At 33.9% G+C, this 60,948-nt stretch overlaps 1 pseudogene; it reads left to right on the forward strand.

Moving 5' to 3' along the window:
* The first annotated feature begins 36,185 nt into the window (after positions 1-36,185).
* LOC105066724 (sodium/potassium-transporting ATPase subunit beta-3 pseudogene) lies at positions 36,186-38,651 on the forward strand (annotated as a pseudogene).
* The last annotated feature ends 22,297 nt before the right edge of the window (positions 38,652-60,948 follow it).

Below are 60,948 nucleotides of genomic sequence, written 5' to 3' on the forward strand. Positions count from 1 at the left end.
ATAAAACAAAGAATCTTATCTCACTTGTAAGAAAATGCTTTGCATACCTCTTAGAAGCTTATAAATATGTTAAATTATAAATATGTTAAAACTGAAAATTGTACAACTGAGTAAGCATTTATTTCCTATTTGTGCAATGCCTGGTGCCGACTCCTTTGATATGGCCCCTGATCTCCAGTAGCCTATTCTTTGTATGAGAGATATGTATATATTGCCATGAAACCAAGAGAATTTGAAAAAAACACAACACATAATTATCAAATAGTGATGTGCTTGGAAATTATAATTTTTCTTCAAGAGGAATTAGAGAAGACTTTGTTTTAAAGGTGACACTTAATCCTTGTCTTAAAAGATGACTGGGATTGTATCTAGTGGAGATTATCGATAGTTGAGGTAAAGAATGAGCAAAGGAAAAGAATGCAGAGAACTACCAAGTACTTTGGAGAATGGTATTTTTGTTTCTCATCTTTTAAATAAAACAAAGATGTGTATCAGAAGGTGAAAAAAGTAAATGGAGCCAGAACCAGAGAATATGACACCAAATTTTCATGGTGTATCAGTTAGAATAAGTTAAATTATGCTGCAGTAACAAAAAACAATCCTTAAATCTTAGTAACTCAAATAATAGTTTATTTTTTGCTTATATGCGTATCTTGGGTTACCATAGATAGTTTGTTTCCTGTCATGGTTAATTCTGGAAAGCTAACTCCTGTAGGTGGCATCTGTCATTTAGATTTTTTCTGGTCACTGAGGAAGGATGAAGCAACATAGTGAATCATTTCCTTGAAGACTCCATCTGGAAGACATATTACTTCCGTTCATAATTTATTAATAAAATCAGGCCATTTGGTCATGTCTGTTGAGAGACAATTACCCATACATATCTCACATTTCTGCATAATATGAGCTAAGACATTTATACTTAGGTGAAGTTTGTTAGTATAAGAATACATTCCAGGATATAATAAAGTTTAGAGATGTCTTCCTCCCTGGAGGTGTTCCAGGATAGTACAGATCAACACATTTTCTTACCATTTCTGGGGAAAGATTAGTTTACCCTCCAGAGTGAAGATAAAATCTCTTTCTTTCTGGAAGGAAAGATGGGTATGTTATCAGCATCCTGATATAAGATCAAAATCTCATCAACTCAGAATTCCTCTCCTTTATTACCTTCCAATGCGTGTGCAAATACCATCTAACCCTCACCATGTCACTCTCTGTGGATTGAGACTTGGGAACAGATGCTATGATGTTACTTTGGCTGTTGCTGCTTTTCTCATGAGTAGTAAATTCTTTGTCTCTGATCCAGACACCTCAGATTTTCTGTCAGGGTATAAATATAAAACTCTGGCAGGTTAGTTGCTATCTTGAAAATACAGTAAAACCCCAAAAATGTCACAGTTTCTGAACTAACACTAACATCATGGAGTCAGGGAAGTACAATCTTAACATGAGCCTAGAAAGGAGATCTGGGAATAGCAGTAAACCATTGGAATGACTGACATGTGGAAAAGAAACTGGGGATAATTTTTTTGGTTTCTCACTATTTTATGAAAGGCATCCTGGTTATAGTTACCCTGTACTTATATTTAATACTACAGTTAGACCCAAATAAGAGAGGTTTTTAGGGGCTCTTATCTCCATTCCTATATATCACAAATGCAAAAATATAAATGCTTTAAGAAAATTTGGAGACTTCTGTCACTTGTGTTCTGACGTTCAGCATTAGCATAATGCAGACTAATAAACATAATATTTGTTCTTGGACTAACATCATTCAAGCCCCAAGTAAAAACTTTTCTACATCTTTTTTTCCTTGAAGCAAAAGTTGTTTATATCTGAATGGCATGAATATGCCTGGATTCTGCTGCTATATATGTTGGAAACAAATACTACTTTAGGGTATGGTGAAGATTTGTGCAGAGAAAGTACTTAAATGTAGACAAAATAATGGCCTATCCAAGATTTGCAAGGTCTAATGTCCAGAATTTATTGATATATTAATTTATATAACAAAAGAAATTTTGCAGAAATAATTAATGTTAAGGACCTTGGATTATCCAGGTGGGCCTAACCTAATCACATAGACCTTGAATAAAGCAAAGGATCTTTTCTAGCTGTGACCAAAGGAGATTAAGTATCCATGGAAAATGGGTCAGAGAGATGCAGTTCTTTGTTGGCTTTGAAGATGGAGCTGGGAGACAGGAACCTAGTGATGACAAATTGAAATTATAATGGAGTAATCATAGTTCAGGCATACAAAAATGGAGTTGGGTGACCATTGAGAACCTGGTCTCAGACATGTCCCTGCACCGCTGAAAGTGTAAACTTTCAGCAAACTAGAGACCAGCCATTTTAAAAACATCTGCAAGCTGCAACCTTGTGTCCTTAACATTATGTCTCATATTTGGTTGTAGCAAAATAATAAATTTTCTTGACATTAAGGCTATAAAAATGAGCTTTATGGAATAAAATAAACTGTTAATTATGTATTTCTTTTTTTGTCAGACATCTAAATATTGCTGACCCACTTCGTATATATCATATCATACACAGGAATAAATTCAACATCCTTTGGTATTTTGCCAAATTTTAATCATATAAAAATAACTTTGTATGGATTTTTTATTTTTTCTTTTCGAAAGCATAATTGTTAAATTTGATGTAGAAAACATTACATTTAACAGCTTACTAGTATAATTTTTAATTTTAAAATGTAGAGACATATGTTAAATGGCCCTCCTTTTGTAATCCTGCAAATATTTGCAAATATTAGATGGAGGCCTATATCAACTGTCGCTAAATTTAAATAGTTTCCATTAACTGACCTTGTTCACAGCTCTTCTTATTACTGTCACTTTAGGTTTTGGTCTGTTTTTTAATATTGGTATTTTGTCTGTCAAGGTTATTTTCCATTTGAAGTAGGTTCGACAACAACAAAAAAACCAGAATTAATTAGCATTTAAACTGAAGTGATTTTGTGTATTAGAAAATTAGAAAAACTAATGGAAAATAAATATATGTGAAGTAAATATTTGTTATTGAAGGAATGACCACAATTCCATATTCCCTTCAAAGCAACAACTAAGTGCTTTATGGGGCCTAAGAAATAGAAATCCCCATAGATAAATCTTTGTTATAGTTTCTTACTACATTACATTCAAACTCTGAATGTAAAAAATCATTAAGGAATTTGTTTTTATATATATACACACATATATATATAATACATATTATATTTTATGTGACAAGTAATAAAAACTGTATTTCTTTAAACCTAACATCTTTCAGTAAGTATGAAATAATTCTGAATGATATGAAATTATGGGGTCATAATTTATGTGAAACTATTTATTTTTGTTATTCCTTGGATGTTCATTAAATAAAGCATCTCAAGATCAATGGCATGTTAGGGTAGATAAAATATGATAAACGATAGCTAAGGATGCTTATCCTAGGAATGCAGGGATGTTTTATTATGGAAAATTAATGCAATATACTATTTTAATGGGTTAAAGGGAAAAGCTTAAGAACATTAATAAATGTAGGAAAGGCATAAGCAAAATTCATCAGTCTTTCATTATTCTAACATTGTAGGAAAATAGGCACATAAGCCATCTTCCATAATCTAACGTAAAACATCTATTACAAAATCAGAAAAAAAAATCATATGTACTGGAAGTTGCCTAGAATCTATCCATTTTATCAGGAACAAGGTCAGGACATCCACTAGCACCACAATTTTGCAACATTGCACTGGTAGGTAGAACCTACCAGTTACAGTAAGCAATACCAAAAGCACAATGGAAAAAAGTGTACATAAATAAGTCACTAGTTTCCAATACACTGTTTTCAAATGAGGATGTATAACATAATAAAAAGACTCAGTTGACAGTAGTAATCAGAACTATATGGCACCTGAGAATGAAGCTAATAAAATATGTAAAAAGTAAATTGAAAAAACATAATTATTGAATAAAATCATAGATAACCTATTATTGGAACTCTGTAGTGATATCATATATTAATCTGTAAATGTAGTGAACTTTCATTCAAATCTCAAAGGGTTTTACATGAAACTAAACTATTTCTAAAATTTATGTAGAAAATACACGCTATGAACAAACAAGAATGTGTGAAGAACAGGATGAGAGTAAATCTTACATATAACTCATATTTTTACAAAGCTGTATTAAGACTATGTGATTGGTATACCAACAGACAAATAGACTAATGAAAGGTAAAAAGCCCAGAAGCATCTCAGTGCAAATACAGAAACTCAATATATGGCAGAGCTGAGAATGTAGACCAGTGGAAAAGAAAATCTATATCCATATCTCATTATATATAACAATCAATTTAAGTGTTACAAGCAACCTATACAACTTTTAGAAAAATAATGAGTATTTTATTAATGTTGGGTAAAATACTACTATTTTATGGGAAAATTTTAAAAGCAAATTTGAATGTAAAGGAAGACGTTGTGTTCATAATATCTAAATTTACAACACAGGACAGCGTGAAATCAGAAGACAAGCAGAGAGTAGGTAAAGATGTGTGCGGTATACATAAACCTTTGGCACAGAATGTTAATTTACAAATCTTAATTAACGGTAAAGGAAAATATTTTCAAAATGGGTATGAACAGGTGCTTCACAGTAGAGGATGTTTATCATCAATAAAGCAGTAGTCTAGTCACTTGTTGCTATGTGACAAACCATCCAAGATTGAGTAGGCTCTTTTGGAAGGTTTTCCCTTAGAATCTTTAAAGCATGCACAGTCAGAATATGAATGGAGCTGGAGTCACTGTTTTCACCTTGTAGCACTCATTCTGGATGGCTAGAAAAGCTGAGATCGGTCAGGCTTCTCTCCAAAATAGTGAGAGGCTACTTGAGGTTTTGTAACATCATGCTGGACTTCTTACATGATAGTTGACTGCCCCCAGAATGAGCATTCAAAAAGACATGAAGATTAAAATGCCAGCTTGGGCCTCAGAATTGGAACAGTGTCACTTCTGTCATGTTATTTTGGACGTAGCATTCACGAGCCCACCTGTTTTCAAGGGATGAGGACATATACCTCAACTCTCAGTGGGAAGAGCTTTAAAAAGTTTGTGCCCATCTTTGATCTGCCATGAACTTTGAAAATAACCTGAAACTATAAGAAGTCAAATAAGTAAATTAAAACCATGATGAAATGACATTTAGCCAACATTGTATTGAACCTGGAAGTTTAAACCCTGAAAATGGCAAGTTTTTGGTGAAGATTTTTTTGTCTAAAAAAGTCTCATGCACTCCTGGGTGAGAGGACATGGGTACAACTCTTTGGAGGGCAGCATTTACTCTATCTAGTAAAGTTGAAAATGTTCAAATTCAAACCCTCGGGCTCAGTAATTCCACTTCTTTGTGTATAACCTTGAGACACTCTCACAAATGGGCATTAGGATATTTGTGCAAGAAGTTCATATCAGTCGTTGTTTATAGTAACAAAAAATGCAAATGCTGGATTGATTCTCTCCTAGCAGAGAAAAATGGGAAGAGGAAAAGAATTGAAGTCTCATTTGTATCTGCTCTATTTAATATTTAATTTCATTTCTTAAAAATCTGAGATGAATATAGCATAATGTTAAAATCTACTGAAGTTTATAAATAAGTGTCCATCATATTAATATATTATTCTCAGTGAATAAAAATGATTTCAAAAGTTTAATAAAAGAGAACCTGGAAGAAAACTCAAGTTATACTGGATTCTGTGATTTAGAGTTCAGAAAGTATGTTGTAAAGGAGAAAAGATATTTACATATATTAATGTGGTTAAAACAATTTTTATTTGCAAAGTTTTCTTTAGTCAAGCCCTCAATTTGTACTTTAAGCTGTGCACCCTAAATATATCAAAGATTAAAAAAACCCTAATTTTTGTTTGCTTTCTGCATGTGTAAATATTATATACATATCGTATTTTTTCAAGCTTTAATGCATTGATACAAAGTGAAAATGGACAGCTATGTTTCAGATTATCATTGTTATATCATAAAATATATGCATGAAATAATTTATACTTTGAATCTACTTTAATATAAAGAATTTCTCATGGTACAATTTTAAAGTGATATAATCATGAACCACACAAAATATTTTTAGGTTTGTAGTTATAACATTCAAATAGTGATCAGTATATACATTTGCAGATATAAAAAAAAGTAGTCTCGATAAGTTAATTAAGGAATAGTCAATATTTTCTGGAGATGTTCTCTTTGCTTATTTAGTAGTAATTTTTTGAAAATGTGTACTTTGTGCTTTAGAAAACATGCTCCAGATCTAAGATAAGTTTTTTATAGATGTATGTTAGGTCATTCATAATAATTGATTTGTTTAAATCTCTATTTAATTGAGTTTTTATCTGTTCATTTTGTCATTTACTGAGAAAACTGTCTTAAATCCTAACAATATTGATAGGAGATGTATGAATTCCTCTTTGCAGTTCTGTTAATCTTTTTATTATGTAATTGAAGCTAGATTATTAGGGGACATAAATTTTGAATTGTTGTATCACCTTAATTAATGAAACTTCTGCCATTATGGAGTGGTTTATTTTTTTTTTCTTGTAATGCTTTCCATTAAAGCATTTTTTCCAATATCATCATTTTAGAATAACTGAAATTTGGTTAAAGATGACACAATTTTTCCCATCACTAGACTTCAAATATTTGCTGGGTCCTTATGTTTTCTGCTTTTGTCTTGTAACCTGTATATAACTGATAATTTTTAATTAACTGAAGAGTTTAATCATTCACATTTACTGATATTTTTATATTTATTTATATTGTATTGTGCTCTGTGCTTTTTCCTTTTTTTGCTTTTTCCTTTTAGTCAGTTTCTAAATTGAATTTTTATTCCATTTTCCTCTTTACTACTTAGAAAATTACACACTATATTTGTTTTTTCAGTGGTTATGCTGTAGATTTAAACATGCATATTGATAACAATAAATCCCAAAGTTAATGAATACCTTAAATCACATCCCAGTGAACACAGGTAAATTGTTATTGTGTCTGGCATCTCCTCTCTCAGCAGAAACTTCTTGCCCTTTAATTCTATTTTTCAAACCTACAAAATGTACATTATTATTACTGTTTTATAAATGCAATGCTTATTTAGCTTTTCTTATATCTTCTATTCTTTTGCACACCATTCTTTCCTGCAACTCCAGCCTTCTTTTGTAGATCATTCACCATCTTCCTGAAAAATATCTTTCAAATTAACTTTATCAAGTCTCCTGGTTGTGCTTTTAATGGTGAGTACTCAGTTTTTGTTTGTCTGAAACATGCTCCTGAAAAATAGTTCCATGGGATATAGAATTCTTCAGTGAATTTAAGCATTTAAAAACTGTATTTCCATTGTCTATGGTTTCCATTATCTCTTTCAAGATGAGAGCTGTCAAACTGTCATTCTCTTCTATTTACAACTTTTAAACTCTTACTTTAATTCTTTTGTGTTCTAAAATTTCAGTAAATCCCCAAAGTGGATTTCATTATATTTATTTTCCTCAAAATACATTAGGATTTCAGAGTATAAAACTGTTGTCATTCATCAATTGGGAAGATTTGTTAAGTATAATCTTTCCAAGTACTCTCCCCTTTATATTCTTTTTTTGTTTCCTAATAGAGATCTATTTAGAATTATGGTAGATTTATTTCCCCTTTTCCATCCTCTATGACCCTTAATTTCCATTTCCTGTGCTCTATTTCTTTGTTTTACTTTGCTGCGTTCACGTAATAACTTAACTCTTAATTCTTGTTCAATAATTTGATCTTAAGCTGGATTTAGTCTGCTGTTTTAAATCATTAGCTTACTTGCCATATTTAATCATTTTCCTTTCTAGAAATTTGATTTGCTTTTTATTCAGATCTCTCTGTTAATTTTTATGGACAAATTTTTCTTTATCCTGCTTTCAACATCCTTTTTAATATTTTAATGTAAATATACTCACTAAATTATGTTGAAGGATATGAAATTTGTAACATCATGGCTCAACTGAATATACTGTGTATTTGATAAATCCAATAACTGCTCCTGATTTTTGAAGACTACTCTTAAGGCTCTGTACTTTCTTGTTCTCTTCAGCATTTGGGATTTTTTTTTTTAATGTGTTTTCCTTTGAAGTTTTTCTGTGACATTTTTGAAGCTTTGTTTTGGATTAATTTCCTCAAAAGAGGATTTGACTTTGCTTCTACCACATATACTTATGACATTTCAAACTTAAGATTGTTCTAAACTTTATTGTAGGCCTGGGATTTTTTTTTTAATAAAGTCTTTCTTTTAGGACAGTTTTAGATTCACAGAAAAGTTGCAAACATAATACCGAAGTTTCCATATAGTTTTCTTAGTATCCCCATTTGTTAATATCTTACTGCTATGGTTGGTGTGTTCTATCCAGGAAAACCACGTTGGTACATTAAACTCTAGGGTTAATTTGAATTTCACTAGTGGTATCACTAATGTCCTTTTCTTTACCAATATACCACTCAGAATCCCATACTGCATTTAGCTTTCATGCCTCCTTAGTCTCCTCCAATCTGTGGCAGTTTTTCTATCTTTCTTTGTTTTTTTTGTGATCTTGATCATTTTGAGGACTCCTGGTCAGATACTTTGTAGAACGTTCCTCAATTTGGGTTTGGATGATGTTTTTCCTCATGTTTAGTCTGGGGTAATGGATTTTGGGAAAGATAACCACAGCGGTGAATTGCCTTTCTCACCTTATCATTTAGTGGGCATTAATATAGCACTAATATGCCTTATCACCTATTTTGTTTTTAAATTCTGCACAGGTAGTATAGATTTAAGTCTCAAATCTATGTGATGAGATGGTTGTCATTAGGATTTCTTAAGCAGGGGCTTCCCTTTTTATTTTATTTTTCTCTTCTTCCAGATCCAAAGGTATATACAAAAGTAATACCAGGCTAGAACTTACCTATTTTCAGAACTTAAAGAAAAATGAAGATACAATTTCTTAATATTCTTTTCCTTTGGCAACTTAGAATTTAAAATTAGAACTCTGAATATATGAAGTTTATGCTGAATGTTTGTGGAAATTTTCATTAGCAATTATCTTATTTCAGGTAACTGTAACAAAATACCATACACTGAATAGCTTAGGCAACAAACATTTTATTTCTTGAAGTCTTAGAAGCTGGGAAGTTCAAGATCATGGGGCCCGGCAGATCTGGTGTCTATTAAGGACCACTTCCTGACTTGTAGGTGACTGTCTTCTCCTTGTATCTTCACACGGCAGAGAGAAGGAGCAAGCTTTCTTCTAACTCTTATGAGGGCACTAATTGCATTCATGAGGGTTCCACACTCATGACCTCATCTAATCCTAATCATCTCCCCAAGGCCCCACTTCCTAATCCATCACATTGGGGATAGGGCTTCATCATACACATTCGGGGAAAACAGGCAGTCTGGAAAAGTAATCATCTTATTTGATCTAGTGTCTTTCAGTTTATTTCTTACTAGCTGTGTGAACAAAAGTTAACTGACGTTTAAGCTCTTCGCCTGCCACATTTACTGTGAGGATAAATTGTACTAATGCATTTAATTTAGCACCATGCTGTCACACTGTATGTGCTCAATATGTCTTGGTAGTTAATATTATTAAAAATAGAAAATGCCACTCTGGTAAAGATAACATGATATTGTTGTTCTGGAACCAAAGATGAAAAGGATCTATTTAATAGTAATTTGTGAACACCTTTAGGATATAACATTTTTTAAAGTAATATACATACAGAATAAATAATTAGGATCAAATTAGAGAGAAATTTACTTTAAAAACCTTTGCTTCTTAACTCTTTAGTCCTTACTAATTACTTATTAAAGCAATTTGTAAATTTGTCTTTATAGAAATGTGTTGTTAATGTAACATAACTGAACTTTTGATAAATGAGAAAAATAATTGATCAGGAAGCTAAAATAATATATAACTTTGGCCAAAATTTAATTTGGTACAGCATATATTAAAATATATATTGCTGTAATTATTATCTTTCTAAATATTTTGTAACCCACAGTTATTTTAGAGATGCAAAAATATTTTACAGGTGTGGGTAATGTCCTATGACTATTCCTGAGCTCTTTTTCAATTTATAGCTTGTATGCCAGCAAAATGTGAGGAATGAAGAATAACCTCATTATTTTTATGCAATTACAATTGATTGGGTTTTTCTAGTCTTTTCTATACGGTTTTTCATCAAATATCTATTTTCTTTGTTGAATATTTGCATGTGTTGCTTAAACTGGCTGTTTCAAATTGATTATTTCATTCATAGACAGAATTTAAGAAGAATATATTATTTTTAAGGAACTACCATCAGTGCAGAAAGAAATTAAGCCAATAACATAAAAAAAGAACATATATTTTACAGTAAAAGTAAACACCAAGCAGTTGAGCTGATCGTTTGTCAATATGAGAAAAAGTTAAACATAGTTATTTTAAAATTGTAATGAGGCATGGTCTATTAAGGGTTTTGGTTTCTGGTTCTAGGTGTTACTGATATATTAAAAAATTTAAAATAAATATGCTAAATATAAGACCACATGGTTCTAGTAGTATATGTTAATTTGGGATGTTAAGTTAAGTAACTAAACAAGTATTAGCATGGTTATATTCATCCTGGAAACTATCTTTCATCCTTTCTTTTCTTAAATACTTTTCACTTTTCCACTTCTAAAAACAGTGTATAAAAATATACTTAACAAGTAAGAATAGTTTAATTCATTGATTTTTACAGCAAATAAAACTTCCCCCATATTTTGAGGAAGGTCATAAGCAGTATAAAGATGGAGATTTTGAAACAATTCATTAAAAAATCCTTATTCCAAACTGTGATTGCCCTTTTCCTGTAATAAGGGAAGAAGAGAGAGAATTTCCCCTGATTTTACATGTCTCAACATCATGAGTGATAATATTCTTTTTAGACTTTACCTCTGAGTTTAGGTATTTTTCAACATGTTGAGATTATATAGATTTCATGAAAAGATGATTTGCCATTTTAAGGATATCTTTTCAAATAATGAGAAAATTAAGTGGAAGTAAAGAAGTAGCATTTCCTAAGAGGGAAGAGTTTGGGATTTCTCAACACAATAAGTTATATTACAATTGGATATCAGAAATGGAGTTATGGAAAATCCAATCCCGAATTACGTGTGTGTATGTATGGTGTATGTATATGTAAAACCCAGTTTATTTAAAGTGTTAATGAAAGTGCCCCAGACCATCTAACTTTATATTTCCATTGTCTACACTTGTAAGAGCTAAAATTTCTTATAAAGACACTTCCCTCTGATAAACCAGCACTCTTCAACATCTGAACCTGTGAGTACACTTTGAGTTTCAAAACTCAGAGCAGAACTTGATGAGTCAGCACTGATCTTCAGCTACTATAGAAAGCATACTTCTTATTTTCTGTTAATACTATTGACAAGTTTCTCCAGGAGAATTGTGGACAGTATTCCCTTGAGAAGTGGATAATTAAGTTTGTGGAACATAGACTTATGTGGCTTCATTGGCTAAAGTAATTAATTAAATTCTTATATTATTAAAATTGGTTCAGTAATGAAGCAGTGGTAAAAAACCTGTGTGGTAAATTCCTTGTGCCTGATCCATGTATCTATCTCTTTTTGTAGTTAAAATAAAATCTTTACATTTTTAACATACATTTAATAAATAATCAAAAAGCAAGAGAGGATCATTAAATTAAATCTTAAAATGTCCTCTAGATTGTAATGATTATGCCTATGAGACTGCTCTAAAATATGATAATGGTTTTAAATTGTGGTATAAACACGTAATAGTGAATTTACCATCTTCACTACTTTTAAGTGTACAGTTGAATAGTGTTAAGTGTCTTCACATGATTGTGCAATAAATCTCCAGAACTTTTCATTGGCAACACTGAAGTCTACCAAATACTAATTCTCCCTCTTGCCAGCCCCAGGTGACCATCTTTTTACTTTCTGTTTCTCTGATTTTGAGTACATTAAATATCTCATATAAGTGGTATCATACAATATTTGTCCTTTTGTGGCTAATTTATCTTTCTTAGCATGATGTCCTCTATGTTCTACCATTTTGTAGCATGTGACAAGGATTTCTTTTTAAAATTTTTTAATTTTTTTATTGCAGTACAGATGAGTTACAATATTGTGTTAGTTTCAAGTGTACAGGAAAGGGATTCAGCCTCATATATATGTGTGTGTGTATTTCCACTATTGGTTATTACAAGAGACTAAATATAGTTCCCTCTGCTATACTGTAGGTCCTTATTTATCTATTTTATATATGGTAATTTGTATCTGCTAATCCCAAACTCCTAATTTATCCCTCCCTACTCCCTTTCTCCTTTGGTAACCATAAGTTTGTTTTCTATGCCTATGAATCTATTTCTGTTTTATAAATAAGTTTATTTGTGCCTTTTTTTTTTAGATTCTACATATAAGTGGTCTCATATGCTTTTTGTCTTTGACTTATTTCGCTTAGTATGATAATCTCTAGAGCCATCCATGTTGCTACAAATGGCATTATTTCATTCTTTTTTATGGCTGAGCAATATTCCATTATATATAATATATATACATATGTGTATATAAGTGTGTGTATATATATCTATATATGTATATATAGAAACACAAACTACTTTATCCATTCATCTGTCAATGGACATTTAGGTTGCTTCCATGTCTTAGCTATTGTAAATAGTGCTTCTATGAACACTGGAGTGCATGTATCTTTTCAAATTAGAGTTTTTTCTAGATATATGCCCAGGAGTGGGACTGCAGAATCATATGATAAGTCTATTCTTAATTTTTTAAAGAACCTGCATACTGTCCTCCATAGTGGCTTCACCAATTTACATTCCCAACATGAGGGTAGGAGGGTTCCTTTTTTCTCACCCTCTCCAGCATTTATTATTTGTAGAATTTTTGGTGGTGGTCATTCTGACCTGTGTGAGATGATACCTCATTGTAGTTTTGATTTGCTTTTCCCTAATAATTAGTGATATTAAGCATTTTTTCCTGTGCCTGTTGTCTATCTGTACATATTCTTTGGAGACATGTCTATATAGGTCTTCTATCCATTTTTTTGATTGAATTTTTTTTTGTATTAAGCTGTATGAGCTGTTTATATTTTCAAAATTAATCCCTTATTGGTCGCATCATTTGGAAAAATTTTGTCCTATTCTGTAGGTTGTCTTTTCACTTTATGGTTTCTTTTGCTGTGCAAAAGTTTTTTTTAAGTTTAATTAGGTCTGATTTCTTTATTTTTGTTTTTATTTCCATTGCTCTAGGTGGCAGATCCAAAAAAATGCTGCTGCAATTCATGTCAAAGTGTGTTTTGCCTGTGTTTTACTCTAGGAGTTTTAGGGTATCTGGTCTTAACATTTAGGTCTTTATCCCACTTTGAGTTTATTTTTGTATATGATGCTAGAGAATGTTCTAAATTCATTCTTTTACATGTAGCTGTCCAGATTGCCCTAGCACCACTGATTGAAGAGACTGTCCTTTCTCCACAGTATATTCTTACGCCCTTTGTTGTAGACCATAAGTATGTGCATTTATTTCTGGGCCCTCTATCCTGTTCCATTGATGTATGTGTCTGTTTTTGTGCCATTACCATTCTATTTTGATTACTGTAGCTTTGTAGTATACTCAGAAGTCAAGGAGTGTGAACTCTTCCACTTCATTCTTCCTTCTCAAGATTGTTTTGGGTATGCGAGGTCATTCATGTTTCTGTACAAATTTTAAAATTTTTTGTTCTAGTTCTGTGAAAAATGCCATTGGTAATTTGATAGGGATTGCATTGAATCTGTAGATTGCCTTGGGTAGTATGGTCATTTTAACAAATTGATTCTTCCAGGCCAAGAACATGGTATATCTTTCTCTCTGTTTTTGTCATCTTCAATTTCTTTCATCTGTGTCATAGTTTTTGGAGTACAGGTCATGCCACCTGTAGATTTATTCCTAGGTATTCTTTTTTGATGTCGTGGTAAATGAGATTGTTTCCTTAATTTCTATTTCTTATATTTCTTTGTTAGTGAATAGAAATGCAACAGATTTCTGTATGCTAATTTTGTATCCTGCAACTTTACCGAATTTATTAATGACCTTTAACAGTTTTCTGGTGGTGTCTTTAGGATTTTCTATGTATAGTGTAATGTCATCTGCAAACAGTGACAGTTTTACTTCTTTCCAATTTGGATTCCTTTTATTTCATTTTCTTCTCGGATTTCTGTGGCTAGGACTTCCAAAACTATGTTGAAAAAAAGTGGGGAGAGTGAGCAATCTTGTCTTGTTTATGATCTTAGAAGGAATGCCTTCAGTTTTTCACAGTTGAATATGATATTAGCTGTGGGTTTGTCATATATTGCCTTTCTTATGTTGAGGTATGTTCCCTCTGTGCCCACTTTCTGAAATGTTTTTATTATAAATGGATGTTGAATTTTCTCAAAAAGGAGTTCTTTCCTTTTAAAAGCAATCTAACATTCAATTGTATGTATATACCATATTTTTTAATCCATTCATCTGTCAATAGAAATTTGGGTTGCTTCTACTTCTTGGCTACTGTGGGGGAAAAAAAGTTGTGATAAATATGGGTGTGCAAATATCTCTTCAAGATCTTGGATTGAGGTGTTTTTTGTTTTTTTGGTTTTTTTTGATAGATACCCAGAAGTGGGATTGTTGGATCATATGGTAATTCTGTTTTTAAATTTCTGAGGAATTCCTGAATTGCTTTCCATACCAGCTGTACTATTTTATATTCCCAACACTGTACAAGTACCAATACTTGTTTTTTTCTTGTACTTTTGTTAGTGGCCATCCTGATGGATATGAGGTAATATCTTGCTGTGGTTTTGATTTCCATTCCACTAATAATTAGTGATATTGAACATCTTTTCATGTGCTTATTAGCTATTTGTATATCTAATTTGGAGAAATATCTACTTAAGTCCTTTGTCAACTTTAAATTGGGTTTTTTACACTGTTGAGTTATAGACGTTTCTTAGATAGTCTAGATATTATTAACCCATCATTAAATGTATGATTTGCACTTCGTTTTTCCCATTTCATTGGTTACCTTTTCACTCTGTTTTTTCCTTTGTCACACAGAAGTTTAAAGTTTTGTATAATCCCATTTGCCTAATTTTTTTATTTTGTTGCCTGTGCTTTTGGTGTCATAGCAAAAACTCATCCAGATCCAACGTCAGAAAACTTTTTCCCATGTTTTCTTCTAGGAGTATAACAGTTTTAGGTCTTATGCCTAGGTCTTTAAACCATTTTGAGTTAATTTTTGGATATTGTGTAAGGTAAGGGTCAAACTTTATTTCTTTGCATGCAAATGTAGTATTTTCTTTAAAAATCGTTGATTTGATTTATGAAATTTAAATCTCTGTAATAGAAGTTATAAAGAGTGGATGGAGAGTTAGATCTGCTTGACACATAGTATCTTTTACTTTTTTCCCCCTTTATGTATACTGGAGGGTATTTAAAAACAAAAGACTTGGCTACTTCTGTAAGAATTGGTCTCTTCTATGTAGAGATACATATTTCCAATTGCTGTTGCTTGGCACTTTAGAGATCTGGCCCTGTTGGCATGCCAACAACTTTCCTGGAGTCAGATAGCTATTGCATTTTTGGATAAGGAACCAGCAGTCCACTTTACTGTATATTCACCATCATCCCCTGTTGTCATAGCAGCACTTAACTCAAGTGGCAGGTGGCTTTCAGTATCACCTTTCCACTTTCATTCTTCTCATAGTAAACTTAGGAAGAAAGCAAACCACTACTTGTACCCTTATCTATTTCACAAGTGGAAAAAGTAAAAATTGACCTAGAAGGCTATATCTTTCAAGAAAAGGTAAGGAGTGCTTTTTTCCCGTTATAAGTGAAGAATATTTCAACCTGGCATATTTCAAACATTCACATTACCTGCCCACCCCCTGTAGGCATTTGAGTTTGCAAATCTTGCTTTAAACAGTAACTCTTGGTAACAGCGAGAAGTGTGTCATAAATATTCTCAAAAGTTCATCATCGTATATCTTGTTCCTGAGGGAAGCTGAAATGATAAAAAATTTTATAAGTGTAGATAGGAGCACTTCTTCCTTCTATTCAGGGCATTTTTTTTTTTTTTTTTTTGGCCCTAATTGACTTAAAGTCCCCTGGCGTATTAATTCCATGAAGTGTGAGACGTGGTAACAAATTTTTCAAAATATTCAAACTTGACAACTGAAGAAAAGTTTTGCTCAGTTTCCATTGTGAATCTGTTAATAAACTGTTTATCATTAGTAATTAATAACTTTAAGCTGCGTATAGATTTCCAACCTGTTTTAACAAGATTTATTACTTTTCACGTACACGCTTTCCCACACAATGATAGGCTAGGTAATAATAAAATATATGAAAGATAAAAAGATTTCAATAAAACAGTAGTTAATTCTGACCGGTAAATGTTTAAACTTAAAAAGAAATCCTTTTGAGCCATCTAAAGCTCTTGGTGGAAATGTAACATGATAGGAGAATTCTGGTTACCATTTAAATTTGAATACTTCATCCATTATGATGACAAAAGTGGTTTAGCAGCTATCATTGTATTTCTTTAAAATTTCAAAGTGCTCTGGGTCCTTCCAAGATGAATGTCTTTTGTTCCTTTCCTCTTATTTCTTAAATTATTTTCTGAAGATAGCATATCTTGCCAGTTTAATTGGCTCCAACTCTAGGCATCATATCATTGCTTCCTTTTCTTTCCGTATGAATGTACTACAGATATTCTTTTTCTCCAAAAAACTGTCCCTCCTCTGTCCTTCCCTGGTGTTAGCAGGGTCCACCAGGAGCAAATTTCCATTCTTCTGGATAGTACCTAAGGTGTCCTGTTAGTCTCTGACTTCTCACTCTCCTTCCCCTTACACAGACTCGCTCTCCAGCCCACAACAATGTGACTTCTGCTAACAACACCACATTAATCCAAGAGTTCTTAATAGAGAGGCTGTAGGGTCTGGCAGGCCTCCCACGAGCAAGCTCCCCTACCCACACCAGATTCTTTGCACAGCCAGTGCGTTGCAATCTCTGACGAGAGTTCCAGTCAAGGACTACTTTTTTTTTAAGTTATAAAATTATCATCTTTATTTATACTTTGGCATTTGTAAGTTAAATGGTATAAAAGGCATAATAAAATTAAGAAATTTTACCACTTTTAAAGATGCTGTAATAAAACCAATCCCATAAAAAAAAAACTATAGAAAATCAAAAAGAGAATGCGTACATGTAGCATCATCATCAGATAACTATCAAAGTATTTATGCAGTGAGTCTACACTTATTATAGAGTCTCTCAATTATTATGATTTTTCCAAGTAGTTCAGAACCAGTAAAATGATGCTCTGCTTCATATTCAGAGTATTGGAATGGTCTATTACTCTAGTAATTTAATTAAATGCCATTTGGTTTTAATGATCATTGTAAACCTATTTAACATGTGAGCAGAGGTATCTCTGGGATACTTGATGAAATTAATTTCCTAAATCTGCAGATCTAAGGAAGGGAATTTTAACCATGATAAAATCACAAAGTCATTAAAATCTAGAAAAACTGAAATAGTTTTCGTTTCTTTATTTGTTCCTTAAAGGAACATTTCGTTGCTCCACATACTGTCAACCATTCTTCTAGGTGCTGAATTATAGAGTGAAGAGACAGCCTAATTGCTCTTTCAATGGTTTGTGTATTGTAGTGGGAGAAGGCATATAAAACAGAATCTGATCAATTAATTAGCAAGAAAAAATTTCCGGTCTAAGGGTACTCAAATTTGAGTGTACGCTATAATTACCTGTATAGCTTGAAAATTTATGAATGTTTGTGCCCCTCTCCTAGAGATTCTAGGGGGAGTCCTGTGTGTTTGACTTTTTTAAAAGCCCCCATATGATTCAGATATGCAAACTGTATTGAGAAACATTTGCCTAGAAAATTATGTGAACCAGAGAATAAAAGTAGGGGAATGTGATAGAATTCTTCAATTTCCGTGTTTCTAAAGCTCACTAGATGGTCCCCCAAATCACCTTGAAACATATTAAAAGCTTCTCAGAATTGAAAGTGTCTAAACTTCATTAGAGCAGGAATGCAATTGAATGAAAATACAAAGGATGTTTGAAGGAAAATTAAAAAATCTAGAGATCGCTTGCAAAAGATAAAAGAAATTTCTGAAGATTCTGAGAATGAAATTGTGAATTGAAAATACCCACATATTACAGACAAACATGAGCTCAATCAGTTGAAGGGAGGGATTGTAAATGAGTATCAGAATTTTAGTGAGGGCTGAATAGGTAGAAGAGAAGATTAAAATGCTATGGATAGATTGAAAAGAACTTGAATAACCAAAATATTGGGATTAAATTTTTGTACCTCTCTTTATCATGTGCATGATACAGATCAATGCACATACTTTACACATCTACTCTCTTGTATTTATATTGGTAGACTTTTTGGTTCACTTTACTTCTTGGCTCTGTTCCTAGTGTTCTTAAGCTCTCTCTATATATATACATGTATGTGTGTATATATATATATATGTGTGTATATATCATATATATGATGTGGACTCGCTGCTTATGAGATATATATGTAGCAAACTCCAATGTGCAATGCAACTCAACTGGACATCCTTGTGTTAGTGTGCAAAGACTAAACTTGCCTTAGGTTGTATCTTGGACAGAAGATCAATTTTTATTAGAGATATGATGTAATAAATTAAGTTTCTGCCCCCTTTTAGTTCCATTTCTCATTCGTTAAAATTTAAGATCCAAATGAGTGAGATGAGTATTATTTCAAAGTCATTATCAGCCTTAGGAGAGCAGCATAGTATGTAACCGTTATGAGCATGGGTTCTAGAACAAGGTTCATAATTCAAAAATGTGTTCTGAATTCTCCCATTTATGGGCTCTGTGACCTCTGGCATGCTAAGCAATTAACCTTTCTGTGTAAATTCCAAGTTAATAGCAGTATAACTAAAGCAGTAAAACATATCAAATGCTTTAAAAAAATTATTCACTGTAGATTCTACCAGGATTATGTTTTACATTTTTTTGTGTATGAAAGTATTTGATTTAGGAAATTCTCACTCAGATCCAATAGATGATAAAAAAAAAATTAAGGATGCATCTTAAATTATAAAATACACAGTTAAATTGTGATACCATGCCATTGATTTATTGCAACTCACTATATCTCAGTAATACATATTTTCATAATTTAAATAGGAAAATATTAACTGGCCAATGTAAAACTAGTTAAGATTTCAGTGACTAACTTTAACAAGGCTACACAATTACTTCTACAAAAGGCCATTTGTTAATATGATCAGTTTATTTAAACAGGTGGACATGGTAAACAGCCAAGTCAGTGGTGTAGCATGTGGCCACCACAGTATAGTTAGAATGAATTTGCAGACATAATACTGCAGAATCATATGGGTAATTTTTAATCATTGGTGGATTTCCTTTATTCCAGTTTATAAGAACCAACAGTGATTAATTGTAAATGTAACTGTAAATAAACTCATTCTTTAAAAGCAGAACTTACACATTTTCCCCAAAGCCTTTCTTTAAAAATAATTACATACTGATTCAATAAAGTATATAAATAGTTGCCTATAAATACCACATAGTCCTGATGTTAACTTCCAGGTATTAAATGAAATAAATATGTCAATCTTAAAGCTATTGGGATTCTCACTCAGCTTTGTATTCCTCATAATAATTCCCAGTGAAACAAATCAGAATTTTATTAACATATTACAGAGTCAGAGTTTTTTTCATTTTAAGTGAAAAACCCTTTAGCTTTGTTCCAAAGGTACTTCTGCTTTCTTCTGCTCTTCACTCTCGACGACTCTGGGAGGGTGTCTCTGAACTCTACACTCTGTGCAGTAGTTTAGTTGATCCATTCCTTGTCATGGTTAGTAAATGCAGGGCTAGGATTTTATCCCAAGTCCACTGACACTAAATCCATCATTACCCCAATGTACCAAATAACTTACTTGCATTTTATATTGATGGAAGTAATACACTGATTTAATATCCCACTTAAAAAAATCTATCAAATAGAAATGGGAAGTCACTGAGTACTCCTTTGACCAGAAATATTGGCCAGCACTTGTATCCTTACCTCTCTCAACTGTACTAGGTTTTAATAAGTGAGAGTCTTGGTAAGTCTTGAAAGTTTAATAAATCTTGAAAAGCTTACATAGTAGCTACCTTGGAAAGGGGCATTTAGTGCAAATATGTACTTGAGTTACAACAGAGCAATCCTGTTCTGACTTAGAATTTTTGCTTTATAGTCCCTAGGTAAGATTAGATTTAAACTAAAAATCTAGTTCTGTTTCAAAACTACAGTGCAAGTTACAGATTGTTTCATAGCTGCCTTTTTTTTTTTAATCCAATGGGTAATTTCTTCAAGGCTCCAAATATATAAAAATTACTTAATCACAATGTGATAATGGCTTTTCCCTCTGGGAACAGATACGGGAATGTGTAGCTCATTACTAATCCTCTGAGTTTCTATCTTCCCAGCAGGACAGCATTCTGCAAAATTTATAAATATGCTAAGCTTTTCCAAATATTTGTCATTGGTTAATAAATTATGCTGGTTAATATCACATCTAATAAAATATTTATTTCAAACATCAGGAGGCATGGTTTCAGCTAAGACTTTAGTTAAACTTCTATGGGTCAGTAGCTTGAGATATTCTCTTTAATCAAAAAGAATAATGAATTGAGTCACACACAGTGGGATACAGGTTGAAAACCTACAGTGAAAGTATCTTAATTTGTCCTGCCCTCATGCTATTAATCTAATTACAATACAGTTTAAAGTTAGTAATAAATACAGGCTTAAATGAGATCAGACTAAAGTGTGGGCAATTATACCAAGAACTGTAATAGAAGACATAGTGAGTTTTATCAATTAATTTCAGTTCTATTTGACTTCCTCTGAAACTCTCAAATTGAAATAGATTAAATCTCAAATTAAAAGGAATAGAATTTTTGATAGAGTTACAATAAGACAATAATGTAAATCACCCCCTGCCTTGTTACCACATTATAGTCCTTTGGAAGAGAAATTTTTAGCATAGTTGAGTTGCAGGTCATGCAATATCACAGCAGAGAAGTAAGATTTATTCCTTGAATAATAATGTTTTAGGCCCTCATTTACACATTAGCAAGAATACTCACTTTATTTTCTATACATCTCACTTTAACTGAAAGCTTTGTTTGATTTCATAAAACAGAACAAAATTACCCTTGGAATTTAAGAATATGTATGAATGTAGCCAGTAATGTTAGTCTGAGAAGAATTCCTTTAGAAGCAGAATTGCAGAATATAGAAGTAGAATTTGCAGAGTGTGTTTTTTATGGACATCATCAAATAAAGATAGTGTAGGCTTTCTTACAAAATTATGCTGTTTCATATGACCATCTCAATTTGAAATTATATGGAACTCTTAAGAATTATATAAAAAGCATGCTGCCACGTTTTAAGTGAAATAATTAGAATTAATAAAAACTATTTGAGAATATACATATAACTAATTGAGATCCAGACAGGGAATTTAAAAAGCTTTGGGGAAAGTGCCTTGAGGAGAAGTGGAGTTTTTCAGTGCATAATTATAACTGCTTAATTTGCAGACCTATTATTAACATGACTTTCCTTCTGATGACATCAGACCCACAACAAACACATTTTGAGTTAGCAGTTTAACATACAGCATGTATTTTCAAGTCATTATCACAGTACCTACTCCAAGCAAACAAATCCATGAAGAGTATAGAAAACTCTGAATGAGCAACCATTGTATACAGCATACAAAAATACACCTCATATAAAAAGAAAATGTCAAACAAGAAGTATATTTGAAAAACAAAGGGTTAGCTCCTATTTTATAGTTCAATATTCTTACAATATTAGTAGATTTTTTAACATTTTAAAAGTCATAAATCTGCAATTGTAAGTGAACCTGTCTTATTTGCTTAAAGTTAGTGAATTGGAATATAAGGGTTTCTTTTCTTTCTTTGAATTATAAAAAAAAAAAAAGATTTCTTCTCTTGTGGCAACTCTATTTCTATTGCTGTGTAAGAAATAACAACAAATTTAGTGGATTAAAAACACCACTCATGTATTATCTCAGAGTTTCAGGAGATCAAAAGTCCAGGCATAGCATAGCTCAGGGGCTCAGGGGACTGAAATCAAGGTGTCACTGGTCTGTGTTCTCATCTGGAACTTTGGGCTGTTTTCCAGGCATGTTCAGGTTGTTGGCAGAGTTCAGTTCCTCTTAATTGAAGTCCCTGTTTTCTTGCTGATTCTAGGGCAGAAGTCACTCTCATTTCCTAGAGGCTGCCCTCAGGTCCTGACCCTCTCAAAACATGGTAGTTCACTTTGAAGCCAGCAGTTGAATCGTACATTTCTAACCTCTTGCTTTAAAGAGACCCAGTTCCTCAGAGGCTTACCTAATTAGGTCATATCTACCCACAATCATTTTCCTTTTGATAAACTCGAAGAAAAATAATTCAGGACCTTCACTTCATCTGCAAATCCTTTCACTTTTTCATGTAACATAATTTAATCATGGAAGTGGACTCCAGCATATTCCCCATGCTACCCACACAAAAGGGGAGAGTATTACATGGAGTGTGTACATCAGGAGGAAAGAGTCTTGGGAGCTATTCTCAGAGGTCTCCTTACTACATAGTGATGTTTTTGAGAAATGGAGAAACTGCCTTATTTTTCTGTTTTGCATATCAGGTGTTAAAATATTTCCTTTTAAGAATGAGATTTAAAAATCACTGATTTTTGTCTGTCTCTAGGTATGTAGAGATGGTAGGTAACCAGGTTGTCCAGGACAGCTAAGTTGAATAATAGAAGAACTAGGACTGCCCTCGTATGTCTGACACCCACCAGTGCTTTGACCAGTATCTCATTGTTCTTACTGCGTGAACAGATAATGAATTTTATTGTGAACATATCCTGCATCTATTGAGAAAGTCATCGTTTCCCCTTTATTTTGTTGGTATGGCTCTTTTCATTGATAGTTTCAACTGTTCTACCCACCTTGCATTCTTTTTTATGGCATCTTTGAAGATTTTCTCTCTACCTTTGGTGGTCAACAGTTTTGTTCTGATTTTTCTTCATAAATTTCTTTTTATACATCCCACTTGATGATTGTTGTTCCTAGAAACTATCAGTTGATTTGTTTCATCAGTTTTGGAGAATTCCTAGCCATTTTCTATTTAAATAAGACTTATGTCCCATCTTCTCCTCTTTTTTCTGGAATTCAGTGATTTTCTCCATCTCTTACCTTTCTTCTATTTTTGTTATGTGCCTCTGTATTTCTATGAATTGTCCTCTCACCTAATTTATGTCCACTGATGCCTTTCAGCATATCTCATCTGCTATTAAATGTATCTAGTGAGTGTGTGTCTATTGGATTTGTATGCAGTAAAATACATATATCTTTAATGTGCAGATTGATGAGATTCGTCAAATTTATCCATCTTTACAAAATTCACACACAAAATACTTCTATCATCTCAGAAAATGTTCATGTTTCCTTCAAGTCAAACCCCCAGTCCCATCCATGGTCATTCAGTTCTGATTTCTATTCTCATATATTAGTTTTCCTTGTTTTTGAATATTACATACAATGAGCCATATAGTAAAAACTCTTTTGTGTCTTCCTTTTTTGTTCAAAAATACCTTTTGTGATTCATCTTTGCTGTTGCTTCATCATTTATTGCTAAAAAGTATTCCTTTGTATGAATATACTACAACTTACTTATCCATTCTCCTGGCTAATGGGTATTTGAGTGTTTTCCAATTTTTAGCCACTATGAAAGGATGTCTATAAAGGTTTTTGTTTAAGTCCTATTGTATATATAAGTCTTCATTTCTTTTGGGTAAGGTATGCATTGTGAAATTGCTAGTTTAGAGGGTAAGCGCATGGTTAACATTATAAGAAACTGCTTTTACCAAGTGGTTATACTATTTTACACTCTTCAGTAATACATGAGAATTCTACTTGTTCCACATCCTCGCCAATGTTTGGTATTGTCAGTCAGTTTTGGTCATTCAAGTGGGTGTGAAGTGATACATCATCATGATGCTATCAATTTATGCTGCTTTGATGAGTAATGATGGGTGAGCACTTTTTCATGTTCTTGTTGGTCATTTGCATATGTTCTTTTGTGAAGGGTTTATTCAAATATTGCTATTTGTCAATTGTAAAATTATAAACGTTCTTTTTATATTCTAAATATAAGTCCTTTGTCAGACATAAGCATTGCATTATTTTTCCTGGTATGTGACTTGCCTCTGAAACAGTCTTTTGACAAAAGTTTATACTTTTGACAAAAGTTTATGAAAGTTTGATTAACTCTAATTTGTTTTTTATGGTAAATGTTGTTAGGCCCTAGGAAACTTTTGTCTTTACAAACTATTCAAAAATATTTTTAATTTTTAAATTTAATTTAGAACTTCACATATAGAACTATAATGTATCTCAAATTAAACATTAAAATTTGTGGTTCTTTTCCTGTTTATATCAGCTCCTGTAATTCATGATAATGGTGTATATTCCTATTTATTTGTTTTCCGTAGTTACTTTCACTCATGTTTTATAGAGGTCTAAATCACTTGTCTTATTTCTTACAGAGTTTTCATGTGTTTGATGCAATTTTAAACAGTAGTTTTGTTTTCCAGTTGTTCTCAGCTAGTAACAGAAATGCATGTGATTGTCAAAGTTGATCTTGAATCCTACAAACTAGCTAACTTCACTTCATAGTTTGAGTAGTTTTCTTTTCCTCAGATTTCATAAGATAGTCTGTGTTAACAATTAGGTCATCTCTGAGTAAAAAGAGTTTTCCTTCTTTGTCTCTAATGTTTACTCCTGTTTTCCTTATACTTGCCTTCTTGAACAAATTAGGGCCTTCAGCCCAACATTGAATAGTTACCAGTAGTGAAAGCAGACATTCTTGATTTTGGTGCTGCCAGGTTTAAGGAGACGTTTTCAACAGTAAGTGTAATGTTAAATGTATGATTTCTAAAGTCATAAAATTATTTTCCAACAAAAGTAAGATATTTATTCATTCATGCAATAAATCAGCCATTCATTTAATATACAAGGCAGATAACAAACCCAGAAAACTTGTGTCTTTGTGGAGCTTATAGTTTGTATAAAGACAAGAGATGAGAGCACAGATAATAAACAAGTAAATAAATAAAATAAAGTGTGTAATAGGGACTTGCTAGCATAAGCAGTTAATTGAGTACTTTTGTCCGATTCTATTACAACTCGATCTTCTTTTTTAAGAGTGGTATTTCCTGTCTACCCAAATAGTGCTCTTGTCTCCATGTGGGTAATGGTCTTTTTTACCTCTGTATCTGATTTGTACATTTATCGAATGCATGAGGGAGTTAAAGAATGGATGAATAACTAATTTCTTTTACTTGGAAAATAATTTTGTGACTTGAGAAATACTTATTTTTTAAGAAATAGAATATTTTCTGTTCCTTTGGAAAGCTTTATCTGAGGAGACATTCTTATCCACTCACCCTTAACGAAGTACTTAGTTCATGTCATCTATCAGATTTTATTGCAGTTTTATACGTGTCTATTTACTCATGATTCTGATTTCTTTGAAGTTTGAAACCAGACAATGCTTGAGAAATAGTGGCTGTCCCATAAATGCATGTTTTAGGATTGAACGGATTAAAAACTATGGACATTGTTGACCCAATGGGCAAAATATTTAAGAAATTCTACATTTTATGATACTTATATGCCAGCAATTTAGTACTTGTCAGCTTTGCTATATTATGTCAGGATCTCATTTTATGGTAAAAATGGAACTTTATAGTGTGTATGTCAGGGAACATTATTTTCTCTTTGATAAGGACACTACTTGCATTTAGAGACAATAACTTTTCTTTCTGTTAATGCCATCGTTCCATCAAGAGTCTAAGGCATTGACATATACATATACTGTTACAAAATAGTAGGTCACAAAGAAAAAGCACTGTAAGACTTTCAGTGTGAACATATAAGTTAAATTGATTATACCTTCCACTTGTTGCTGAAATTAGAAGGATATGTTCACAAGTCAATAATTAAAGCTGAAAATTGTGCAGGGCACAGTTAGTTCACAGAGCTGTTGTGGAGGAGAGCATGGGTATGTAACCAAATATCCAAAATGTCCAAATAATAAGGTTCTACTCAAAATAAATCTCTGGATTAAAAGAAAAGAAGAAAAGGAAAAGAAAACTTGATTCTGTTCAAGGCAGTAAGAATGGTATCAGGGTATCACACATTCATCTATGGTTTCTGTACATTTGAAAATAAGCAGAAGTCTAGTTCAGTATAGAAGCAATATAGCTTTAGTTTCTTAAAACAAGCTGTGTCAATACTTTAAAAAAATCTATTGTTTCTACTTTTAATCTAGTATTTTCTCACATACCCAGAATAAATTTTTAGATTAAATTTCTAAATTAATAATATCATTTCATAATTTCTTCTATATCCAAAATAAATATCCAGCATAAATGAAAATTTGGAGATTGAGGATTTTGTCACACCTAATTTCAATCTGAAATTTAGTCAATCCCTAAATTTTCATTTATTCTGCCCTCTTTCATTAATGACTGATATATTTGCCCCTTGATTTTATGTCTGTGCTGTCTCTGAAGTACAGTTCTGGACACAACTTTTTTTTTATAGTAAACTTTTTAAAAATAAAAGCTTTTTAAAAAAGAGAACATATTTACAATCACAAACCTAATCATTCAAGAGTGGAAAGAAGAGACAATAAAAAGACAGTGTTAATTGAAATAAAATAAGTTACCTTTTATTAAAAGTTAAAGATTAAAAAAAAACTCTATGATTCATTTAAGCATAAATAAGAATACTTTCAGGTACGTGATGAAAGAAATGATAACTGAAAATATGATCATTACTGACATAGTCATTCTGGATTGTTGGGAAAAGGGACAACAATGGAATGGCTTAGGCTACTTGTGGATTTTGAATCATGAAATTACTAATATTTGATTTTTTAATCTAATAACAGAGTAATTTTATGTGGCTCAAACAAATAGTATCTGCCAGGGACTTTGGTAGCTATTTTGCATTAGTAACTTATCTATAAGAAGCTATGCCAACCTCTGAATACTAATGATAACACATTAGAGTTTTTCATTGCATTTAAATATTTCCCAGGGACAAAACTGCTCAATCACTCACCCCCAAATGACTCCTCCATAGGAGAGTTTCTATACCAAATGTTGGAGAGAAAGTGGATTCATATACTTTGCTGATGAGAATGTAAATTGGTTGACTCTCTTAAGAAAAATATTCAGTGTAATTAGATAAAGTCAAGCATTTATAATATAAATGTCTGGAAACCCAGCAATTCCATCCCCTGATAAACACTCAAGGAAAACTCCTGCTCAGCTATTAAAGAGACAAAATAAACGAAAGGTTTGTAATAGCAAACTCTTTAAATGAACCTGAATGCATGATGGCAGGACAATGGATTAATAACCTGTGGTGTATTTAACATGAAATATTTTATAGGAGAAAAAATAAACATAGCTACATGCAACAAACTTAATAAAATGACATACTTTTGAGTGAAAAAGCCTTCCTAATATTACATAGACTATGATATCCTTTTAATAAATTTATAAGTTTTATTAAATGTTAAAAACTAAATTAAAAGAGATAAAATATTGCACATTAAAAAGCAGGAGAATTTTGCACACAAGATTCAGGATAAGGTTAATTTGGAATGGGGGTTTGGTCAGGGAGTACATGTTGATAGATGTAAGATGTTTCCAACTGTCCAGTTTTGTTTTCAGTTGTCTCATGGATGTTTATTATGATAGATAAGTACATAAATAAGACTTCCTGTGGGCAAACTATGAGTGTGTCATAAAGCAAACATTGTGATTAATCCAATGCAATGAATATGTGATTCAAAGAAAGAAAATAAATGAGTAATAGAGTTAAAACTCTGGGAGTTAGGTAATATGTTTCCTATTTACAAAAGAGAAAATCAAGATACAGCCAAGTTTATGACAGTTTTATTAGTCACATGTATCTGTCATACAAGCTGGTTTACAAAAGGAGCACCTGATGGCATATTTGATGAGTGACATGAGATCCTGCCCCGCCACTATCTATCTAATCTATCATCCAGGCAGGGTGCCAGGAATGTACATCATTAAAGAGAATTTCTGAATTTCTGAATTCTGGCTTGTTTTCAGAAATTTTGTTGAGCCAGTCCCACGTAGAGGGCAGTGTGAGCATGCTACCTCAGCTCCTGCCAAGATGGCCTGGCCTTGCTCTGCTCTGCCCTCCACCTAGTGTGCTCTTCCCAAAGATTTTCTGAGATTTTCCTCAATGAATTGCAGTCTGTACTACATCCTCTTTGAAAAGGTCTGACTGATCTCCTTAAACAAAATAGCAACCCAACCCCCTCCACCTTGTTACCATCCATCCTGTTGCTCTACTTTTCCATCTTTCAGCTACCTGTTTTCCTGTATTAAATTTCTTCAACTTCATACTTTAGCACCTATTTATGTAACTGTTCAATTGTTTAATATTTTTTCACTTTTAATCTTATTACTTACTATTTAAAATATAAATATCTTAATCTTATTACTTATTTATCTTTGGAGGTAGCACCATTTTACTTAAGTTGGTTGTATTTTGAAAGTTGATAACAGAAGGCACTTTTTTAAAGTTACAATTTATGACATTATTTTTGATTTATTTGCATATGGTTATGGAAACATATAAAAATGCACCTCTACATCTTTGGTTCTCTGATGGAAAGTTAATACAGTGAAGAATTCCAACCAGGAAAACTTAATACTGTAAACCTGTATACTTAGCAGCAAAATCTTCATCATTATTTTCCTTGACAAGCATACCTGCCTAGTGATTTGTAGATTTCAAGAAAGTAGCTTTCCTGTGTGTTGCATTGCCTATAAGCCAGATCATAAAATTGTTGTCTGCAGAAGCTCCTAGAGAATTAGATGACCCTACAAATAGCTTTTGTGTTATTTATATGAGTATCAGTTTGGGGAAAATATTGAACTAAGCGTATCACCATTTATCATGGAAATTAAGATACTTGAAAGATTGTTCTCTGGCTTTGCCCTTTTCTCAAAAGCTTTCTTGCCAAGTTCAGTGCACTGCAGGAACTCTTTCAAATATTTTATACTGATTTGAATTTAGCTTTGGTGTATTGCTTCATTAGGAGCAATAATGAGGCTTGAATAATGACACTTGCTAATGGAATAAAAATACTGCAGAACAACACAGCTGTTCCCTCTATCCCTCTCTCCTGATAGGGCAATAAACACTGTTTTAAGGTTTTAACACAGAGGGGGATATCATATATGCATTGGATCAGGTTTCTGCTGTGCTGTTTCTATTATTGCTAATGACAACTCACTGTTCAAACTACATTTTATCCAGTCAGCATTATCCCATAATATAGATCGCCTAAATTTTAGCAGCTGAAATGTGTGTAGTCTAGACTATAGGACACAAAATATACAATTTTTAGCAATGTGAAATACAACTGAGACTTCTGTATTTATGTTCTAATTTCTCTTGAATAATACTTGTTTAGGAAATTAAGGAGACTTTATTCACCTTACTGTGCCAAGTATAGCTTATATTTGTACAATCTGTTGGCTTTTTAGTCTGTTTTCCAAAAACATAGATCAGATTTATAGATGGGGCTTTATTTTTTACAAAGAATTATAATATTATATGTAGCAGCAGAATGTTTGAGCTGGAAATAAATTTCAGTGATTTAGTTCAACATTCTCTTTATAGAGTAGGAAACTATCAATTTTGATTTCAAAATGGAATTGATCTGAACTGCTAACTTTAGCTGACTAGAAAATGTATTTTCTCTTTAATCAAACACATGTATGATCAAAGAATACTGAGATATACTCCCTATATTACATATTCTGAAGTTTGACACCCCACTAAGATCTTCATAGGAATATTTTAATTACAATAAGTTTTGTGATCATTACATCTCAACCCTTTCAACATTGCTGTTTCTCTTTTCTCATACACTTGGATAAATGCCAAGTAAGAAGCATCTTTAAAGGGAAGACATGTGGAAATATTTGACAGATTTCAGATCATATGTGGAACACTGAAATCAGTTAACTGCAGTTCAAAGTGTTTGTAGTCAAATAAGAAAGTATGTCAGCAACTTAATTAGATTCCGTGAGTTTGAATGGATTTTCTGTGCGTGGTTGTTAACCTGTGGTACTTAAAACGGGCTGGTGCTACTCCAGTCCTTTTGCTCCTTCAGAAAGAGGACTTCTCAAATGAAAAATAGTGGAGAGGGCCTGTCGAGGTTTATAGAGAATTATATAGTACATTATTTTTCTGACTTTTGTCTATATGCTTTATTTACCAAAAATGTAAATCTTCGTGAAGCTTCAAACATCATTAAACGTGAATTATTCTAAAACATCTTGATCCCTTGAAGGCTCTGAAAATACAAACTGGGTGACAATTAGATCTTTTTTTCAGATCTATGCATGTTACTAACAGAAGAGTTCCAAATATGTGCTTTACCTTCAAAGGAATGTATAGACACTAATTATATAGGCTCTAGCAGTTAAGAAAATGTAGCAATTGGTATTATTTGAACATATTATAAATAAAAATACACACACACACACATATATACAATATGTGCAGTGTGTGTACATTGGCTGACTACAAAAGTACACAGGTGCAAACCAAAAGGATGGACAGGGATGCCACTAGTAACTAGCGATGGGAATAATCTCAACTTAGTTTTGACACGCTGGGAAATATTTAGTGAAGAGATGAATACATTTATAGAAGAGATGGAAAAAAACGGAAACATTGCCAACAAGGCGTATACAAGAAGTCTGAAACCACAGGAGATAACAGTAAAAAGAACAGGGGTTTTATTCAAACAGCCCTAGGTTTGACTCCCAACTCGGCCACTTAGTTGTCATATTTTTGACAAGTTTCCAAGAGTTTTGAGCCTTGATATCTGTCTTAGTTAGCTTGGGCTGCCATAAAGTACTGTAGACTTAAGGCGACTTAAGCTGCAAATGAAGTTCACACAGTTCTGGAGGCTGGAAAGTCTAAGATCAAGGTGCTGGCCCATATGGAGTTGGTGAGGGCTCTCTTTCTGGCTTGCAGGTGGCTTCTTTCTGGCTGTGTCCTCCCATGACCCTTCCTCGGTGTGTGCATGTGAAGGGAGAGAGAGAGAAAAAGATATCTCCACAACATTGTAAAATGATTATAAATCAATAAAAAATGTAAAAAAAAAAAAAAAAGAAAGAAAAAGAGACATCTCTCTTTCTATTCTTATGAGGGCACTAATGCCATCATGAGGACCCCACCCTACCTAATCTAACCCAAATTAACTCCCAAAGTCCCCCCTTCCTAATACTGTCACCTTGTGGTTTGGGGCTTCAGCATATAAATTTGGTGGAGATTGAGGCAAAAACATTCAGTCTGTAACAGTATCCTCTTCTGAAAATGGCATAAAACAGACCTTGCTTGGATTTGTGATGATCGGAACACAGTAAACTTGGTGGTGCTGTACTGGTACTGCTGCTGCAGTTTGCGACCATCCAATGAGGGAGTCAACAACTGATCAAAACAAAATGGCCCCATTTAGCTGAGGTTTATGGCCAAGAACATTATTTGCTTGAAGTTGCAGAACAGAGAGCAGGACAAAGGTACACATTTCCCTTGGGTCAGAATTTGTCAGGTGCTGAAAGAACCTTGCCCAACTGGGCTAGGATTGAGATGACTACATGAGTGTCTTGTTAGATCCAAAGCTGAGTAAGGATGAGGGCTGGCATAAAAGGTCAGCTGGAGAAGACATCAGTAACAAGAAAGCTGGAGTTGGAATTCACCAGGGTATCAGAGGGGATTATCTGAAAACACAGAGAAAATAAAGTTAGCATGGAATATACAGCCAGGTTCAAAGGGGACCAATAGAAAATCAAAATAGAATTTGGCTACACTCCTCACCCTTGAATCATCTCTCATCTGACTTAACTCTTGAAAGGGGACTGTGGGACCAGAAGATGAGTGAGAGAAGACTTGGAAAAGGAGGAAATAAGTTGACATTTTCTTTTCACTAAGTGAAGATTTGCAGACCTGTAACAGCATTCAGTAGGAGAAGGAGAGAAGCTTTAATGTAATTGAGGTTCAGAGTTCTGATTATTATACTAACTCATCATTTTACCTCATGAAATGGAACTATTTTGAGGCTTAGAAATACCTTGGGACCTACTCATGAATTTATCCCAGAAGCACACAGAAGCAAGTTAATGAGTAAATTTGAAGAGACTGGGAAGAGAAATAAAGTTGGTTTATGACTTGCATATGAAGAACAGTATGTTTAATAAACTGGTTACATTACTACATAGTGATTAATATTAATACTTCTATATTAAACAGTTTATGCCAGTGTTCTTTTTATAATTTCAGGAAGTGGTATATACTTAACACAGATTTTTCCATCTCGTAAAATTAAAGTGAACTCTTTTAAGATTTTGGCATATAAGCATATTGTGAGAATTCTATATGTGTAGTAATTTGAGCCTGTTGCCTTCATTCCCAAAAGTTAGGAATTACTGTCCCTGGGCATGTATTCACAAAACTTAAGGACAATACTACTCACGGATCCAAAAAATACAGATTTCATTAACTGTCTAATATTCTTTTGGGCTTAAAGATTCACATAAGTTGATATTCAAGTCTTTGAGTTTCAGTTCTATTTGCATTTATGATGCTATTCAGAGGCAACCCCCCACCCCAGGAATATCAATTATTAAAGAAATGTCTTTGGGAGAGCAGATAATCAGTAAGGGAACCAACAAATAAAGCAACCTAAGGGATATGTTATTCCAGCTTCCTGTCTGAAGTCCAAGGAATTTATTTGATTTACATAGTAATTGTTGACAGTGTCACTAAGAACAAAGCAGTAAAGATACCAGGATTCTTTGAAGTGCATTTGATTGTCCTTTTTGATATATAGAAATAATATTTGTCTCTAGTGATAAAAATATGAAGAGAAAAATGAACATCAATCTAGGTTTCTAATTTTTTGAGAAGTAGGAAAAGCAAAAATCTTGAGCTTTATAATGGTGTCAAATTTAAGCTGTTATCAATTTAAAATAGACTGCTACAGCTACAGATTGTTATATATCAGCCTCGTGGTAAACACAAAGCAAACACCTATAGAAAATATAGAAGAGGTAAAAAGAAAGGAATATAAGCATACCACTAAAGAAAGTCATCAAACCACAAAGGAGGAGAGCAAGAGAGCAAGAAAGGAACAGAGAGGAACTACAAAAATAGCTAGAAAACAATTAACAAAATGCTAATAAGCACATGACTATCAATAATTACTTTAAATGTAAACTGACTAAATTCTCCAATCAAAAGATCTAGAATGGCTGAATGGATTAAAAAACAGACCCAATACTGCCAATGATACACTACTTTAGATGTAAGAACACATAGACTGAAATGAAGAGATAGAAAAAGATATTCCATGCAAATGGAAACCAAAAAAAGCTGGAGTTCTATATTTATGTCAGACAAAATAAACTTTAAAACAAAGACTGCAATAAGACAAAAAGGGGATGTTACATAATGATAAAGGAATAAATCCAACAGGAGTATGTAACAGTTGTAAATATTTATGTATCCAACATGGAAGCACCTAAATATACAAAGCAAATATTAACAGACCTAAAGGGAGAAATAGAAAGCAATACAATTAATAGTAGCAGATTTTAATAGCCCACATACATCAATGGATAGATCACTCAGACAGAAAATCAAAGGAAACATCAGCCTTAAACAACATGTTAGGCCAGGTGGACTTAACAGATATTTAAAGAACATTCCCTCCAAAAGCAACAGAATACACATTCTTCTCAAGAGAACATAAAACGTTTTCCAATATAGATCATATGTTAGGTCACGAAATAAGTCCTAATAAATTTGAGTATTGAAATCATATTAAGCTTCTTTTCCATCTAGGATGGTTTGACTAGAAATTAATTACATGAGACAAACCTGGAAATTTACAAATTGGTGATTAAATAACATGCTATTAAATAGCAAATGGATCAAAGAAGAAATTAAAAGAGAAATCAAAAATACCTTAAAACAAATAAAAATGGAAATGTAATATACCAAAATTTGGGATGCAGCAAAAGAAGTTCTAAGATTTTAATAGTGATAAATGCCTATCTCCAGAAAGAAGAAAAGTCTCAAATAAACAACCCATTTTTACACTTCAAGGATCTAGAAGAGAACAAATTTATCCTAAAGTTAGTAGAAAGAAGGAAATAATGTTTTAGAGCAGAAATAAAATATAGACTAAAAAGGCAACAGAAAAGATCAGTGAAACTAAGAGCTAGTTCTTTGAAAAAATAAACAAAATTGACAAACCTTTGGCTAGACTCACCAAGATAAAAGAGAAGTCAAATAAAATCAGAAATGAAAAAAGAGACTTTATAATTGATACTATAGAAAAAGGATAATAAGAGACTACTACAAACAATCATATGCCCACAAACTTGACAACCTGAAAGAAAGGATAAATTCCTAGAGACAAACAACCTCCAAGACTGAATCATGATGAAATGGAAAATGTGAACAAACCACTACTAGGGAGGAGATTGAGTCAGTAATCTAAAACCTCCCAAGTAACAAAAGTCCTTGACCAGACATCTTCACTGGTTTATTCTACCAAACATTCAAAGAATCAACACCAATTCTTCTCAGACCCTTCCAAAAAATAGAAGGGGAAGAGATGCTCCAAACTCATTCTACAAGACCATCATTATCCTAATACCAAAACCAAATAAAGACACTACAAAAAAAGAACATTACAAGCCAGTATCTCTGGTGAACATATATCCAAAAATTCTCAACAAATATTAGCAAGCCAAATTAAAAAACAAAAGAATCATACAGCATGATCATGTGGGATCAATTCCAGGGATGAAGAGATGGTTCAATATCCGCAAATGAGTGTGATACATCACATTATCAAAATGAAGAATAAAAGACAAAATAAAAAAGACCTTTTCATGTACCTGTTGGCCATCTGTATGTCTTCTTTGGAAAAAATGTCTATTCAGATCCTCTGCCCATTTTTTAATATGACTATTTTGTTATTGAGTTGTATGATAATATTTTGGATATTAGTCCATTATTAGATATATGATTTGCAAATTATTTTTTTTTTCCTATTTAGTAGGTTGTCTTTTTTTGTTTTTGTTTTTGGTTACCTTTGCTTTTTAGTTTGATGTAGTCCCACTTGTTTATTTTTGGTTTTCTTACTTTTGCAAGATTTTCTTGATTTTGGCATCAAATTAAAAAAATATCACCAAGACATATGTCAGAGAGCTTACTGCCCATGTTCTCTTCTAAGAATTTCATGATTTCAGTCTTAAGTTCAGGTCTTTAAAACATCTGGAGTTAATTTTTGTGTATAAGATGTAAGTGGTCTAGTTTTATTTTTTTATGTGGCTGCCAATTTTCCCAACACTATTAAAGAAACTGTTTTCCCAACATATATTCTTAGCACCTTGGTCATAAATTAATTGACTACATATACATGGGTTTATTTCTGGGTTCTCAATTCTGTTCCACTGATATATGTGTCTGTTTTTATGCCAATACCAAACTGCTTTTGATAACTATAGATTTGTTTTGTAGTTTCAAGTGAGAAAGCATGATGCCTTTGGCTTTTTCCTTCTTTCTCAAGATATCTTTGCCTATTTGTGGTCTTTTGTGGTTCTATACAAATTTTAGGATTGTGTGTTCTATGTCTGTAAAAAATGCCATTGGAGTTTTGATAGAGATTGCTTTGAATCTATAGACTGCTTTGGGCAATGAGGACAGTTTAACAACATTAGTTCTTCCAGTCTGTGAGCATAGGATACCTTTTCATTTATTTGTGTCTTCTCCAAATTCTTTAATAAATGTCTTGTAGTTTTTAATATAGAAGTCTGGTGCTCAATATTATTAATCATCAGCGAAATGCAAATCAGAACTACAATGAGATATTACCTCACACCTGTAAGAATGAATATTATCAAAAAGACAAGAAATAACATTTGTTGGTAAGGATGTGGAGAACTGTTGGTTGGGTTGTAAATTGGTATATTCACATACTCTAAAAAACAGTATTGGGGGTTCTTGAAAAAATTAAAATACTAAAATTAAAAACTATCATATCCATCAGTTCCACTTCTGAGTATTTATCCAAAGGAAACAAAAACACTATTTCAAAAAGATATATGCACCCATATGTTCATTGCATCATTATTTACAATAGCCAAATTATGGAAACAACATAAGTGTCCATTAATGGATGAATGGATAAAAAATTGTGGTATGTACACAATGGAATAATATTCAGCCATAAAAAGATGAGATCTTGCCATTAGTGACACCAGGGATAGACCTCGAGAACATTATGCTAATTAGAATAAATCAAACACTGAAAGACAAATACAAAATGATCTGTTATATTTGGAATCTGAAGGGAAAAACAAACCATGTCCATAGAGAAAACAAATGAGTTATTGCAAGAGGTGGTGGTGAATGGGAGAAATGAGTGAACTGTTTTGTTGTTTTTTTAAATAAACTGAATAAAAATTTTAAATGTAAAGAGAACAGTGGACATCAATCTAGGTTCCTACTTCTTTGAAAGTGCTGTTTTAATAATATTAATGTTTTTATTTTTTAAAATGCAGTGTCTCTACAAATATTGAATAAATTTTTTCTTTTATTATGAGTAGGGTATCACTTTGACTCTATAGTTTATCTGTAAAACTATGTAAAGACATTAGTAAACTTCAAGGTTGCTAAGTATAAATAGGTGATATTGTGCATAAAGTATTTTCATACTAAAAATCTTTACTATATTGATTTGGATTTGCAGTTATTACCAATTATCACAAATATACACATACAATTTTTTTCACTATTGTCTCTATACTATGTGTTAAAATGTATAATTTTAAAGCTAACTTTTGGAAATAACTGAAAAATTGAATTTTAAATGTAATAATATTGACTCTGCTCTAGTTATAGAGATTTATGCATGGATTTATGTAACCTATAGCTTGGGAAGTTAAAATATGTAGCTCCAGTATATTATTTAATCTTTAAGAATAATATAGGATCATAATGTTATAACTCAGAATAATTTAGATTATCAATCTTAAGAGGGTAGAGGTTTCTGTTTTTTCATTAATGTGTTCTATTTCTTAGAACAGTGGTTCTAAGCAGTTCTGTACATGTTTATTGAATGAATGTAAAAGGACAGTCATAACTAATAATACAGTATTGGTATCAAGTACCAGTAAATAGCACTTTTTTGGAGTCAGACAGAAAACAGCTTAAATCCCAGCTCAGCCACTATCTACTTTTGTTTCTTAAAGAAAGATAATTAATTAATCTGGAACTTAATTTCTGTTAACTCTAGAATGGTAAATACCACCTAATTTATGACATCATTTGATTGGAGTGTCCAGCCTGTAAATCAGCATTGAAAGGTACATATGGAATCTGCTCAAGTGCACACCTCAGTGGAGAGGTTCCTCAGCTGTACAGCCTTCTGCTGCTGTCCCAGGTCTGTACCACTCGAGCCAGGACATGCCTCTGTCCTTGCCACCTACATGGCCTCCACTCCCCTCACCATAGGCACACACACCATGACAAAGAAAAGTCATTCAGTCAGAGCCTGGAAGAGTGTAAATTCTTCATCTATCACCAAACCACTTTAGAGTTCCTGGGGCACTCTGCAAAGAGCTGGGACTTGATCTTGCTCATCTGCCTAGTCTTTCATATATTTCTGCCTGTGCTCTTTTCAGGCATGCTTTGGACTCTGAATAATGGGGTTCCAAAATATCATGACCAGATTCCTGGTCCAGGGCTTAAGGGTTTTTCCAAAACCAGTGACTGAGTTGGAATGTACCATCAATATGTCTGATCCAAATTCCTGTAAGGAGGACACTATAGACCTTAAGATGTTTCTAAAGGTATATGATTTAGAAGAAAAGAAGAATTACACAGTTTGCCCTGATGGAGCACTTTTGAACAGAAAGATCCATTTTATGTAGCATGTCACTTTCCTGTTTTTACTACGATCATGCAGTTATATGGATGATCTTAATTATGGGTATTCCAATGGCAACCCTTCTATTTTTGTGACAATGAATAAAATAATTAGATTAAAGCCTCTAGGATAAACAAAGATAACATGTATTTCAAAGGATGAAAACACAATAGTTTTATCAACTATCTTTCCAATGGAATTTTAGACTTAAAGTATTTCCCATATTATGGGAGAAACTGTATGTGAGATGTCTATGGCCGTTGATTGTTGTCCTGGTCATCTTTGGTTTTAACAGTACTAGGAGAGAAATAACAGTCAAGTGCAGGACTGATAGATCACCTAAACTGAAAAACCAGGATGATGATGTCAAGTTTTTATGATATGTTTAAATATCATAATGTGTACATAGTATGAGTAGGATGTTTGCACAGATTAATTGTCTTGTCTTCATTTTGTATTAACTGTACCTGCCACTGTACAATTATAAGACCACCTTGGAGAAAGGTGGGAAGTTTTGGGACTGGGTAACATAATAATATGCTTCCAGATCATTGTGTTCAGTGTCTTCCAAAGTAAATGCCTGTTGCCCCTACTGCCTTTTGAACAACTGTATGGTGGCCAGATAGGGATGGTGAACACCTGATTCTGACTATGTAGAATGGGAGTCTTACCTTCTTTTACGTGGTTTAATTGCCATATTTAAAGCTTAATGTGCTGTGCTATGTAAGAATTTTATGGCTTTAATACTAGTTAACTATCATATTTTGACGTCAACAAAAGTTGGGAGATGAAAAGCGTACCTGACCAATATCAACTGACTTTTTGAGCTATAAGAAATGTGATGTGTGGAGAAGTTCTGTATGTGAGGAGGAAAAGGTGGATTTGAAAGTGTTGTCTTGGATTTTTGATAAACTATTATAAAGACTGATATTTTATAATAAATGACTTAAGGTAATCAAAATGTAACAAATTTTGCTAAATAGGCCATTTATTGGTAATATTCAAATGAAAGAAGTTATTATGTAATAGAACTTTGGACAGCTTTTAAAAGATTATTATAATTAGTTCAACTAGCATTAGCCTGCAACTCAGGAAGTTTTCCTGAGGCTTTGACATCATTTTTTGTCTTAATGATATTATTGCCTAGATTCCAAACTTTTAGATGTAGAAACTTAATTTCTTTTAATTAGAGATTAAAGATTTATACCTGAGGGGGTTAAAACTTAAAATCACATTTTTCATAATGCTTCTGAAAGTCTTACTCTCTGATGAATATTTAATGTAAAGTGGCAAACTTGTATTTAAATTCTGATAGCACCTTCCCCTGAATTTGGATGATTTACATAAACTCTACCAACCTTAGATGATTATCTTTAAAATAGAAACACCTCACAATATCTCAGGGAAATAGAGACAATGTTCATCTACTAGGATTCCTGCCACAGAATAGGTAATCAATAATTTTAGTGTTTTTTTTTCCTTGATAATGCTCATTTTGCAAATACAGATGATCCTTAGTAACTAAGTCTACAGTTTTCTTTGTGGAAGAGCTTTTGAAAAATAATTAGATTTGTAAAGTTGTAAATACTTTCAATACACTTTTCTGTCTCACTGTGCATCTCCCTTTGATCTTCTATTTCTTGCTAAATTGTCTCTTCTGCGAGAAAACTGAGATAGATTTTTCGGTGCTTGTGTTCTCAAAGTATTGTTTAGTATGTTAACATATGTAAAGGCATAATAACATTAAAATTCAGAAAGTAAACAGAATCAAGATCTTTTGAGGGTAGAGCTGGATCATTCAGCATAAAGACTCCGTCCACACACAGGTTCTCAAACTTTTAGGGAAGAAGCGTGGGAAAAAGGTGAGCGAGTTTAGTAATCTGTAATATATTATTCATGATGCCTTGCAATATGCCATCAGCACCATACTTCTGGGTCTTATTTAATTTCATCCTCTCCCAAATCCAATTATTGCCAAGAATTGTCGATTCTACATCCTACACTTGCTGACTATATCCATTTATGTTCATCCTCATTATCACCACCCTAGGCAGATACTTTATTTCAGGTTGTTCTGCTCAAATACGCAGCACAAATGAACTTCCCAGCAGGTCCATCGAAGGATGTTTGCTGTTGACTGAGTGTGTTCCCCACCCCGACCCCAGTCAGGTTGAAGACCTAATCCCCAGTGTGGTGGTATTTGGAGGTTGGGCCTTTGGCATGTAATTGGGTTTGGAGGAGTTTGTGGGTGTGGTGCACCCATAATGGGATTGGTGCCTATGGTAGTTAATTTTATGTGTCAACTTGAATGGATCTTAGGTGACCAGACATTTGACTAAACATTATTTCTGGGTGTGTCTGGGAGGGTGTTTCTGAATGAAATTGCATTTGAATTGGTGGACTCAGTAAAGCAGTTTCCCCTCCCCAGTGTGAGTGAGCATCCCCACTCTTTGAGGGCCTAAATACAATAAAAAGGCAGAGGAAGCAAGAATTCAGCCTTTCTTTTCTGACTATTGAAAGGAATATCATTATTCTGCTTCCCTTAGTACTTGTGGTTCTAAGATCTTCACACTCGAATTGGAATCTACATCATTGGGTCTGCTGGTTCTCATGCCTTTGTATTTGTACTGACACCATGGCTTTCCTGAGTCTCCAGTTTGTAGATGGCAGATCTTGGGACTTCTCAGCCTCTGTAATTATGCAATTATCTTTATAATAAATCTGATATATTACTGGCTCTTTTTTTCTGACTAATCCAAACTGTGGTACTGAGAGCAGTTTTAGAGAAACAGAATTTTAGAGTAATTTTTCTGAATTGAGGTTTCTGGAATTGGCTGTCTAACATGATAAGATTTAAAGACCCTAAAGACTGTCTGGAAGTAAGCAGCTCTAACAGCCCATGGTGTGAACTATTACAGAGATACACAAATGATCTGCATTAGATACTCCTAATCAACCACTTAAAAGAAACAAAGCAAAGAGCCAGGTGATTCTGTATTTGTTACTTTTGAACATTTTTTTGAAAATGCATGAAACTAAGGACTTTGATGCTCCTCATGTCCCTGAGCAAAGTGATGAAAGAAAAGGTGAGTTCAGGGATTCAGATTCTCAGCTCAAGCTTAATATAAATGGAACCAGAGCTTCAATGTGTGCCTGAAGGAGAGTCTTATCTCCTGTAGCAACAGGATTAGACGTTGCTGACAATTAAATGTAGAGCCTCATCCTGTGACTGGCTAAATTATAACCCCAGTTGAACTCTTAGCCTTGCAGGGTGTCTACTGTTAAAGTGGGCATTGATTAGGAAAGAATGGGATCCTGCCAGTTAGAATAGGTATGGAGCCCTTAAATTCTCTTGAGTTGTCTTTGCCTGTGGAAGAGTTATCTCCAATTAGCCATCCCACCTCCAGCAGAAGTGGTCTTCCCAGCTCAAACAGAAGTGACCCCCAACCCCTAGTGGCAGCAGCATCGCACTCCCAGTGATACTGACCTCTCCACTCACAGTGGTATTAGACTTTCCACCTCTGTCTGAGATGATTAACACTGCACTGCCTGAGAGAACTGTAATGACCTCCCCTGAGGCAACTGCCATGCGAAACAGTGCTGATTTTCCTTAGGACCCACCCCACCACTCCCCTTTGTTTTTAAACAGATAATTAGACTCAAATACCAGCAGGACCCTTAAAATGAGTTGTACTGCACTCTAAAAGAGCTAGAGTTTTCTAATTTATACAGATAGTGTCTGGGGACATGTGTAGGAACAAATGCAAAGGATGTGGGGATAAACATAAGTTAGAATCATGCCTAATTTATGGATTTGGAATCACAAAGTGGAAATTCTGAATTTAACTTTGCAAATCAAAAATTAGAAAGAGCTCTAACAGTTTGCCTCATTGAATGGCTAGAACATGGACCAAAAGATGACCCACCATGAGCAAACTGGAAATGCCCAACAAGCCTTGGTTTAATGTAGAGGAAGAGATTCAAAGGCTTAGGGCTTGTTAAAGTGGCTTTATCATTTAAGACCTGCTCACCCATGTTGGGAGAGCCCAGAAGACTGAGAAATAAATTTGGGAGGGGAGCTCCAGCATCGTTGAAGTGCTCTTTGATTATTCTCTATAGGCCAAACCTTAAAAGGAGAATTAAAGCCTAAAAGCTGGGAAACCTAAATGCAATGGGAGTAAGTTAGATCTGGTGGTAGCAGGGGCCAGGTGGCAGCACTCAACCACCAAAGGCAAGGTGGGTATGGTTACTGTAACGGACGACATAGTGAAGGCAGTTATCAGCATAGTATGACTTGTGTAGACCTACTGTGTTAGCTAATTAATTGTGGTGCTCTTAAAATAGATAAGGGAGCATACTAGATTCTTACTTTATTTGTAAAAGCATAAAAGTTCTGGGTCATATGAACGAAATCTAACCTGAATCATAAATACAGGGAGTCACAGCTCCTCAGTCAGTTCCCAGACTTGAACCAGTTTAAAGATCCAGAACTCCTTTAATGAAGGGGAGGCCAGGTGCCCTGAGAAAGGACCCAGTTATGCTACTCATTCTCCACAGATTACAACTTTCCTTTTAAGAAACAGCTCTTGACTTCCTACTTGGCCTTACTAGAGACTGAATGCTTAGCCACGGGCCATGAAGTAACCACGATACCTGGGCTGTCCATTATGAGCTGGGTGTTAGCTAACCCACCAAGCCATAAAGTTGGGCATATGCAGTAACATCTAATCATCAAATGGAAGTGGTATATACTTGATCAGACCTTGAAGACACAAGTTACGTGAAGAAATGGCCCAAACGCCTATGGTCCCCACTTCTGCTATATTGCCTTCTTTCTCCCAGACTATACCTACGGCCTCATGGGAAGTTCCCTATGATCAGTTGACAAAGGAAGAGAAAATTTAGGCCTGATTTACAAATGTTTATGCACAATATGCAAGCACCACCACCCAAGAGTGGACAGCTGTAGTACCATTGCCACTTTCTGGAACATCCCTGAAGGATAATGGTGAAAGGAAATCCTCTGAGTGAGCAGAACTTTCACATGTACCTGACTGTTCACTTTTCTTGGAAAGAGAAATGGCAGGTGTGTAATTATACGGAGATTCTGTAGCTAATGATTTGCTATAACTGGTCAGGGACTTGGAAAGAATATATTGGAAACTGGTGACAGAAAATTGGGGCAAGGATCTGTAAGTATAACTCTCTGAATAGGAAAATAAAATGAAGATATTTGGGTCCCATGTGAATGCTCACCAAAGAAAGATTTCTTCTTAGCAGAGAGATTTCTTCTTAGCAGAGAAAGATTTTAATATATAAAGGGACAAGATGATTCATTCTGTGGTTACTAGTCAGCCTCTTTCCCCAGCTACTCCTGCCATTGTCATATGGACTCAGTGACATGGACTTCCATTCACCAAGACTGACCTGGCTGTAGCCACTAGCGAGTGCCTTTGTCAGCAGCAGAGATCAGCACTTAGTCCCTAATATGGCACTGTTCCCTATTGATCAGCTGGCTACCTAGTGCTTAATTGTTTACATTAAACCACTTCTATCATTTAAGAAGCACTGCTTTGTCCTAACTAGAATAGACAGCTACTCTGAGTAAAGATTTTCTGTCCCTTCACGTAATGCTTCGATGGAGTTACAGAGTGCCTTCTTTACCATTCATGGTATTCCATTCAGCATTTATTTGAATTAAGTTGCTCACTTCATAGCAAAAGAAGTGTGGCAATAGGCTGGTGTTCATGGAATTAACTGTTCTTACCATTTCCCGACCATCCTGAAGCAGCTAGTTTCACAGAAGATAGAATTGCCTTTTGAAAACTCAATTACAATGCTACCTAGGTAGTAATACCTTGTATGTCTGGGGCAGGGTTCTTCAGAACCTTGTATATGCTCTGAATCAGTGTCCAATATATGTTGAGTTTTCTCTGATAGCCAGGATGCAGGATCCAGGAGTCAAGAGGTGGAAATGGGAGTGATACCACTAGCAGAATTTTTGCTTCTTATTCCCATGACTTTATGCTCTGCAGGTGATAGTTCTTAGCTCCAAAGAGAGGAATGCTTCCACTAGGTTAAAAAACAATGATTTCAATTAACTTGAAGTTACATCCCAGCTGCTTTGGACTCCTCATGCCTCTGAATCAACAGAAAAATTAGTGAGTAACTGTGCTGGCTGGAGTGATTGATCCTCACTACCAAGGGGGAAACTGGACTACTACTCCACAATGAAAGTAAGGAAGGGTATGTCTAGAACACAGGAGAATTCCTTAGGGTGTTTTTTTGTTTGTTTGTTTTAAAGTATTATCATGCTCTGTGATTAAGGTTAATGGAAAACTAGAACAATTCAATACAGGAAGGGCAGGGCTACTAATGGCCCAGACCCTTCAGGAATGAAAGTTTGAATCACCCTTTAGGTAAAGAACCTCAACCCACTGAGGTGCTTGTGGAAAGTAAAGGAAATTCATAATGGGTAGTGGAAGAAGTTGGTTATAAGCACCAGCTATGACCACATGACCAGATAACATTATTATACATTACTTTATTACAAAAATGAAGACTGTTACTGTTATGAGTATTTTGTCCTTATGCTGTTGTGAATACACTTTGTATTTTTTCTTCCCTCTCTTATTCCCTTGTTATGTAACATAAGATGTATTGACTTTATTTATCTTATTACTTAAGGTACAAGATATCAAAAAGAATAAACATCACTCAAGAACTTCATTTCCTAGGGAAAGGGTTAGTGCATTTTTGGTTGTACACAGGATAGTTGTACCATATTAGGCCTTATTACTATCTTTACTTGGAAATTAAGTGTGGTTTAGGGCATATGGTTGCCAAGTTGATCACGAGTGGACTTGTGATGGTTAATTTAACGTGTCAGTTTGAATCTCTGGTGCCGAGATATTTGTCTTTTGGGTGTGTCTGTGGAGATGTTTCTGGATGAAATTAGCATTTGAATCAGTTGACTCAGTAAAGTGGTTTGCCCTGTGCAATGTAAATGGACATCCTCTAATCCTTTGAGGACTTGAATAGAACAAAAAGAGAAAGGAAGACTTGAATTATCGCTTGAGCTAGGATGTTGATATTCCCCTGCCCTTGGCACTCCTAGTTCTCAGCCCTTCAGACTCAAGCTAAATTATACTAACCTGCTCTCCTGGGTCTCCTGTTTGAAGATGGCAGGTAGACTTCTCAGCCTCTGTAACTGTGTGAGCCAATTCCTTATCATAAATCTTCTGAGATATATATATCTATATATCTTTAGATATATATATATATCTCCTATTAGTTCTGATTCTCTAGGGAACCTTAATACTGTGCCCTTATAATGGGATGGAAAGACCACAGAGTGTTCTCCCCGAACCATGTGAGGATACAGTAAGAAGGTGGTCATCTGCAAATCAGGAAGAAGTTTCTTACCAGGAACTGAATTGACCAGCCCATTGATCTTGGACTTCACAAACTCCAGAACTTCCAGAAATAAATTTTTGTTGATTAACCCACTTAGTCTACTATATTTATTATTGCAACCTAAACTAAGACAATGTTATTCCACCTCAAAAAATGTTCCCATAGCTTCCTGTGCTCCATCTTGCCAATCTTTTCAGTTGAATCTCTAGCCATTCTTACCTTTATAACTAGTCATACAGAAATTATTTCCTCCTGTGAAAACACTAGGTTCTTTCTAGACTCTGAATTGTCATGCTGAGTAAACTCTTCTCACCCTTTCTTAACCTCTGCTTAAAGGCAACTTCCTCTGAGAAGTCTTTCATGACCCTGTTAGGCCAGATAATTTTCAGTGCTTCTCATTCCTGCCACATTCCAGCCCAACATTTCCTCTATCTTAATATCTGTAATCTGTATTTCACTTACTTCATTTTCTTTTTGGCTCATATTTTTTCTCCACTGGATAGTAGGTTCTCTAAAGCAAAGATTCCGTCCTGTTAAAAGAGAGATACTGAATTTTTAGTGCAATGCCTAAGATTATGGACAGCTACTAAGGACAACTGGTAAAAAATAAATAAATGCAAACATTATACAAGCACATCTTGGAGATATTGCAAGTTCAGTTCCAGACCACCACAATCAAGTGAATATCATGAAAATGTGAGTCACATGAATTTATTTCCAGTGCCTATAAAAGTTACGTTTGTACTATACTGCAGTCTATTAAGTGTGCAATAGCATTATGTCTAAAAAACAATGTACATACCTTAGTTAAAAAATACTTTACTACTAAAAATGCTAACCATCATTTGAGTGTTCAGCAAGTTGTAATCCTTTGGCTGGTAGGGAGTCTGGCCTCAATGTTGATGGCTGCTGACCGATCAGTGCAGTAGATGCTGAAGGCTGGGGTGGCTGTGGCAATTTCTTAAAATAAGACAACAGTGATGTTTGCCACATTGACTCTTCCTTTCATTAATGATTTCTCTGTAGCATGTAACGCTTTTTGATAACACTTTACCCACAGTAGGACTTCTTTCAAAATTGAAGTCAATCCTCTCAAACCCTGCCACTGTTTTCTCAACTTAGTTTACGTAACAGTCTAAATCCTTTGCTGTCATTTCAACAAGCTTCATAGCACCTTGACCAGGGGTAGATTCCCTCTCAAGAAACCACTTTCTTTGCTCATCAAAAGGAAGCAACTTCTCATTTGTTAAAGTTTTATCATGAAGTTGAAGCAACTCAGTCATGTCTTTAGGCTCCACTTCTAATTCTAGTTCTCTCACTGTTTTCACCATATCTGTAGTTACTTCCTCTGCTGAAATCTTGAACCCCTCAAAGTCATCTATGAAGATGAGAATCAACTTCTTCCAAACTCCTGTTAATGTTGATATTTTTTATCTCTTCCCATGAATCATAAATGTTCTTAATGACACGTAGAATGGTGAATCTTTTCCAGAAAGTTTTAAATTAACTTTGCTCAGATCCATCAGAGGAATCAATATCTATGGCAGCTCTGGCCTTATGAAATGTATTTTTTAACTAATAAGTCTTGAAAGTCAAAATTACTCCTTAATCCCTGGGTTGCAAAATGGATGTGTTAGCAGGCATGAAAACAATAATCTCATTGTACATCTCCATCAGAGCTCTTGGGTGACCGACCAGATACATTGTCAGTGAGCAGTAATATTTTGAAATGAATCTTTTTTTTCTGAATAGTAAGTCTCAATAGTGGACTTAAAATATTAAGTAAACCATGTTGTAAACAGATGTGCTGTTTTCCAGGCTTTCTCATTCCATTTCTAGAGCACAGGCACAAGAGACTGAGAATAATTCTTAAGGGCCCTAGAATTTTTGGAATGGCAAATAAGCACTGGCTTCAACTTAAATTCACCAGCTGCATTAGCCCCTAACAAGATCGTCAGCTTGTCCTTTGACTCTTTGAAACCAGGTATTGACCTCTCCTCTTTACGTATGAAAGTCCTAAATGGCATCCTCTTCCAATACAAGGCTGTTTTGTCTACACTGAAAATCTGTTATTATTTACTGTAGCCACCTTCATTAACTATCTCAGCTAGACCATCTGGATAACTTGCTACAGCTTCTACATTAGCATTTGCTGCTTCAACTTGCATTTTTATGTTTATGGAGATGGCTTCTTCCTTAAACTTTATGAACCTACCTCTGCTAGCTTCAGACTTTTCTTATGAAGCTTTTCTACCTCAGCCTTCATGGAATTGAAGAGATGTAGGGTGTTGCTCTGGATTAGGCTTTGGCTTAAGGGAATGTTTTTCGGGTTTGATCTTCTATCCAGAGCACTAAAAACTTTCTCCATTATCAGCAACAAAGCTGTTTTGCTTTTTATCTTTTGTGTGCTCATTGGAGTAGGACTTTTCATCTCCTTCAAGAACTTCCCATTTGCATTTACAGCTTGGCTAACTGTTTGATGCAGGAGGCCTAGTTTTAGGCATATCTCAGCTTTTGACATGCCTTCCTCACTAAGCTTAATCATTTCTAGCTTTTGATTGAAGTGAGAGAGACGCGAATCTTCCTTTTACATGAATACTAGAGGCCATTGTAGAGTATCAATTGTCCCGATTTTAGTTTTATTTTTTTTGGAGGGGGAGGCCTCAGGGAATAGGGAAGCCTGAAGTGGGGAAGAGAGATAGGGAATGGCTGGTCCGTGGAGCAGCCAGAACACATATAACATCTATCAGTTAAGTTTGCTGTCTTACATGGGCATAGCTCATGGTGCCCCAAACAGTTAAAATAGTAACATCAAGAATCACTGATCACAGATCACTGTAACGACAAATATAATAATAATGAAAAAAATGGACATATTGCAAGAATTACCAACATGTGACATAGAGACACAAAATGAGCAAATGTTGTTGGAAAATGGCACTGATACAATTGCTTGATGTAGAGTTGCCACAAACTTTCAATTTGTGAAAAACAATACCTGCAAAACGCAATAAAGCAAAGGGCAATAAAGCCAGGTATGCCTGTATACAATATCCATGCACTGGGTGGTGGATGATGAGGATCATGTTAAAATGAGGTCTCTGTTTCCATGTCAGCAGTCTCTAGTTGATGCTGATAAGATCAAAGTATAAATGTAATCATTTCTCTTTCTTCTCTGTGTTCCCCTCGTGAACCTTTTCTTTTGTTGCTTTATAATTCAGATTCTAAGATCAGACAAAAAATGAAAGTAGAATAGAGCAATAAAGGCATGAAACCTGGGAATAAAGAGGAGTTTTTCTGAGTGTTAAAGTTACAAAATTAAATTACAAAAATAATAATAGTTAAATTAGAAAATAAATTACAAAAAATAATAGTTAAATTACAAAAATAATTTTAGTCTTTGGGAAAAAGAAAGCAAAAGGATTTTAAAAATATTGTCATATCCTTACAATCTTAACATGAAATGCTTAACAATCTTAGAATAAAAGCCCTTCCTAGAATAAAAGGTATTTATTGCCATATGTAAGTATAATTTAAATACAAAAATACTGTATATTATATTTTAAACATATAAAAACATACATATACTATACAGAAATTTAGGTCTGGGAGAGAAGTGGGAAGAGCAGAGGTGATAGAACAATAGCTATTTCTTTTAACAAAGAAATTGGAACAAATATAGACATATCTGAGTTGTACATGGCTGCCATATTCTGTTGGTATGTTCACTATATTTTGTAATTAAAGGTGAATATAAATATTTCCACTTCATTCAACAAACATTTATTAAAGGCCTACTGTATGCTGGTCACTGCTCTTGGTACTGGGTCTACAGCTGTGAAAAGCGGTAGAATCCTTATTCCCATTGAACTTACACTCTCAGGAATCAGTAAGGTCACCTTTGAAATTATCTTGCTCAAGAGCATTAGAACAGAAGAGCAAGTGACAGGTTTTTAAAATACAGTTAAATGTTCCTCAATGGCTCACAAATTTTTATTAAATACCTACTATCTTCCAGACACTGATCTAGGACTTGAGAACACAAAGGTTATTAGAATAGAATATATTTTGAATTAATATTTATTATCTTTGGTCTGTGAAATTGATTATAAGAATGATTGAGTCCCTACTGTTATTAAATATTTTCCTAAGAAAGAGAATTTAGCAAATGGTAATTAAGCATGTGATCCTCTATCAGGGCATTAAGTTAGTAAGTGAATATGAAGAAAGCCTTAATGATAATCTTCAAGATGTGTGCTTGGAGATGTTAATACTACATTGAAAAAGGAATCCCTTTTAGCAGAGGGAGGTGGAAAATAATATACTCCTCAGGATTGTTAAGGCAGATACACCCTTTCTGACTTTAATATTTTCCAGAATTTAGTCTTGTTCTTCAACTCTAATGGGACTCTTGTTGGCAAACCATAGTGAGCAAGTCATGGAGATACTCAGAACTTATCTGTCCCCGCCACATCAATTCTGAGGAAGAATAGTAGAATTAAAAGTGCTCCTGTCTTCAAGTCAGGAAGCCAGATACAGGAGACCAGAGAGAAAATGCTGCAGTTGTCACTTTCGGCTTTCTTTATAGAGAACAATATGGCATGTTTTCATCTTCCTCTTTTTTTCATCCCATTCTTCCCCTTCCTCTTCATCCTCTTTCTGTTCCTCCTTTTGTTGCCATCCTCTTCTTTTTCCCTCCTCCAAATATATTAGACATGTAGTTATTATTAGTTTCAGGCATAACACGTAATGATTTTATACATATATATAGTGAGTTGATCACCACAATAAGTCAACTAACATCCATCACCATGTGACATTTTTCTTGTGATAAGAATATTTAAGATCTACTCCCTTAGCAACTTTTAAATATACAATATAATATAATTAACTATAGTCACCATGCCATACATTACCTCCTCAAGGCTTATTTGTTTTATAACTACAAGTTTATACCTTTGACCACTTTCAACCATTTTAGCCTCCCCCCCAACCCTCCTCTGCTGACCACCAACCTGTTCTCTGTATCTATGAGCTCAGTTTTTGTTTTGTTTTGTTTTGTTTTAGATTCCACATGTAAGTGAGCTATTACAGTATTTGTCTTTCTCTCTCTGATTTATTTCACTTAGCTTATTGCCCTCAGGAACATCTATGTTGTAGCAAATGTCAAGATTTCCTTTTTTATGGCTGAATAACATTCCATTATGTGTGTGCCCATTCATCCACTGATGGACACCTACTCTGATTCCATATCTTGCTTATTGTAAATCATGCTATAATGAGCATGGGATGCATATATCTTTGAGTTAAGGTCTTTGTTTCCTTCAGAAAAATATTTAGAAGTAGGATTGCTGAATCATAAAGTAGTTCTATTTTTAATATTTTGAAGAACTTCCATACTGTTTTCCATAGTGACTGCAGCAATTCCTACCAACAGTGCACAGAGGTTCCCTTTTCTCCACATTCTAGCCAAAACTCATTTATTGTCTTTTTGACAGTAGCCATTCTAACAGATAGGAGGTATTAATTTCATTAAGGTTGCATTTCTATCATGATTAGGAATGTTGAGCACCTTTTTATGTACCTGTTGACCATCTGTATGTCTTTGGAATTGTCTGTTCAGATACTCTGCCCATTTTTTAAGAACATTGTTTAATTTTTGCTATTGATTTGTATGAGTTATTTATACTTTTTGCATATTAACCCTTTTTCAGGTGTATTATTAGCATTATTTTCTCCCATTTAGTAGGTAATCTTTTTCATTTTGTTGATGGTTACCTTTGCTATGCAGAAGCTTTCTATTTTGAAGTAGATGTACTTGTTTGTTTTTTTTTTCTTTCTCTTTGCTATTGGTGTCAAATCTAAAAAGTCTGTTAAGGAGTTGACTACCTATATTTTTTTTCTGGAAGTTTTATGGTTTCCAGTCTTTAAGTTCATGTGTATCCATTTTGAGTTAATTTTTGTGTATGGCATAAGATGGCAGTCCAGTTTCATTCATTTGCATGCAGCTGTCCAATTTTCCCAGCACCATTTATTGAAGAGGCTGTCCTTTCCCCATTGCATACTTCTGGTTGCTTTGTCATAAGTTAATTGACCATGTGTATGGATTTATTTCTGAGCTATCTATTCTGTTCCATTGACTTATGTGTCTAATTTTATGCCAGTACCAAATTGTTTTTGATGACTATAGCTTTGTAATATAGTTTGAAATCAGGAAGTGCGATCCTCTAGTTTTGTTCTTTTTTCGCCAGAATTACTTTGGCTATTTGGGGTCTTTTATGATTCCATACAAGTTATAGAATTATTTGCTCTATTTCTGTGAAAGATGCCATTGGTATTTTGATAGGGATTGCATTGAATATGTAGATTGGTTTGACTATTGTGGACACTTTACAAATACTGATTCTTCCAACTCATGAGCATGGAATATCTTTGCATTTATTTGTGTCTTCTTCAGTGTCTTTCATCAATGGCTCATAGTTTTCAGGGCAGGAGTCTTTCTCCTCAAGTAAATTTATTCCTAGTTATTTTATTCTTTTTGATGCAGTTGTAAATGGTATTTTTTTTTAAATTTCCCTTCTGATAGTTCAATGTTAATAGAAATACAACAGGTTTTTTTTAAATATTCATTTTGTATCCTACAACTTTATTCTAACAGTATTTTGGTAGTCTTTAGGTTTTCTGTATATAAAATTATGTCATCTGCAAATAGTGACAGTTTAACTTCTTCCTTTCCAATTTGGATGTCTTTTCTTTCTTTTTCCTGCCTAACTGCTCTAGGTAGGACTTACCAGTTCTATGTTAAAAAGTGGCAAAAGTGGACATCCTGTCTTGTTCCTGACGTTAGAGGAATTTATCAATTTATCTTGTCTCTTTTTTTTCTTGGTGAGTCTATGAAAATTTTCTTGGTGAATTTGTTATTTTGTTTATATTCTCAAAACACTAGCTCTTAGTTTCCAAGATCTGTTCTGTTTTCTTTTTGTCTCTATTTTATTTCTGTTTGATTTTTGTTATTTTCCTCTTTTTACTAACTTTGGGCTTTATCTGTTTTTCTTTTTCTAGTTCTTTGATGTGTAAAGTTAGATTAATAATTTGAGATCTTTATTGTTTCTTGGGGCAGGCAGTTAGCCCTGTAAACATTTCTCTTAGAACTGCTTCTGTTGCATCCCATAAATATTGGCATTTTGTTCTCCCAATTTCATTTGTCTTAGGTATTTTTAAATTTCTCTTTCAATTTTTTCTTGGTCCCATTGGTTGTTCAGTAGCATGTTTAATCTCCACATATGTGTGAATTTTCCAGTTTTCTTTGTGTAATAATTTCTATTGTCTTACCACTGTGATCAGAAAAACATGCTTGATATAATTTCAGTCATATTAAACTTAGTAAGACTTGTTTTGTGGCCTATGATCTGTGCTGGAGAATGTGCCATATGATTTTGAGAAAAATGCGTATTATACTACTCTTGTATGGAGTGTTCTGTGTACATCTGTTAAGTTGTCTGATCTAACGTGTCCTTTAAGGCTAGTGTTTGCTTACTGATTTTCTGTTTGGATGATCCATCCACTGATGAAAGTGGGGTATTAAGATCCCCTACTACTGTGTTGCTATTTCTCCCTTTAGGTATGTTAATATTTGCTTTATATATTTAGGTGTTTCTATGTTGGGTACACATACTTGCATTTCCTATATTACATTCTGTTGTTGGAATGACTGTTTTGTCATTATACAATGAGCTTTTTTGTCTCTTATTGCAGTGTATGTTAGTCTATTTTGTCTGAAATACAGTTACCACAGTTTTCCTCTACATGGAATATCTATCTTTTCACTTTCAGTCTTGTATGTCCTTATATCTGAAGTGAGTCTCTTGTAGGTATCATATAAAGGGTTCATATATCATATATAGGTATGTATTTATTACCATTTTGTCAACTGTTTTTAGCTGTTTTATAAATTTCTCTGTTTGTCTTTTCTTGCTCTTTTTTTTTTTTTTCCCATGATGAATATTTTCGTAGTGGTATGCTTGGATTCCTCTTTTTTATCATTTGTGTATCTACTATAGGGTTTTGCTTTGTGGTTACCATGAGGCTGACTTAAAACAGTTTATATTTGTAATGATATATTTTAACTTGATAGCAGCTTAAGTTTAAATGCATTCTAAAGCTCTACATTTTTCCTCTTCTTCCATACATTGTTTTTGATGTCTTTTTATCTTGCGTATCCTTTAAATTATTGTAATTATTTTTACTACTTTTGTCTCTTAACCTTTATACTAACTTTGTAAGTAATTAACCTACCACTAGTTCAACATTAAATAATTGTGAATTTTACTATCTGTTTACCTTTACAGTGTAACTTCTACTGTCATTGTTTCCTATTGCTAATTTGTGCACTTTTATTTCAGCTTAAAGAAGTCCCTTTAATAATTCTTGTAAGGCTAGTTTTGTGGTATGAACTCCTTTACCTTTGGCTTGTCTGTAAAATTCTTTATCTCTCCTTCAGTTGTCAAGGACCATTTTTCAGGGTAGAGTATTCTTGGTTGATAGGTTTTTTTTTTTTTTTTTTTTTCTTTCTTTCTTTCTTTCAGCACTTTGAACATACTTTTTCTGGCCTGCAAAATTTCTGCTAAGAAATCTTTTGGTAGTCTCATGGGTTTTACTTGTACATAATAAGTTGTTTTTCTCTTGATGTTTTAAAGATTCTCTCCATGTCTTTAACTTTTGGCACTTTAATATGCCTTGGTGTGGGTCTCTTTGTGTTATCTCATTTGGAACTTTCTAGACTTCCTGGATCTGAATGTTTCTCTCCACATTAGGTTTCAACCATTATTTCTGCAGGTAAGTTTTCTTCCCCCTTCTCTTACTCTTGTCTCTCAGGGACCCCTGAAATGTGGATGTCAGTCCACTTGATGTTATCCTACAATTCCCTTAAGCTATCTTTACTCTTTTTTTTTTAGCTGTTCTGATTGGGTGAGTTTCATTGCTGTCTTTGGGCTCACTGGTGTTTCTTCTATTTCATTCAGCCTGCTGTTGAACTGCACCTTTGTTTTCTTTTTTTCAGTTCGTTGTTTGTATTCTTTAGTTCTGTGGCTTCTATTTATTCTTTATTATATTTTCTTTCTATTTGTTGAAATTCTCACTTTGTTTATTCATTGTCCTGAACTCACTGAGTATCTTTATGACCATTATTTTGAAGTCTCTCAGGTAAATCCCTTATCTTTATTTCATTAAGATCTTTTTTCTGAGATTTTACCTTGTAATTTCATTTGAAACATCTTTCTCTGTTTCTTCATTTTCCTTGACTCTGGGTTGGTTTCTATGCATTAGATAAAACAGCTACCTCTCTTATCCTTGAAAGAATGTCCTATGTAAGAGATTACTTTATCCTTCAACCCTTTCCTACTCTTGGTAATCTCTTAAACCTGTGTGATTATCTAAGCAGCCTGCTTTATTTTTAGTGGTGGTCAGTAGTCAAGGGTGTGCCAACACTTGTTAGTGTCCCAAAGGATCTCAGTCAGCACCTAGATTCAGCCTAGACCCTTAGGTAGCAACTTTTAAAGTATGCAAATATATACAGTTCTGTCGGACCAGTAACATAAGACCTGCTGGGACTAGGGCAGGATTTTCAGGGGGTAATACCCTGGGCAGCAGCCACAAAAACTGGGGCATTGGCTATAAAAAACAGGGCACAGGATATGCATATAACTCTCCTTCAGGTGATACTGTAGCTCTGGAATGCAACAGAAGGAGAGCATGAAGATAGAACCTGCCCTCCAATGTCCCTGAAGAGGATTACAGCCAGCCCATAGACACATGTTTAATTGGAAGCTTACCCCTCTGGCCACAACTATGAAGATTAGTTAACAGGCCTCTTTCATAGACTGGGTACCTAGGGCTGTTGCCTCTCTGATATACCCTGGGGATGGTAGCCATTTAACTCTTTCTCTGTTGGGTATACTCCTGTGGGATCTGTGAACATAAGCCTTGCTGGCCACTGAGCCAGGTGATCAATAGGTGTCCCCTGGGTAGCAACCACAAAAATTTGGGTACAAGATTAGGATACAGGCTCCTTTTGGGAGGTACTGGTGACCTGGGATGAGGCAGAGGGAGAGTGCCAAAATGACTCCTGCTGGCCTGCATCTCTGGAGAGGATGTCAGGAGGCCCCTAGATATGTGTTAAATTAGATGCCTGCCCCTCAGGCAATTTAAGTGTCTGTTGTTCAGAGTGATTTAGTGACTGTTGCTATAAACGATTTTTACCTTCTTATTCCTTTAGAACTTAGAAATCACTCAAAACATATCATCATATATATGATTCTTATCTTCCAATTTATTTAGTAAGGTGCCCAGTATACTCTAGTACAGATGAAGGTAAATATGAATTCTAATGAACTACTTAAAATTCTGCTTTGTACTAAGAAAATAATTATTTCATAGTGATACCAGTTCATGTTTTACTGCGGTAGGTATATACCAGAATCCTTCCCTCTGTGTACTTTCCTTTTAGAAGGATATAACCTTCTTTAATGTGTGGAAAGGATACAGCCTCCCTATTTGAAGACAGTGCATCTTCTACAGTGCCTACCAGGGTGCTGTCTGTATGCTGCCGGTGCGCTGTGCAACTGGGTATTCAGTGTCTTGGCTCTCTACTTCCATCATCACTAAAGTGATTTTATGCAGGGATTTCATACTGATTGTCTGAACTGGCAGATAATCTTGACTGCTTCCCCCCTGTTTGTAATGGCGCCTCTGGGACTCCAAACATCAGCTGCCAGTTCCTCTGGGAATCTCCATATTCTCTGCCTACTTCCCTCTGTTCTATTGAAGTTTCTTTTTAAATTTTTCTTTTTTATTCAGGAAGTTCTCCTTGCATTTTTAATGATTTCTGCTTTGTGCATTTAGCTGCTAAGCTATTAGATTTATATGCGTTTATTGCTGTTTTACCTTCTTTGTTCAGTGTGCCTTCTATTATGATACAATATTCTTCTTCACTCTGCTTCATGTCTTTAACCTTAAATTACAGCATGTGCATATATTATGCTGGCAAAGCATCTTTTTTTTTTTTTTCCCAAGTACCTGCTTGATAATCCCTTTATTCTCAACCTTTCTTTATAAGTGGTTTTAAGTCTGTTTCTTATGACCTGCATTTAAACAGATGCTTTTGAACTCTCTTTTAGTAGGAGTCATAATTGTATCCACACATAGGGCAATGTTTGTATATAGTTGTCATGTTTCTCCCATCTTATTTTATGTTTACTGCTTATTTTAAACTATCCTTTCCTATATTGTCTTGTACTTTTGCATGTTTTTAAATCAAGTTACTATTCATTTCATGTTTCCACCACATATTTGGATATCCTAACCATAATTCTTATTCTGTTACCTTACCCAACCTTGCATTTATAATTAGATACATATTTCTCTACTATTGTTTGAAAAGGAAGCATTTCCCCATGAAAGCATGGACGCATCCTACAAAGATGAGATATAAAGAAACACTTTTACTCATCCTGTTTACCCGGCCTCCTCCACCCCTACTATGAGGCCTTTAGAAAGCCTCCATTCCTGAGCTACTTAATTTTAATTATTGACTATGATTAAAATTTTCTTATAGTTTAGAGTTTTCCTGGTTTCAAATGTCCTTAGAGCTTGGATTCTGTTTTTGAATTATTTATTATTTGGTTTATGTATACCCTCAATCACCTCCCTCAGATGAAATTTCTTACATTGTACATTATCAGTCATCTGCCTGTAAGATGATACTGTCAGTAGGTATAGGATTTGGGGGTTATGTAATTTTTTCTCAGTAGTCAGCAAATATTATACTACTGTCTTCAAGTTTCAAGGGTTATAAATGAGAAATTTGATGCTAGTCCTTTTTCCTGTGTATGTAACATTTTATTATTACCAGTATTATTAACAGTAGCATAAATTATTATATGCACTAGGAACTTGAAGATTTTAGCTTTATCTGTAAAATTAAAAATTGTCACACTATAACAAGGTATACTTCTTAATTTCATTAATTCATCTTAGAATCTGATGGGTGTATTCATATCCAGACACAGGTCACCAGACATAAAGCTCAGACAGATTCCCTTCCATTATTTGTTTAATCATTTCCTGTCTTGCACCTTTTCTTTCTCTTTTCTTCTCCCCTGAAATATTCTTACATTGAGTGTCTTGTATTTCCCTTCCATGTTTTTATTTTTTATATGTTGTACTACTTCATATTTTTCCTCTGGTCTTGGCAATAGTTTTTGTTAATATTTCTAAGCCACTAGTTTGGGGTGACAGTAGTGATCATTATCTTTTCTATCATTTACTACCCATAGCCCCAAATCTTTTGTCTTGTCAATTTTTATAAATTAATTAATTTAATTAATAAAAATTAATGTATTTATTTATGTCTAAAACGTATAAAAGCTTCCTGTTCTTGTCACTTCTTTGGGTCTTCATTCCCTTGTGAAGGCTCCCATGCACATATGAAAATGAAGTAAAATGTGTCTTTCTCCTGTTAATGTCTTGGTCAGTTTAATTTTCAGACCTAGCGAGGGACCTGAAAAGGAAAACTTTTTCCTTCCTTACACTTGTAAAACTATGGAATGTGGAATATTCCTCTTAATCTCTATCCCTTCAAGCTTTCTAGACCCAGAGGTGGTCTCACATCTTAACCTGCTTCTTCATTTCCTTATTGGTCTGCTTGCCCTGGAGAGATTGGGGTGATTTGTAATCTCAACTGGGCATAATGCTCAGATTGATGCAGGTCATGTGTTTCTCAGGATCCTCTGCTTTGAGGACCTCACATCCATGCTTCTTTATGCTGGTGTCCCCAGATCACCCAGGCCATGGACGAGAAAACCACATACCAGTTCTCTCTACCTTGACAACTGCAGAACAAATAGTGTTTTTCTTTTTTCTTTTTCTCATCTATGTGCCTTTAAACCTGAGTGGTCCTTTGGTTTAGGAAAAAGGAGATAGACCAGAATTCTTAATGATGGAAATGAAGCTGAGTTCCCACAGTCATGTTCCGAGAATCCTCTGTTCCTCCTAATGAACTCTTCCAAGTGTTCTAATCCTCCTTGCTCTGACCTCAAGTTCCTAGAAGCAGGGATCCTCTCCCATTGCTTTTTATCTAATTTGGTCTCTTTATCAAGACCTTTAGGTTTTGTTCAAAGACCCTTTGAACATTTCCTTTCAGGTTCCCTTGGTTCATCCATCCAAACACCACTCTGTGCTCTTCCCTGGTGTATCAGTTTCTTGACTTAAATGGATAATCCAGCTACTGATTGACTGGCTCAATTATACAGGTTTCAAGGAAAACTTTTGATTGATGTGCAGATGATTTATTTTTTAATTAGAAAATAGGATTGTATACACATGTGCACACATCAACCTTCCAATATTTTTAGAAAGGTATTTTAAATGCATATTAAATCTCCCCAAATCACCCTTAATATGCTTTAAATGTCACTCTGAAAACACAATGTGACTGTAATGTCTACATAAACTTTATAGTCCTTATAGCTGAATCCATAACACTTCTAGGATTATTCTTTTGCCGTCATTTGTAATTAATTCCCTCCTTGGGCCATTGGTGAATATTCTATGAATGTGCATTTAACTAATGCTACAAGAAACAAAATGTGTAAGTACATGCTCTGGCTTGTGAAGTACAAGCAAATCAATTGTGACCAGTTCAAATTAAATTCTTTTACTCACTGAACATAGTATTTAGATAAAAACATACCAAAGTAGTTTCTTCTGGTAGATTATTTTGGTGAGTCATGATGTGACATTTTTAATATCTCATTTTATTTCTAAGGTAAAAGATAATATACAAAATAAAACAGTAATAATGATAAAATAAGATTTATTAGGCACTTACTCTGTGCCAGGTAGTCACTTAGTTCTTTAGGTGCCCTGTATCCTTTAATGAACATAACTCAAATTAGCAGTGAGTTACTGTAATTTTCTCATTTTATGGATGAGGATACTGGAGTGTAAAGAAATTAAGAAAGTTGTACAAAATCTGACAAATAGTGACTGATATAGCCTAATTTTAAACCCATGTTTGTCTAAATCCAGGTCTCACTTAACAATAACAGTGTGGTATTTTAAGTTCATTCATGAATACTTATATAAAATCAGGAGACTACAAGTGAATACTTTTATTTAAATAAATATATCTGAAAATATCTGAATTATTAAATGTGATTTCATATAATTGAACACTCTAATAATTTTGAAATACTTCTAAATAAGGGTCTGGCAGCTGGCATTGAGAAAAATATAAATTACTTGTCATCCCTCCATAAATATTTCTTCTCATTTTAAAAAATTGCTCAATTGTATAAATTATGGAGTGGAACTTTCTGGAAACAACTAATTTTCTGTGAACTTCAATGATATTCAAAATAATTAACAAATTTAAACAAAAGATATGTGTGTATAGTTTTGTTATTCAGTCCTCTTTTGTATCAAATTAATTCAATATTGAACAGTAAAATCCCCTTTACACATAGAAAGAAAAATACTGGGTTATAGCAGTAGATGTAGTATATCAAGAATGTCCTTATTTTGCTTTAATTTTTACAAAATTTTTTATTGAAGTGTGGTTGATTTGCAATGTTAGTTTCAGGTGTATAGCAAAGCAATTCAGTTATACATATATATACATATATGTATTTTCTTAACAGAGCGAATGTCTTTATTGTAAGCCTAGTAGGGCATGCTTACTTGAGACAACAAAATCAACATATTTTATTTAAATGATATTTGATTTTTCATCTATGTAAAAGTATACAATGGTTATCTAAATAAATCATGTAATTTATATATTAAACTTACTTACTTAGTATCTTTTGTAATATATCATTATATGGGCAGATACATGTTTGTACTTCACAGGCCAGAGCTTGAACTTGCATATTTTGTTTCTTGCAGCATTTGTTATGTTCACATTCTTAGAATATCCATTGACAGCCCAAGGAAGGAGTATGGACAGAAAAAAATTTAGAAACCTTACTATGTTCTGAGTTTATCCATCTTTTAACATGGTGGAACTTTAAAAATTGGCCCACAATTGACTTGCAAACAAAGGATAGCTTTGGTTAATTTTACTGTGTGTTGATATAATGGCCCAGGTCAGCACCCGCTACTTCTTCAACTTGCCTATCCCTATGCTGTTCTAGCAACTCAGCCGTGGCTGGGCCCTGGACCAGTCCTTATCAAGACAGTCGTATATGTGTGGGTGCCGAAAAA

The sequence above is a fragment of the Camelus bactrianus genome, chromosome 1, assembly GCF_048773025.1.
Source record: "Camelus bactrianus isolate YW-2024 breed Bactrian camel chromosome 1, ASM4877302v1, whole genome shotgun sequence".
Classification (NCBI taxonomy): Eukaryota; Metazoa; Chordata; class Mammalia; order Artiodactyla; family Camelidae; genus Camelus; species Camelus bactrianus.